This window comes from Myodes glareolus, chromosome 9 (assembly GCF_982192425.1).
Source record: "Myodes glareolus chromosome 9, mMyoGla1.1, whole genome shotgun sequence".
Lineage (NCBI taxonomy): Eukaryota > Metazoa > Chordata > Mammalia > Rodentia > Cricetidae > Myodes > Myodes glareolus.
In genome coordinates, this window is record NC_142034.1 from 60,352,614 (window position 1) to 60,416,422 (window position 63,809).

Here is a 63,809-nt window from a genome sequence, read left to right on the forward strand (position 1 = left end):
GAACAAACGTCTTAGTGATAGCGGTGGCGGGGTGGCGGGTGGTAGGGTGGGAGAGGGACGACACACAACCCTGGGAATTCTAACTTCTGTAATAAACGATAAGAAAGAAAAGTGTCCTCCAACCAAATAATTTCCTTCCCGGCAGTTTTGTGGGAAATTGGCTTGGACTCGAGCTAGATACACAGAGATGTCTAAAGAGCAAAGCAGAGGCACGTAGGGTCTGGTGGCGACCGCTCTGTCATCTGTACCCACTTTGGTCATCGCGATGGCTAGGATGCACTTTCAAATCCGAGGTGCGTAACTCAAACTCACTTTCTCAGTTTAATTCCAGCGGCCGGAAGTCGTACTGTGTGAAGGGGAGCAGCAAGAGCTCCGGACGCTTGGAGACATTTATTCCGGAAGGGAAAGTAGGTTCTCTGGTTACCTGCACATTGGTCCCAGATAGCTGAGTGTGGGATGCGGGGGAAGGATAAGGTCTTTTCCGCTTCGCCTGCCCGTGCCCACCGGGAAGAGCAGCTTGCCGGTGGCCTCAGAGTGAATCACCTCCTGGGCCTCTGTTGCCCGCACGGGGGTCGAAAGGAATGAGTATTCTGCCCCGGAATCGCACGCAGCCTGGCATCGGAGTCCTGTCGGCCTTGCAGAGGATGGGTTCCAGGCAATGAGAGGCCTCAAGCCACCCGGGTAAACTCCAACATCCCGACCTTCCTAACTCTGAACGCCCGCACAGGAATTTAGCCCTGCGAATCACCAGCGCCCGCGCTTTCTGCACAAGCGCCGACAGTTTCTGCGAAGACCCTCTTGCCGGCCTCTCCCCTAGACAAATGTGCGAAACTAGGAAGGACTTCGGAATGGAATTTCTATTAAATAGGTGCGACCCACTACTCGTGGATGTGCCTTATTTCGACATTCTTCTTAAAAAAAAAATGCTGGAGAAAAACGCCTAAGAATCAATGTCATAGGTCAGAAAGCCATTGTTTCCCCTAAGCAGGGGCAGGCAGATGCTGGCTTTATTGTTTATTCAAGAAAAAGGAAAGTTAGCGTATTGTCAAATTAATGTTGCCAAAGAACAGATACCCATATAAAACCTCCTACATGCGACTTTAAGTTTCAGCTAGGGTCTTAAATTAATCAAACTATCTCCCTTCCCACTACCCACCTCCCCAGCCCTTTCAAGACAGTTGGGAAAGCGCGAGGTAGAGTTTATGTCGGTCCCAGGCAAGCGCAAGGAGCTCGCCCTCAACAAATATTAAGACAGAACGGGGGAAAGACTGTCAGTGACTTCCGCCCAGATTTCCCCTGTTTAAACTTCCTAAATCAGAGTCTGTTTCCGCTCCCCTCCCCGAGCCTAGAGTGTGGAATTGGGTACGCGGTGGGGCTGGGTACAGGTTGGGGTTCCCTCTTCATCCCCGTCTCCACCCTGCAGCTCTTACACTCAGGAACCGGATGGGATGGCAGAACTCTTGGATGGGGACTGCACAAGGCGACTACAGCCAAGACTGGCTCCAGGACCGAGTGCGGAAAAGCGCGCGTGTACACGAGAGCTCCACTCAACTGGGTGGGACCTCTTCTAGCGCCCGGTCACTCCAGCATCCTCACCATCTGCTCCTGTCACCAGCTAGTGGCCCCGCCTCCCGGAGCCTGCCCCTTGAGTTCTGAAGCCAATAATAACCCCAGACTGCTCTACCCCCCTTTCCGAGCCCTTTCCACACCCCCACGTTCCGAGTGACGATTGGCTGTTTCGACTTGGGTGAAGCTCTGACATTTGCATGCAGCTCGCGGTTCCTGGTAGGTAGCGCGGCCCGTCACTCGGAAGGCCGGGACCGCCCACTCCACCTCAGTGCCGGGCTCTCTTCCTGCGCAGTTCTCCTCCGCAGCCTCTGCGGGCAAGCGCCGGGGCTGCTCTCAAATCTCCTGGCTGCGAGGAGGCAGCCCCGGCGAGCTGCCGTGCGCCCCGTCCAGAGTATCCGGGCTGCGGGGTACAGCGTCCTCCGCAGCGCATCTGCCAGCAATTCCCGCCGCCCTGACTGTGCGTTCCAGTCCCGGCTTCTGGTGGGCAACATGTCAAGAGCCGTCGCCGCTGCAGCTGCCGCCGCCACCCGGGAAAGAGCCGCAGCCTCGGCAGCCGCGCGCACACGAGGGCAATAAACCGAATCCTTCGGGCGCAGAACGGCAGGGGACCCTCCTGGTGCTCACTGCTCCGGCAGGACTCGCGCCATGTGCTGAGCCATGCCCCTGGCCGCGCCCGCCGGCCGCGCATGGGGCAGCGCCTGAGCGGCGGCCGGTCCTGCCTCGATGTCCCGGGCCGGTTCCTGCCGCAGCCGCCGCCGCCCCCGCCGCCGGTGAGGAGGAAGCTCGCGCTGCTCTTCGCCATGCTCTGCATCTGGCTCTACATGTTCCTATACTCGTGCGCCGGCTCTTGCACCGCCGCACCCGGCCTGCTGCTCCTGGGCTCGGGATCCCGCGCTGCTCACGCTCAGCCAGCCCTGGTCACAGCTCCGAATGAGACATTCCCTAAGATGCCTTTCCGGGGGTCGCCGGCCAGCTCGCTGGCTGCAGGCAAGGATAACATAGTAGTCGCCGGGAGCCAAGAGGAGCAGAGTCCGGAGGCACCGGACTCCCCCAGCCCCATCTCCAGCTTCTTCAGCGGCTCCGGGAGCAAGCAGCTGCCGCAGGCCATCATCATCGGCGTGAAGAAGGGCGGCACGAGGGCGCTGCTGGAGTTCCTGCGCGTGCACCCCGACGTACGCGCCGTGGGCGCCGAGCCTCACTTCTTCGACCGCAGCTACCATAAGGGCCTCGCCTGGTACCGGTGAGTTTCCTCTCCAGCGGCCCGCTGAGCTGGCCGCGATCCGTGAGCCCCCACCTCCACACCCCCGGAGCCGTTGCGCGTCAGGTGGGGAGGTAGCAGGGGTAAAGCTTCGGGCAACCGAGGGAGGGCAGGGACTAAAAAGCGCCCTCACACTGCGGGTGGACGGTGGCAGAGAATCCGGGTGCGCGCGGCTAGGCTGTGACAGCAACGTACAGAAACTTGTAGCGGGGCGCGGGTGGCTTCGTGGTCCGCTGCGCTCTAGAATCATTCAGACGACCTGGCTGCAAAGACACCCGGCAGCTACTGGGGAAGTGACAGAGGAACCAGCTACTTTCCCGCGGTGGCGATATCCCACTCGAATAACTCGGTGTGGCTAGAATTTTGTAGTTCTCGCAGCCTGGGACGCGGGGAGGAGTGCTGTGGGAGTGTTGTGCGCCTCTGGGTCGCAGCCTCCTCCTCACACCAACCGCTAGAGTCGCTTCTGCTGCCCAGATGGGAAGAGGGGGGGGGACAAGCTAAGGCTGGGCGCCAAGGCTGCTTTGAGTCTGTTAACTTTTTGTTACATTTCTCCTTGTTACCGGAACCCGAAGGGGGTCTGACCCGCTTGGCTGGAGAGCCCCCTGTGTTTGGGAGGGTGGCAGGGTTGCTGCGCCGTTTTGCTGGCTGCTGTGCGCCGGGCGTGGAGCTGTGCTGGTCCCTGTCGGGCAAAGGCGCGCACTGCAGCCCGCAGCCACTTCGAAGGCTTCTGGGCGTTCTCCCGGGGAGCTGCCGGCGAGTTGCCGTGTCCCTGGCCTCTGTGCTGAGAGAGCCCCGGCCAGGACGCTAGTTTTCGCGGACCTAGTAACACGTCCGGGCTCAAAGAATATCCCTGAACCATCGATTGAGAAATGGGGGTTGCTTCGAGGTCGTGACTTCCGGATGTGTGTCCAGTTCCAAAGGGACCCAGACTCCGGGGTCACAGTCACGACCTCTGCCCACTGCATCCCGGGTTGTTGGTGTGGTGTGAGCTGCTGGAGGGGTCACACCCGAGTCTCCGGAAACCCGGTCGGGTCCCCAGCCCCTTAGGTCACCTCCCAGCCCTCTCCTCTTACTCGAGTTTTTTTCCAGACCCAATTACTTTCAAAGAGGGTCACGACTTCCGAAAATAAGGAGAGACACGAACCGAACCTCGCTCTTTGCCTCGGCCATACTTTCCAGGACCCGGACGGCGTGACAAATAAAAGGGCCTGACCCCCGAGGATTAAAGCAGCTCCTCTCCCAGCCTCGCCCACTCCCCTTTGTCCTTTATGCTTTTTTTTTTCTTTAATTGTGAGGAGTTGCCCAAGTCTCGAGATTTAAGCCATCTGTGACAGCCGCCCTTTTCGAGGTTCCCAGGACTCTGCGGGTTAAGAATGGGGACTCGGATGCAACGTCCGGGTTCACGTCCCACCGGTGGGCCTGGGTGCTCTTAACGGAGCCCTGGGAATAACGCGGTTTCTGGATGGGCCCGGAAGGGCCAATACTTTGGTGTAGCCAGGTGCAGTTTACCATGGGGTTAGCCTCGCTAACCATAGGCTGTTTCCATCGATGTGTTGATAATATTGCCTCTATCCCCCATCCTCCCCATACACACCCCGCTCCTGGGATAATGTTCAGAGGACCGGGTGGCAGGCTAATGATCAGAACCATTTGTGGTGGAGCCGAGCCCAAGGCAACCCGGGCGTTTTGGTCAGATCCACATGTGGCCGGGTCGGGAGGAACTGGCAGTCGAGTCACTGCGCACTTGAGAGTGTTAGAGGCACCTGGGGCAGGCGGTGGAAATCCCCACTGGAAGATTCACGCGGAGGCGGAGGTGGCTGCCTTCACCTGCCACCGCCCTTGCTGCGCTGGAGGCCCTGGCTGCGCTCGAAGGGTGAAGAGCACAGCCCAAGAGCGTGGCGGGGACGGGCGACCCGAAACTGCAGCTCCAGCCGCCTCGGAGGCCGGGCTCAGCCAGGCTGCGGTGAACCAGGGTCCTCTACCTTCTGACGCCACCGGGAGGCACAGGCCCCGCGGCGGTGATCTGGTGGATCTAACTGCCACGGTACCGGTGTCCTGACAGCGGCCTTCCCGGACTGTCTCATCAGGGATCGGCGTGCCAGCAGAGTTACTGGATATTTTCTTAAAGAAAAAAAAATGTCAAATACTTTCTGTGTACTTAAAACTTGTAAATCACTTTAGACTGTTCTAATGGTGACTGGGCCATTGTAAGGACTTCACAATTAATTTGAAAGCAACCCTGAAACTTAAATTTCAACCCTGACCCAGAGCGCTGCACCTCTCCCGGCTAGAGTCCACGAGGCTCGCAGGGCCAAATCAGGCCTGCAGGGTCCCTTCTGCTCTGTCCGGAGAGAGGCCTGCCCGCTGGAGAACAGCATAAATAATAATTAACCAGAGAGTTGCAAGGGCAGAAGAATGGTTAAAACCAGCCCTCAAAGCCAGAGTGTGAGCGAGGAGTGGCCTTTTTAAAGGCATTTGTGACAAAATGGGAGGGGGTGTGGAATGGTGAGTTCTGGGGTCAGCAAGCAATGGGTTGTAGAATGAGATCGTGGCTGTGTCTGAGCAAGTTGTTAATGAGTTTAATGGGTTAATACAAAGCCCTGCCAGGGGCCTAACCAGGGCCTGGTGGGTTTTCCTGGATGCCAGGGAATTTGCAGTCCTTATATCTCCCTACCAAGAAACCATCAGCCAATGGGTGACCCAGACTCCTGGAAGGCCAGAGCCTGCAGAGGTGGCAGCTTGGAGCTAACTCTGTGCCACCACCCAGACACAATGATTCTTTACAGCGCCCGAGTTTACAAAAAGCACAAAGCTAAGGCGAGCTCGTCCCAGCCTCTGGCTGCCGGAGCCCCAGTTTGTACAGGAGCTCTGAGCAGACGGTCTGGTTCTCTAATCGGCCTCCGAACTTAGAAGAGTGCCCGATGGTGATGTCTAAGAGGCTCATGGAGCTCTCTGTTGACTTTTACCCCCAGGTGGGAGTGCCATGAAGGGGAGATTTGGGGCTAGGAGAGCAGGAACTTAACTCCCCCACCAGGTAAAGCAAACCTCCAACCAGCTTGGTACCCAGATTTAAACTGGAGAAGTATTAATGATGCAGTTTTTAAAAAAGCACTTCTTCTTGATCCAGTGTAAGTTTTTGTATATTTCCATGAATTTGATGGCCCAAGTTTAAGAATTAACTTAGTCCTTGTTGGCTTGTCATTTGCTCCCCATAGTTTACGGGTGGTGGGAACTCCTGTCATAGAATGACTTTCCTTTCCATTTCGGAAAATTAGGCGGCACTCCAATGGCCATCCCCACCCCCACTCTGTGCCCCTCTCTCTCTCTCTCTCTCTCTCTCTCTCTCTCTCTCTCTCTCTCTCTCTCTCTGTGTGTGTGTGTGTGTGTGTGTGTGTGTGTGGTTTAACAGTGCTGTAGTTAAACTGTACTAAATATCTGAACCAGGCACTGTTTCAATTGATCAAGTTAACAAGTTTAATCCTCATTACCATCCATGAAGTGGGTACTTTGATGGTGAGGAGACACAGGCAGAGAAGTTAATCAACTTGCTCAAAGTCTCCCTGCTAGAAGTGGCAGAGGTCTTACTCCAACAAGAGTAATTTTGTGCCAGGCTCCCTGACTTTAGTGACCAAAACATGCCACCGTTACTCATGTGTAATTATTCAAAGTGATTTCTGCTCTAATAGAGTTTGTGGGTTTCCTGCCCACCTCCAGTCCCCCCACTCCCACACCATGTAGAGTGCCCACTCTGTCATTTATCTTTAAAGCCTTTGTAATGTCAGGGCGGTGGACTTGGAACCATCCTACCCTGGTCTCTAACTAGATGAGAACAGTCTTACCGTTCTGGCACTTTTATTTCTCCACACCGCACAGCTAGAAGCAAAGGAATCATTAAAACGACAAAAATATCCCTCAAGGATAGTGGCTGAGAAAACAGCCAGTGTCTCCCTGAGGACGTGGTTTATTCAATGCCATTTGCCCCTTTCAGGCTGGGAGGCCCAGGTTCAGTGACGTATTCTCAAGCCCCTTGGAATTAATTTCTTCACTGGAGAAGATAGAATGATCCCAAGATAAGAAAGACACAAGAATGGCTTTGCACTTGTTAGTCAGCAGGCAGATGTAGCTAGAATTCTGCAGTTTTCCTAGAGGTTCGAAAATCCAGCTGGAAGAATAGTAATTTCCTTTACATTTTTAGCTGATCTCCGCCTCCATTTGCCTAGTCCGTTTCGAAAAACTTGGTGGGCAGCCCTGTTTCTGACTTCTAAGATCTCTTTGAGGATGATCTGTTTCTAAATAATTGCTCTTCCTCGGTCCTGGAGTTTAAGGCAAGTATGGGACCCACTTCTAGGGTGCTGGGAGGAAGTCAGACATCTCCATCAAGATGCAACAATTTGAAATACAAACCATTATGTAAGAACGCTGTCAAGATTTACCAGCAGGACTGTGTAGCATGTGTTGGGCTCTGTTTTTAATTAGGTTCCTAAATTACACCATAAAATGGTTGATTAATCTTTTACAAGTTGGGGGGAAAATATAACATAAATTAACCTAATCATAAGTGTTTTCCCAGATGCTGAGTTAATAAAATTGTCAATATTTAATAGCGGCCTATTAGTTTTAGATAAATAAAATGCCGAAATGTATGAATTGAATTACACTTATTATCTTCCAAATGACCTTCCAGCAGGTCTGGGAAAATTAGTTTGCAGTCCATATCTTAGGACAAATTCTTAAAAGACAGGCTACTGTGGTAAATAGGAATTAAATGCTGATCGCATTTGATTTTTGCATTTTTAAAAGAATCTACTTATTTAAAAAGTGGTGACTAATGTACACTAATAATTACAAGATGTGTTTTCCCTGTCAGCAGTATTTGTTTGCCATGGCAGAGTGATCTTACACAGCTCCTGATTTGCTGATTTTTTTTATGTTTTGAAAAATCAGTATGTCACCAATTCTCATTCCAAATATGCTTGCTTCGGTTTAATCTTTTCAGTTTAAACCAGACTATGAGACATAAGGTTTTCTCCTACAAAATGACTTTTTGAATCCCTAGACCATTGAACGTTTGCTAGGAATAAACTTTTTTTTTCAAGCAAAACAAAAACAACCATCGGATCCGCAGCCCAGGACCAAGACCCCTGAGGGTGCTGTGTGTTCTGACTCTGAACACAGAAGTTAAACTGACTGATAGAAGCACAAAAGGCTCACACTACAGGCCCTGCATGGAGATAGCTTCTAGGGCTGTGAAGGGCGTTTCCAGAGGGTTCTGCAGCTCCTGTCACTGGGTTATCCCAGAGAACAAGAGGAATTCAGGGCAGGGCAGTGGGAGACACTTGACCCACCCCCACCCCAGGGTGTGGCACAGTGTTGAGGGCAATGAGAGCGTATCCTGCCTTCCTCAAGTGGAAAGAAAGAAGAAATGGGACACCAGTGTCACTGAACACTAATAGATCAGAAGACTTCTTTATAATCTAAATTATTACCTTGTTCGGGCTGTCTAATTCCTTGCTCCCAGACTATCCTACCTCAAATAAAATTGCTGCTTATGCGTGTAGACTGGTTCTTATCCTTGTCCAGAGATGGACAATAATTATTCTTAGTAACTTGATAGAAATTCCATATAGCCAGGAGGCTAAGTGTTACAATGTCCCCGGTGTTCAAGAAGCCCATACAACACAGTTCTGAAGCACAAGAGTGGCCCTCTATTATATTTGCTTAAAATTCCTTCTTGTGTGCACTTCACACACTTTGCTGTCATTTGATAAATATTTTTTTAAAAATAGCTGAAGTTACTGACTCACTCAAAGAACTGACTCCACCGTGACACGTGAGAAGCATGCATAAAAGAAGTTGTACTACTCTGGTTTTGCCCCACAAACTTATGAAGTTCTGTGGCTCAGCAGGGAGAATCCAATTAACAATAATGCATTATGTAACAGAATAGAAGAAACTTGTGTGTCCCCACCACAAAGAAACGATAAAGGCTTAAGGTGATGGATACGCTAATGACCCTTGTGTATACAGGAATTGAGACATCACATTCAGCCTCATGACTTCACACAAATGGTGTCAGTTAAAAACTTTACATGTAAAAGTTGAGTATGTAGCCATGGAAATAGACGCTATTAAAGACCTTTAATAAAGAGGAGTTCACATTTCTCAATATTTAAAAAGACAGGAAGTACGTTGGTTGTGAGAACGAGACAGTTTCTTTGTATGCAGGGTAGATGTGCATATTGAGCACCCTGTTAATATCAGGTCTCTGTCACTTCGGCCCAGCCAGGCTGCTTTGAACCTCATTGGATGAGACCCTGACCATTCCTCATGTGGACACCCGCGACTTAGTGGGACGTCCAGATCCAAAAATTTGCCTCTCACCACCTTCGCGCGCGCGCACGCACGTAAGCTGGGGTTCTGGGCATTGAGATTGGGGGTAGCCAGTGAAGAGTGAAAACTGCACTGGGAAGAGCCGAGAGCAGCCGTTTTCCACGTCCTCTCCTGATGTAAGGGAGGAGCCGCCGCCTCCTCTCCAGGCCTAGTGACATTACTGTGCCATGGGACCCACGCTGGCCGGCCGCTGCCACGCTTGCGCTTCTGGCAGGACCTCACCTGTGGGGCTGAGCCGGGCGGAACTGCCTCAGCCCGCGCACATTGGTCGGAAGGGACTGCCCAGAGACCAATGGCGTCGGGCTTGCACGGAGGCCCGCCCACGGGTTTTCTCAGCGATTCTCTGCCCAGTTCTAGCCTCTTGTTAGCCTTCCTTCGGCATTAGACTCGCCAGCCCCGCAGGGCCAGCCTTCAGGACCCCAGCCTGCAAGCGTTCAGTGGAAACTAACTTCGTTCTGCTGTGAGGAGAGGGGAGCTGTTACTTTCTTATTGCAGCAAGTGGCGCTGAAAAAAACAAAATCTAAGATTTAGCCCATTCTTGCCCAACGAGCAGACTCTGGAAGAGAGGAAGGCTGGGAGACTGACACAATCAGACACCGGTCCCTCCAGACCCCTCCCTGCCTTCTGGAAGCTGGTCCTCGTTCAGTCCATCCCTTACTAGTCCCTGGGGGCCTCCCAGATCATTGTTCAGAGGCTCCAGGCATTTAGCATGTGCCAGCTCCGCCAGTTAACACAGATACACAAAGAAGAAACATCCTGTTTCCACCCATGAGCTCCGCAGAAGCCCCAAGTGGGTGGGTGGGTGTGTACCGGAGGGAGTGGAGCAAAGCTAAATCCAAGGAAGATCCCTGTCAACTCACCCAGGCTGACCTTTATCTTAGGGTCCTACTGGCTACTGAGTAGGTTGGATTAGAGGTGTGTGCCACCAGGCTCAATGAATAATGAATGCACTCTTATAAACTATATCTACTTTTCCCCCTACTGATCTAACAAGGGCGTATTTATTGGGCAGTTGCCTTCAAAAGATAGGCTTCATTTTCTGGAGCCGTTTTAGGCTCACAACAGAGGCAAGTGTGAAGCACAGAGATCTCCTGGGTACCCTCACCTCCGATACATCATTCTTCCGAGACCCATTCTCCACCAAGGGCGCATTTCTTACAGTGGATGAGCCTGTGCTAACAGGTCTTCTCTCGGGCCTTGGTTCAGATAAGGGCTTTGCCACCACCCTGGCTTTCTGTAGCGGTTCAGTAGCCTATGAAGATGCGGACAGTGTTGAGGATAAGAACTGAGTACAGCGATCCGAACTTGGTGCTACTTTGGCAAAGGGCCCAGCTGGTTAGCCCCCCTCAGCTGTACTGGGCAGGGAACACAGCTTGTTCACCCCTCCCCCATCCCCTGTCGTTCCACGTGTAGCCCAGTTCCCTCATTGGCAATCCTAGCATTGGAGAGAGCTGCAAGCCCTGCTCCGTGTCAAGGATGCACTTTTCGTTGTGAAATTTCCGCAGCCTTGTTCCTCGCAGACATTCGGAATGGGGTTTACCGTTTCTTCTCACCCATTTCGCCTCATTTGTATTTGAACTTCTGTAGCCGTCCTGGGACAGGCCTTACTCAGCCGGGTGCCCGAAGTCAATTCCAGTGAGAAATTTCTGTCTTGAAATGTTTAGTTCCCTAATAGATTTTTTTTCCTCCACCTGTTGGTAACTCTTAAGGTCAGTTCTTTGCCACATATACTTTCTCTGATGCCAACATCCCGCTCACACAGCCAGGGCAGGACCCAACAGTGTGGCCGTACCAAAGACACAGTGTGGGAGATAACTATGCCTCCAGCTCTACCACACAGAGTGGCCGCAGTGCACATTGGCCAGTTCTCTGTTTAGTGAACTCTCTAGCTAAAGTTATTGGTGTTACAGGAATGTCTAACTCTCTCTCTCTCTGATCACACATGTGACATAAAATATATGTGTTTAATTTTGTTTGACCTAGCATCTCCTTTTGAGCCAGAATCCTGTATGTATCCTGTTTTCATTCATATCAACCATCATCTTGTGATGTGTTTGTCTGGATGCCAATTTGGAGTATGTTGGTGGAGCAAGCCTCTGAGTTTTCTTGCAGTTCGTTGACCTCCTGATCCTGTTCTCTGTCTCTGCTTTTGTCTCCCTTCCTCCATCTCGACCTCCCTCCACCTTTACCCTAGGAACAAACAGGTAGTAGCCCCTTCCTTCTATTTGAATCAAATCCCATATGCAAGCCTACCTCTTGGGCTCTTGGGATAGCTGTTCAGATACAATGCGGCCCCCTCCAAGAAGTTTGCTACAAAGTGAACAATAACAAGGAGAAACAATGGACTGTACATCAAAGGCGGGGTTAGAAAGTGGCCAACTGAGGAGTGGGAGGCAGGCTTGCTAGGGAGAGTTTCAAGTCACGTCTTGCCATTGGCTTCTTTAGCAGGCCTCCCCTGGCTGTTGTTCCCCAGAGCAGGCTAATTGCAGGTTCTGCTTTCCACGAACAGCCTAGGTCTGCTTTCAAAGGCGAGTCTTGTGGTGTTTACCGAGCAGGGTGTTTGCCTGTGTTGGAAACGATGGAGCTAGTCTCCGCCCCGCTCAGCAGTGTTCCTGTGGTCTCTGTGTGTTTTGCCCTGGCCCCAAGATCATTGTTCTTCCTGGATGCAGTGCTGAGGTCTTCACTAAATAATGTGAACAACACTTCAAAACACCAACAGCCTGGGGCTGGAAACAAAAAACAAAACAAAAAAAGCCACCACTACCCCTCCCCACACACACATGTTCTGTTTTTGTGACTGCAGCCATAGAGAATGCTGGAAGGCACCCTGAGCCCCACAGCACCGGAAAGAGAGGAGCTCTCCGGATTGGGTGTCATTAGGACAGGAGGTTGGTGGGACATTTTAGCTGAAGAACTTGGGGTTGATTACTACTGATGTACACTTAGGTTTCAGGAGTGTCTGTATTTCAGCCTGCTAGGATCACCTTCTTATCTCCTGACTCAGTGTCTTGGGTAGGCCCCTCCCACTTGGTGTCTGTCTAACACCTGCCAGGCCAGGATGCCCTCAGCCTCCACCTCCTGCTCAGAGGCAGACATTTGGCAGAGGCAGTCCACGGAGCAGAGAGAGAGCAGTCAGGCAGCCAGCGAGATCCTGTTTGTTGGTCCTGAACTAGCTTTTTATGCGTATCTCTTTTCTGGTCCTCTAAAGTTCCATGTCTGTTTCGGGGACATTGAATGCCCTCTTTCTCTCTCCTTGGGGCCTTGTGGGATTCGGGCAGTTACAGGGCAGGTTTACTGCCAGTCATGCCTAGGTGGTACTTCTCACCTCTGCCATTCATTCATGATTTTCTCTGCCAAGTTTTGGACATCTAAACTGGATCAAGTAGTAAGTAGGCACTTAGTAAGCAAGCTGTTGGTTTTCTGTCTGGGTCTTCAGGGATCCCACAGTATTGGCTAGGGTCAATTTAATGGGAAGCATAAGGAATAAAGAGAAATACGGTAGGACCAAGCAAAGGGCCCTAAGTTGGGCTTTGAAGGGTGGATTTGAGTTTATTGGCAGATCATTAAGGAAGCTGGTAAGGTGTTCAGGGCAGAAAAAAAGGCCTGAGAGTCTTGGTAGAATATTAAAGGTTGGTTGGAGCACACATGGAGTCAGAGTTTAGGTATGGGGAGGAATCTAGAGGCAGGGGAATCCTTCATTTTACCAGTCATAGAGAGTTTTTATTTCAGGTCACTGGATTCTCCTGTGTCAAAGATTGTCACCAGCCTTGTTTGAGCTATATGTCTGAATTCTTCCTATGGAACTCTGAGGGAAATGAAGTAACTTGATATATCAAGGCAGACTAGACAAAAAAGTTGGTAGGTGTCACCCTGAGGCAGCTAGTACTAAGCCTGCCGGACCAGGCTTGCTCAGGCATCTTGGACAGAGGCTGTGTCCCTGCCAGTGCGATCACCGCAGTGTCCATGCCCAGCTTTTGGGTACCCGAGTGCCCTAGGTTCTCCTTCATCCTGGGCTCTGAAGCTCTGTGGGAAAGGCCGTGGTCTATTATTCCCATCTACTCCAGACACTGGAATGTGTAAGAACACACGGGCTCTAGTCTGCTGTGGGCACGGCTGCCAGCGTCTGCCTATCCTTTACCCACTTCTGTGTTTTTAGAACTCGAGCATGCCTGGGCAGGGCTTCTCTGCCAGCACAGTGAGCCAGGAGGCCAGTGAAGGAATGCCACATGGGCAGGGCCAACCTTCATTTCTAGGGCTCAGACTTCTGAAGCCTGGAGAAGCCACATTGCCCTCTTTCCCACATGGTTTAGGCCTGTCCCTGCCCTGACTACAGAGTAACTCAGTTCGGTCTGGAACCTTCCATGAGGCCATATAAAAGTGATCGCAACTGCTTATTGGCTCTGACTTAGAACTGCACCCTTTTATCTGGTGTTTTGAGGTTACAGGAGACCCCAGGAGAGGTATAGCTCCTGGGTCGGGCTGCCCCACCCCTGCCTCCCTTCCCACCATCTCCTCCAGGGCATGACCACTCGTTCATTTTTAGTTATTTTGGGGATTGCATTTTCTTCCAGTTACAACTGGAAACCCCAAAACAGGCTCCTGAGGATTCTGTGTTCTGAATTAAGAATATTTGCTGAGAGCGGCCAACTGCATATGGACATTCTCTCCTTTGAAAAACTTTGAAGCCCCCTCTTCCTACCCATGTGACCCCCAGTGGGGGAGGTGAGTTTGGGAGAGTAGATAGTGGGTTCTGAGGCTCTAATGTGAAAGGCTGAAGCAGCCAGTGGGGGTCACAAGTCAGGATCAACAGTGGGGCCCAACCTAGCAGGCCAAGGCAGGAGGCTCAGGAGTTGACGGCCAGGCTACGTGAAGACATTGCCAAATATAGATCAATAAAAAGCTGGCCTTTTATTTTGCCATGTGACCTTCATAAAGAATTCAATTCTTTATTTCTGTTTTATTGCTCTTTTATTCGCTGTAGCAAATAATTGAAATCAACATAGTTGTCCATCAACTATGGACATGGCTAAGAAAATTTGGTATCTATTTACCTATCGTCTATCTATCTATCTATATATATATATCTATATATCTATATGCCAAGTCTAAAGAAAAATGAAGTTAGATATTTGCAGGAAAAAGGTGTATAATATTAAGCAAGGTCACATAATCTCAGAAAGAGAAAGCTGCATTTTCTCTCTCATACACAGAACCTAGCTAATTCTCTCTCTCTCTCTCTCTCTCTCTCTCTCTCTCTCTCTCTCTCTCTGTGTGTGTGTGTGTGTGTGTGTGTGTGTGTGTGTGTATGTAAATAAATACCCATATGGATAACAGTATAAATGTAGAGAAGAAAAAAAGGAAGGTTAAATATGAGGGGATGAGGGAAAACTGAATGCACGTGATGGACAGGACCCATGAAAGAGGATAGGAAGCTGATTGCTTTTCTAATTCTAACTCTCACGGTTTTTGGTTTGGGGTGGTGGGTAAGTATATAAAATGTATTCGATCCTGAAAGTGTAAGGTTTAGTGTGAGACTTCACAGCTTCTATTTCGAACGCTAGTTCTAACTGTATACGGATTCATGAAGTCATATAGACTTTGAGTCTGGTTAATTATGATGTGTGATTTGCTTATTTATTTTCAAGTTTTTCTTAATAATGTTTATGAAAAAGAAGAATTTTCCACTTGATGCTTGCGTGTCAGTTGTGACTTGGAGTTGTTGGGAATTTTCCCCAGTTCTAAAATCCATTTCTCATATCTCCGTAGAATAACTTACAGAATTCTCCCTGCCACCTGGGTGGTGGTGGCGCACGCCTTTAATCTCAGCATTTAGGAGGCAGAGGCAGGCCGATCCCTGTGAGTTTGAGGCCAGCCTGATCTACATAATGAGTTCCCAGACAGCTAGGGCTGTTACACAGAGAAACTTTGTCTCAAAAAACAACAAACAAACAAAACAAAGAACAAAAAAAGAATTCTCCCTGCCAGAGGTCTGCCTTGGGGACCCGCAATGGGCTTGGGGAGCAGGAAGAAATGAGGGTTTTTCAGCAGGGATTTTGGTTGTTATCTGGATGTTCCCTGCTTTGGGTTCTGTTCTTTATAGTTGCGGTTGTTGTGTTTGAATGTGAGAAGCCCGCCCAGGCCCACGTGTGTGAACACTTGTCCACAGCTGCTACCGTCTGTGAGACTGGGAACCTTTAGGAGATGGGGCCTGGCTGGAGGAAATATTTTAGCAAGCTCTACTTCCTGTGCTGGCACTACATTTCCTTCCGGCCAACTTCCTGTTCCTGCCACCATGCCCTTCTTGCCATGGTAGACTGTATCCCTCTGGGCCTAGAAGCCACACAAGCCCTTTCTCTCTTCAGTCATTTTCGCTCAGGGTTCTTTCTCACAGCAACAGGGCCAAGAGACTTGCAACCTGATTTTTATTTATTTTTTTATTTTTATTTTTTTTTGTAATTTACTGAGCACTTGCCTTTTGTTTGTTTCAAGGATATTCCAGACGACCTTCTGACTAGCACACTTTTGCCAAGATAGAAGAGTTTCTGCTTGCATCCTCCTATCACAAAAGGAGCCGTCTGCCTCCAGGCCTTTCCTTCTGTAGGACTGTGTCTCCTCACAAGCCCTTCCTCTCTACAGTTGCTTCTCATCATGTATTTGGTCACAATGACGAGTGACTAATGCAAGCTACCCTGGGCTTCCGTCCCCATGTCCCAGTATTCAACCTGGAAGCCAAAATGGCAATTCTGTTGAACGGAGTTCAGCAGGGACTGAGTGGAAAAGAGGGTGCCCAGAATAAGAGGTCATGGCTGGAGAGCCTTCGTGATGAAGGGGAGGACACTCATCCTCAAAGAGGTTCTGTTGCTTGTTGGGATGGAGCTTGTCACTGAAGGAAAGCCCTGTAATTAGAAATTCTACTTCAAAATAAGATCTGCAGCTGTAGCAGCTGCAGACTCTGCGCTGCATTCCTGGATCCTAAAGAGGGGGATGCTGGAGCCAGGGTACCCACCTGATAGTAAGTGGGTGACTCTGCAGGTGACATCTATACTGAAGGTGTGGTCACCACCCTCCCGTTTGCAGGGTCCGAGAATTGGTATACTGCCGATTCCCTCTTCACTGGTGCCACATTTTCAACCGCACCCTCTTGGTCCCTTCCTTCTTTCTCTCCGTTTCTTTCTTTTTTTAATATTTATTTTTATTTCATTTGCATTGGCGTTTTGCTTGGATGTGTGTCTCAATGAGGACATCAGATCAGCTGGAACTGGAGTTACAGAGGTGAGCTGTCATGTGGATGCTGGAAGTTGAAGCTGGGTCCTTTAGAAGAGCAGTCAGTGCTCTTAACCACTAAGCCATTTCTCCAGCCCCACCTTCTTTCTTTCTGATCTCAATATCCCTTCATCCACCCCCCAATGCCAAACTTCTTTCTGAGTACTGAGCTCAGACCCTTACACATGCTAGCCAAGTGTGCTATAGACATGAGGCATCATCCTCAGGCCTCAGTACCAAACATTCTTAAGATACTCCCAGCGCATGAAGCAGTCAGGAGGGTCTCAATCCAAGGCTCCCTAGTGCAAACTCCAGGTCAGAAGACAACAGCACAAAAGCCCTCTTTTCATTCTTTTGCAGGACACAACCTGTTTACTTTCACTTTTATCTGGTCACCAAAGGAGAGGCTGGGTTTCAGGGACAAGACAGATCCAGGGGCCCAGTCAGTGGCTGGGTTTTCCCCAGGATCGCTGTCTCAACAGACGCATCCACTCTCTGCTTTATAGCTAGGCTAATTTAATTTTCAGCTCAGAGGCCACCCCCCATTTGGTGGTAATCTCAGATAGTTAATGAGCTAGAAGGAGAGCCAGCCTATGGGACAGCATCTCACTCCTCGCCTCAGTGGCTTAGCAGGGCTGATTTATTAGCCGTTTGTTCTCGGTGTTCTCGGTGTGAGTGGGCCCGGGCAGTCTGGCACAGCTTCCTGATTCTTCCCTCTTCTAAAGACCAACTGAGCTCTGGCTTCTGGCCTTAGCTTTTGGACCTCTCTCTTCCTCTCACAGCTGGGGTGGAGTAGAAGGGAGGAGGAGAGCCCTGGACATAGAGAGTCTCAGACTGGCTCATCTGCCCAGCCAGCCCGCGGTGCCTGTGAAACTTCTCCAGCTCTTTATTTTAGAAGTCTCTGCCTCCAGCCAAGCCAGCATTGAGCAATTCTGGCCTGAAATTCTGTCTCAACATTTGGGCAAGTGTTTGCCTTCTGTAGGACGATGACACACTTGAGAAAAGGGGGAAAGTCTGCGCTGTGGAGCGGGAACTCGGGAACTGAGGTCGGCAAAGCTGCGGGCTTGTAGCTTTGTGACTACTGGCTTTAGGGAAGCATTTGGCTTCCTCCTCCTATATTAATCTGCCTTTCTTATGCACATAGAAACACAGTCACACTCCGCTTAATGGTGTTCTGAGCAATGGCTCATCATGTCATCTCCTCCTTTGTGTCACTGTCTGAGCACACTTATACCCGGATGGTTCAGCCCAGGACCTGCTGAGGTCACATGGGATTCATGTCACATAGATAACCAACCCCCTGCTGTATGCACATATCATCTCAACTATGTCCTCTCATGGTTCCATTTATATATGTACAAATGTATATGCATGCTGTTTGTTTCATCATCACATGTGGCCCTTGCAAACAACGTTAATTTTAAATCAAGCCTTTTCAGGTTTGATTGGCAGGTAGGGAAGAGAGAGATCTTTAGGAAGGAGGTTGGTGATAATGGATGAGTCAGAGGGTGCTGGTGTTGATATTTGTACATTTTGATCTCGTAGGTTGACTCCCCTGCTAACTCATTAACTTTCTCAGATTACCAGCACGTGGGGAGTGGCCCTTAGAGCCATTGCCTTGGGGTGGAGATGACCCTAGAAACTCAGCATTCTAGAGTCTGAGTTTTGCTCCTTCATTTGCCTGGTATTGGATTTGGGGACCAGGAGCCTGCCCTCCCTGAGCTGCACTGTCTCCATATTTAAAAGGAAAGATCCAGGATCCCCTGGGGTCCATCCTTTGCTCACCTCATCTGCAGGGCTCCATGGTAACATGGCTGATGTAGGGTAAGTCTGCTTCTTCCTCACCAGAGGCAGACTGCTGTGTTCCTGTAGGGGGGACTTCAAGCATCACACCGGGCAGTGTCTTTGGGATTTGGCCGAACGGTGCAAACCTCATTCTTTCAAAGCTTAGTAAAATACTGTGCCCCCAGCCTCACACAGAACACCTGAGAATGAGCTGAGCCTGTGGGCTTCAGTGTGATGGGATCCAAACACTCAGACAAATCCGTCCATGTCCACTCTGGGCTGTTAGCATCTTGAGCAGGAGGCAATTGGCCAACTGGTACGCTGACATCAGGAACTCTTATTCTGTGTCTGTGTACCCCTAAAACTGAGGAACAACTTCTATTTATTTGCTGCAAAGGGGTCCTCTATTTTCTCAGACTCTGTAACTCCCAAAGGCTGAGGAACTCTGGCCCAAGGCATGGAATTCAGTCGCTGTCATTAGTTTCTTTTTGTTTTTGTTTTGTTTTGTCCCCTGCCCCATCCTCCCTACCCTCTTTTTGCCCAGCAAAACTCTTGCTTTGTAGCATAGCTCAGGATTTTCTCCATCTTGAAATCCTCCTGCCTTCGGGTTCCAGGCTTATTCCACCATGCCTGGCTGCATATCCTCTTTGCCTGCTGTAATATTTAATGAACCTCATTTCTGTTCTTCACAGACAGGAGCTCTGGTGGCTGTGCCTTCCCCTTTATGACAGACGGTGTCCTCAAACCATGAGAAAAAACAGATCTTTCCTTCTTCTTTTTTTTTTTTTCTTTTGCAGGGGGAGGGGGTGAGTTTTGAGACAGAGTTTCTCTGTGCAACAGTCCGGGCTGTCCTGGAACTCTCTCTGTAGTCCAGGCTGGCCTCGAACTCATGGAGATCTACCCGCCTCTTCCTCCTGAGTGCTGGGACTAAAGGCATGCACCACCGCCGGCCACCTTCTTTCTTAACCTGTTCTTAAAACAGCAATGAAGGCATGACTAGCCCACAGCCTTGTGGAGATAGGGTCACACTGAATGACACTAGCCAAGGAGCCTGGAGCAGGGCCTCTTCACACAGTGCTTGGTCCGGGATTGTCTGTCACTTGGGCGTTTTGACACCTCAGGATGACAAGTTAACTCTGTGCGTTTAGCAAACCCAGGGGAGCTTTCAGTTTGATTTGTTTCCCAAACGTGCTAATGGGGCTGAGGAAAGCCAGGCTCTGATCCCTCCTTTAGGTGCTGTTTACTTATGGGCTTAGTGTGTGTTCTCAGCCCAGGGACTTGGGAGTGGGTTCCCAGGGGGAGAGCCTGGCGACACTTAGAAGTTTGATCTGGCTTTGTCAGAGCCCAGAGAACACCCCCCCCCCCCACCGAGGCTCAGTGGCGCCTCTCTGAGGGAGGCAATCACTGACTCACGACGGACACCCCCACCCCCCAGTATGCCCAAATGGCTTTGCAGCAGCTTGGTAGCTTAGAATCGGGTAAGGCATTAGTCTGCTGTCCATTTCTGTCTGTGTTCACTCTTGGGCCAAGAGCCCGAATCTTCTCAGTCGATGATCTTTCCTGAACGACTCTATTCTCAAAACTTCTGGGGAAGGGACCCCGCTCCTTCTCAGGTGGATGAATTCAGAGCACACAGCTGCCATACCCTCTGAGAGTTTCCTTAAGACCTCCCGCCTAGCTCTTCTAGGGTAGCTTTCCCCTCTTCCAGAGTTGTTTTAGAATGAGTTGACCATTGCCAACTCAGCACCCCCCAGCCCCGCTCCGGCATACACCTTCAGGCTCAGGCCATTTCATTCATTTTAATATGCTTTCTTGGGAAGGTTCATAAAGGGTTTGTGGTGTGTGTGTGTGTGTGTGTGTGTGTGTGTGTGTGGTGTGTGTGAAGCAAAGCATATAGAATATGACACTAAAAGGTGTCCAATGGTGAGTGATGCAAAGAGGAATCAGGAATTGGACGCATTTGGTGCCTCTGTTGCAGCGACTATGGCTTTTCAGCCTTCGAGCTGCAGTCATGCAAATGCAGAGTCTTGCTGTTCTGGATTTTCTCCAACTCAAAATCCTCCTGCCTCAGGTCTACTGACATGCCGCCATGCCTGGCTATACACCTTTCTTGCTTGCTGTAATATTTAATGACCCACATTCTTCACAGACAGGAGCTCTGGTGGCTATGAATTCCTCTGTATGATGCACGCCTGTCTGGGCAAAAGAAAAGATGACTGTTCTGGTACTGAGACCGAAGACTGGCCGCCGGCATACACACAGCTAAACCTTAAAGTTTGTCCAGCTTTTTTTTGTTACAGGATAACTAAAGAAAGAGAGAGAGATGAAAGAAGAGGAGAGGAAGGAAGGCGAGGGAAGAAGGAAGGGCCATGACTCATGTTCCAAGACAGACAGACCAAGACCACATGAAGGGTTTTATCTCACCCATTGGTAGTGAAGGAAACAGGCAAATCTTACTGCTTTGCTTTATGGGAAAAGTCAAAGGATTTGTAAATTTCCTTGCAGTAAAGGAATATTGACATAAATTTATGAATGGACAATGAACTTCGTCACAGAGAGGTAAGAAGGAAGATCCATGGAGTGTGGGCCCGAGGCTTGGTCTGCATCTCCATGTTTAGGACTTCCACCCCATTGAGAATTCCCAAGTCACCAAAGCTGAAATCTTAACAATGCACAACTTTCGAGTGGAGACATCTCTCAATGTTTTCTTATTATTCCTTTAAATTCCTTCAAATTTCTTTCTGTCCTTCTGTATCTATATATTTATTTTATACTGATAATCAGTTAAAACCTCAGATCTTTTGAAGACCCTCCTGGTGTCTCCTCCACTCTTGAGATGTCATTTCACACCGCTCATCTCCTCCATCGTGTGACTTCTCGTGGGCTCCGAGGCCAAAGGCAGATTCTACCTGCTGCTTGTTTGTTTGTTTACTCTTCGTTCCTCTAACAATCATTCATTCTTGTCAGAGTGCAAGCAAGATGCACAGCCCGGCCTTGGGACTCCCCGAGGACAGTCATAGCAGATGGACAAAAGCTACGGCGGGGCTTGTGTGCTCATTAGGAGGGTAGTGGTTACTAAAGGGACCAAGGGCTGCATACAGATCATTAGGTTGTTCCTGGAGGTGGAAGGTCTCAGGGGAACAAGGAACATCCTAAGGCCTTGAAGAAACAGCTCTGAGCTGGTCTGAACGTTTGGAGAGGGAACTGCTACAGGGTAGTTCTGTCAGAGTCCTCTAGTGCTTCTCACTTGGAGAAAGGCCATGCGGCCAGCGAGCATTTGATAATCATGCTTAAAATGCAAGGGAAGGCTTAGAACGTTTTAAGATTTGTCTTTTAAAAAGACGTCTGCAGAAACAGCAAATAGAAGTGATGATCAGGGTGGGGGAGGGCAACCTCAGTTTGCTTCCCAGCATCGATGGGGAGGAAGCAAGAGACAGTTCCTTCTCTGAACCTGGTTGGTGTGGTAGTGTTCACAGGTAATCTCAGCAGCTGGAAGGCTGAGGTAGGAGGATCATGGCTTCTGGGTCAGTGTGGGCCACAAAACAAGTTCCTGTTCCTGAGAGAGACGGGGTGGGGGGGGGATATGCAGTAAGAAAGAAAGGGAAAGAGAGGTAGAAGTTCCTTTCCTGGGTCAAAAATGAGTTCCCATGGCCTGACAGTAGAAATTCAGGGCGCCTCAAACGCATGTTCTACCATCAACACGGTGACATGTGCTTTTATCGTCATAGAACACAGTCGTGAATCAGTGCCTTTCCCGATACACTCCTGGGGACATCAGCACAGCAGGCGGGGTAGGAGGATTCCGCTATCAGTCTGAGATGCTATCTGATGACATTCTTACTTTGGGGGTTGGTGGCATGTGGTGGCGTGCTAAGTTAATACGTTCTGGAGGTCTTATCTGACAGTCAAAAGAATAGCAGTCCAAATGTAGAGGTGAGCAACAATTGGCCACTGAGAATAAAGATAGCCCAAGATTATTTAGGCTTTTAATCTGCAACATTTCAACTTCTAGTCACAAAATTCAAGTCAGGCAATCTCCAGTCTCCGATGTAAGTGTGGCATTTTCCAGGAATGCAGTTTCACCCTCAGTGGGTTCTCTTCCCCATGTTGAGTCATATGGGCTTGATTCATTGGGAGACACCACATAAGCACTATTCGTGGCTAGGTTTCCTGCCTATGAAGTTACCCAGAAGTTACCTCACTACCTCATCCTCCGTGGAGGTCCTGCTGTTTAAATGACAGTCTGTTAATCCTCTTGCTACTGTCCCAGTCTTGATCATCTTAGCCTGCCATGGCCTGATGGATGCCTGAGTGTGCAAACCAATATTGAGAACAACCGAACAGACTGGGGCATCCCTACAGCCATCTTCTTCGCTGTCACTAACTGTAGCCTTTTATGAGTTTGAACCAGAGGGCTTAGCTTATTACCGGCCGACACTTGCGGGCTGTTTGCTCATGCCTCTCAAGTAGCATAGATTCTCTGATCTCAGACAGAGCACACTTACTCTTTGCTCTTGATTGACATTCAAGCCCAGGACCTTCTTAATGTTGATGGCCTCTTAATGTAATTGTGTCACTTAATGTAATGAGAGTGGTGACACATAAACGTGTCATCTCTGAGAGTTGGAGGCTGAGGCCCCATGATAATTTACCCGTCCAGGTTGCCCCCAATTCTCTTTACATGTCTGCCCTGTGACCTTCTATTCTGAGCTCTAAGCATAGCTCACTGCTTCATTTTGGATGCCCTGACAGCTTGCAAGTGCTCACTGGTATTTTGCTATCTTATTTCAAAGATAGATATCTTTAAAATTCACAGTCTAGGGACTGGGGAGATGGCTCAGCAGTTAAGATCACTGAGTGCTCTCCCAGAGGACCGGCTTCAATTTCCAGCACCCACACGGCAGCTCACAACAGTCTGTAACTCTAGTTCCAGGGGACCCAACACCCATGGCAAAACACCAGTGAGCATAAAATACAAATAAATAAGTTCAAAACAAAACAGTTCATAGTCCAATAAGTACAAAGGAAAATATGGGAGGCAGTCAGATGATGAGATGTCGTAAAATATTTTGCTTTCGGATATGTAGGCTTAGGACTCAGCGGTTCGGAACATTGCTTGTTCTTCCAGAGGACTGAGTTCAATTCTCAGCACCTCCACAATGGCTCATGCCTGTAACTCCAGTTGCAGGAGAATCCAATACGCCTTCTGCCCTCCAGGAGCACCAGACAGGAGAGCAGTGTACAGGCATTTATTCAGGCAAAACACCCAGATTAATGGAATAAGAAAGGTATTACAAACCAGATACATGGCCTTTTAGAAATAAGTTACCCGGCTAGTTTTTCAGTGAGCCTTGTGCAAGGCAGAGAGCTAATCTCTTGTCATCCTTAGCTCTCTCAGTAACTGTGTGGTCATACTGGATTTCCTTGTTGTGGCTACTTTTGTTCTCTTGGAGTGGGTGTGGGGGCAGGGTGAGGATGCTGGCTTTTGAACGCTGAGGAGAAGCTGGAGATTTTATCTCAGGACTCACCAGTTAGGCAACACCACCTTCTAAAGAGTTTCCATAGGATACAATCAGTGATGACGGGACATAGTCAGATCCTGTGCAATATTTAGCAATCGCTTCAGCCAGCAAAGCTCCCCCTTTCTTCTGTCTTCCAATGTGAAATATACCAAGCAAATTGGAGTCTGTAGTGGTCTGTTGAAAATCCACTGGGCTTCTAGAAATCATGGTTGGTTGCAGCATTGGAAAAGTGAGCCTGGATCAGGTGGGGAATCTTTTTCTCCAGCTGAAGGCTGACTCTAGGGAGCTTCCAATCATAGTAAGCTGAAAGTGGTCTCTCAACTAGGGGGAGCCTGGCTGGGGCTTCCAATGGCTGTTCAGCTAAGAGCTTTCCTTGGCCAGCTTCAAGTGCACAGACAAACCAACCAGGATGTAAACCAGAGAGAAGCTATGCAGGATGGGAGACTCAGCTGGTCCTTGGTCCTCAGTCAGCAGTGTTTCCAGGTTTCACACCTCCTGAGTCGCTGTGCTGGAAAGTGCTTCTCTTGTTTTCTAGAATGTCCGTGGGTCCTTTAAAGTCCGTGATAAGAGGGCTGGACTTGACTCATTTTCCTGAACCTGCCTTCTTTGTAGACTTTTGGTTGGCAAACAGAAAAAGGTGGGTGGGAGGGTTGCTTGCTGAACGAAATGGGGGAGGGGAGGATTAGCCATTATCTCCTACTTAACTTCCCTGGAGGGAGAAGGGAGCTCACTGGTGGCTTGGATTATGACTTTTCAGGCCTCTCATGGACCTCTGCCGCCACACTCCTATCTGCTGTATTAAAAGCTGCTTCTCCCCAGGTCCTGCCTCCGTTATCTTTATGGCTGTCATCCTTCCTGGGACTGAGAAAGGGAGGACATGGAGTGAAGGGGGCTCCAGGAAATCAGGACTCTTTCAAATGTTTGTTTTTAAATCAGGCTTTGAACTGAAGAACTGAACCCGTGCAGTGTCTATATCTCTCCAGTTGTCCATCTCTCACCCCAGAGCTAGGAGCCATCAGTGGGAATGAGAGTAGCCTACCCCTCCACCTTGAGAGAATTCTGTTGCTTTCAGAGCTCATCCGCCTACAAACTATGTTGGATAGGAGGAGAAAGATGAAGAAAAGAAGGAAGGGAAGAAGGAAGGAAGGAAGGAGGGCCGGCAAGCAAATGGAGGGGCAGATGTTTCTATTTTGCAGACCTGGACCACGACCTCTTTTCTTGCTACTACAACCAGACGGCTTACAAGTGGGTGCCTAGATCTGAGGTTATTATGACACTGACCTTCCCCAGTCACATCTCCTGCCATCTCTCTGATTCCTCTCCCACCCCAGGAGCATCTTGAAAGTACTCAGCCATCGAATGTTGATGGTTTCTGCTTATAATCTACTAGCTTATGCCAACCCAGTGCTGGCAGTAGGGGAAGACAGATGTGAAGGCCATTGTAAGGGTTACTTACACAACTTGTAAGCTGATCCCCGAATTAAAGAAAAAGTTCTTGTACTATGATTATTGCCATTGTCTACGTGTGGGTGTCTGCATGTTCCTGCTTGTTATGTGGATGTTAAAGGACAACCTTTGGGAGTTGGTTCTCTCCTTCTACGTTCAGTTCCGAGAGCTGAACTTAGGTCATGGAGCTGGGGGGCAGTCACCTCCTGAGCCATGTCACTGGCCCAGATCCATTCATGTGTATACATTGGGAAAAGTCCCAGCCTGGTGCACAGGCAGGCCAGGAACAGAAGTTCAGGGTTTCTTAGGGCCACTGTGTAGAGAAGCTGGCTCTCTGTCCCTCCCTCTGTTTCTGGGGTCAAGTGGGGTGGGACCTTACTCAGCGATTTCCATTGGCTCTTTATTGACCAGGGATGCCCAAAGGGTCTGCAAATACACACACACACACACACACACACACACACACACACACAAGCACATGCGCGCACACACCACAGCAAACTGTCTAAGCTTGGCTCCTAGTAGGAAGGTCAAGTCACAGCACTGGGTCTGCACCCACCCTGGGTGTTTCTGACCCTAGGGACCAATCACTGTGTGGCGAAACTCTGCACGCAGGATCTTGGACCATTCTCTTCTCTCTTCTGGGTCTCTCTTTTTTCTTTTGCTTTCTGTAGTCTGCTGCCCAGAAGAATCTTCTGTCCTTTTTCCTAATGATTTTAAGGTTTCTTTTTCCCGGGAAATGGGACACAGATCCCTCAGCTTTTGCAAGATTTGCCCCTCTTCAGGCCTCTGTGAGACCCAGTAAACAGAGACAGAAGCCTGGGGATCTGAAACACAAAAGCCCATTAGCTTTTCACTCCCCTTCCAAGGCCCAGCCCCTTCCCGGAACAGGAAACCGCCCCCTTTGTGAGCTGGGCCTAAGACCCAGGCAAAGGCCTCAAGGAAAGGGGGCTCCAGCTGCCCGGCAGTGAGATGCTCATTCGCACCCCCCCCCACCCCCCCCACCCCCACCCCCCCCAGCATTGAGAAGCTTTTCTTTCTGAGCGGCATTGAAACTCCAGGACAATGGAGGCCAAATCCTTGGGCAAGGGTTGGGGCCGGGGCTGGGGAGCAATCCTTTGTTATTTCTCTTCTTTCCAATCCATTACCTTACTAAAAAAAAAAAAAAGTGAAGCGCGAAAGGACCTGTGAACTTTTAAAGAATCATGACATCACTTCCGCAAGACCTGAAATCTAGACTATTTACAGTTTCATTTGAAATTATTTTAAACTCTCCCAAAGGAGAGCTTTGATATGCAAACATCTCCCCCAAAGGGAGACAGTTACTTATGGAGATGTGGCCCTTTGAAGGGGCTCAGCTGCGGAGGGCTGCAGACCTCTGCGGAAGTGAGAGGGCCCAGATGAAGGTCCACACGGACAACTGATAGCCTGGGCCTCCTCCACCAAATGGAGCCCCTGGGAAGAAAGAGGAGTGCGCCGTAAAGAGAGGATTCCCCATTCAGCTTCTACTTCTCATTGGCTGTCTATCCGACACTCACTGGCTGATTTTCCTAGAAGAGTTCCTTCCCCAGTCCTGGCAGGGACTGTCTTCCTGTAGGACAAGGGAGGAAGGACAGACCTCTCCTGAGTGTGACTTCGCATACCACCAGGTCCAAACCCAACAGAGAATCTGGGGCAGGCTTCTTCAGGTGCGGGGCAGGCGTTCAGAGAGGTTTTCTCACAGGCCTGCCGCTGCGGGGACAGATGACCTTGGTGCTTTCTGCCTGCCTTAGAATTTCTTTTGGAAAGCGCTGGAGCACGCCCACCTGGAGTGCCTGTTGCCCTCTGCCCAGATTCTTCTGTTCCATTGGGAGTTGCTGGAGCTTTTAGGGGGTTACCCTGGTAGACGGCAGTTGAGTTACAGGGGGTGTGCCCCTGAGCAGGATATTGACCTTCTCCCACCCTCTCCTCACTCTGAACCTCAGGCGCAATCCTCCACAGCCCTGAAGTTCTGCCTTGCTATGGGCCTAAAGGCAACAGGGCCCATGAGCTGAAATCTCTGAAACAATGAACCAAACCTTTCTCCCTGTAAGTGGTTGCTCTCCGGTAATTCTATGCAGCTATGGAGAGCTGGCTAAGACTTCCTGTCCCCGCTGCTTTAGTGTCCTAGCAGGTTTTCCTGCCCTGAAACACCTCCCACCGGTCAGCCCTCCCTCCCTAGACCTCTAAGACTATTTTAGTTCAGCTGGCTAAACCTGTGTTCATGATTTGCCAAATACTCAAAAAAAAAAAAAAAAAAAGGATTCTTGATTTACTTACTCACATTTAAAAGCAGCTTCCTCATTGCTGGGATCTCCTGGGGAACTGGTTTTTTCTTTGGAAAGGGATGTGGGACACAGTCCTCCTAGAAACCTTGGTTCTTCTGTTCCGTGTCTGTGAACTGTCACAGGCCTAGACATGGTCGTTTTGGAAATGCTAAACAGGCGGGTCATCGGTTTCCTGGCCTGGGCCTTGAGTTTTTGGTCAGAACTGTAGAACTGAATAGGCAGAGCCATTTTGGCATCTTCTGCTGGCTGATTGACAAGTGCGGAACCCAAAGCCTGTGAATTTGGGGATATAGCACCAAGAGGCCACACCGAGGAGAGGCAGAGAGCCCTTCAGAATAACCTTACTTCAATACTTCAGAAACTACACCTAGTTTATGAAAATCTGCATGTGTTTAGTGACCATTTTCTCATTTCACTTGTATTTTACTGGTATCAGGGACTTGGTAGTCTTTGGTCCTGTGTTGGGGGACATGCCAAGCCATGGTGAACAAGTGCTGGGAACACAGGAAGCTCCAGGATGGTGGGTCTGTCAACATTCTTAGTATTGGACATGAGTGGATTTTTTTCTATAATTTTAAAATATAAAACGTTTAAAAGAAGACAAAGTCTTCATGGCCATAAAACATGGAGTATTCCCATAACTGAGCCTCTGGGAGAGGAAGAGGGATTCCATAGCCCCTGCCTGCTCAGCTCTCTTCAGTTGACTGAAGAGCAGGCCTGACCCACACCAGCGTCGTCTCTGAAGGCCATTAACTCACATCAACTGTTTTGTGTGACTGTCCAGCATCTGTCAGGCTACAGCAAAGGCGTTACGCCCATTTTAATAATCTTCCTTTTTGCCGTGTCATTTCCCCATTCAAGCAGGAAATTCCACTGCTGGATGGTCAGACAGGGGTGGGGATGTGGGGGGGTATTGCTAGAGGAAAGAGAAAAGGGGACAAAGGAAGAAAATTGGGGCAGCATTTGGTGCTCGGAAACCTCAAAATCGGTGCTTTGTAGAACTTCTGATCCATTCTCATTTCTTACTCCCTCGAACTTTTTTTGTTTGTTCATTTTTTGTCTTTTTTTAATGATTTATTTATTTTTATGTACATTGGTATGAGGGTGTCAAACCCCCTGGAACTGAGTTACAGACAGTTGTGAGCTGCTATGTGGGTGCTGGGAATTGAACCCCAGGTCGTCTGGAAGAACTGTCAGTGCTCTTAACCACTGAGCCATCTCTCCAGCCCCACCGGACTTTGTTTTTAACAACCAGCTTCCATCCAGTCCTACTAGGGCTTAGGTTGGTGCTTGTGAACCCTGAATCTCTTCTGGGGGAACCAACCAGCATTCACAGATTCCTCTTTTGCACCGAGTTCTCCAGTCTGCAGTCAAAAGCATGGAGCAGTTGATACCCTGACCGTAGGCTGGGACACTAGCTATTCACCTTATCCTGAATATGCGTGAATATTAAAGGATGACCAAGTCTGCCCATGCAGGCCTGTAGGTCCAGTGGCTTCAGAAGCTGAAGTAGGAGGATCACAAGTTCAAGACCAGTCCAGTCACCTTAATGACACCCTGCATCAAAATAAATAGAGGGTTTAAATTATAGTTCAGTGATGGAGCATTTTCTTAGCACAGGCCCGACCCTGGGTTCAGTGTCTAACATCACCACCAAAAGGGGCAGTGAAGACAGCTCAGCTCAGTAGCCTTTCCTTTCTTTCTTTCCCACTTTCTGCTTTTTTGGTCAGCAGCTATAACTGGCCTCTCACTGGAAGCAGTCTTCCTGCCTCAGCTTCCAAAACACAGGGGTTCCAAGCATGCACTACCATGCCCTTGCCCAGCTCTAGTGGACAATTTTTACATTCGTTTGAATTCTATGGGACTCGAAGAAATAGGGGTTTGCACTACCAGCTTTGAGAAAAAGCACAAACGGGGTGATGGAGAGTTGATTCTTTCTTCGGTTTGTCACCATGTGCTCTGACTTTTGGCAAGGAAAAGAGATGCCCCTCTTGGATTTTCTGTGTCCTACGAGCAAGGGTATTGCTTCCCTGACTGCAGTTTCAGTGTGCCCCACTGTGGGTTTTTGCTCATGATCAGATCTGTGTGTGGAGAGAGAAAGAGTAATCCATGACAGGAAATACCTTTTGCTTCTGTTTGCAGGAAGTCTGCCCATATTTGTATGTTCCTGTCTGCAACTTGGAGACCACCAGGACACACAGCCTTACTCCTATAAAGTATAATGACAGCTAGAGAATGACAGCTAAAGGTCTTCTCACCTGACTTCTGGGACTTTGACCCAAATAGTCTTAGATTTACCAAACAACTTGTATTTCTGCTCACAGTATTGTATCTGATGCACACTTTTAAAAAGATTCATTTCATTTTGTGTATGTGTGCATAAATATGCATGCGTATGTGTGTGCATGCAGTGTGTGTGTGTGTGTGTGTGTGTGTGTGTGTACTAGTGTCCTCAGGGATCAGAAGAATGAATTGGATCCCCTGGAGCTGGAGTTACAGGCAGTTGTGGGCTGTCTCCTGATGTGGGTGCTGAGACCCGAACTCAGACACTTCCCAAGGCATCACACACTCTTGACTACACAGCTATCTCTCCAGCCCCCTCTTCCCACTTTTTTGTTTGTTTGTTGAGACAGATTCAGATGACACAAACCCAGACTGGCCTGGGATTCACTATGTAGCCAAAGCTGCCAGTTGTCAGTCCAGAGTACCGGGATTTTCAGTGTGTACCACTGTCTTTTCTTGACAGTAGCCAATGGTGCAGTGTGTGTGGGGGAGCATCAAAGTGCATGAGAGTCCAGAGTACCAGGATTTTCAGTGTGTACCACTGTCTTTTCTTGACAGTAGCCAATGGTGCGGTGTGTGTGTGGGAGCATCAAAGTGCATGAGAGTCCAAGGTCACAGATGCCGCATCCTGTCTGCACAGACGAATCGTTGGAGAGAGTTTTGTGCTGGAGCGCTGCCCAGCCCGGGCTTGGTTCATGCAGTCTGTGTGGGTGGAGCACAGGCATTTAGTCTTGTTAAACCCCCCTCAGGGGTTCTGCTGTGCACCTAGAGGAGAACCTGGCCAGCAATGAGACACACATGACTTCCTTGTAAATATTCCCACACGGTCTCAGCCCACGCCCCTCTAAGCCCGCCTAGCCTGCTGTGTACCGCTTTCAGATCCAGCTATGGGTTTCTCCAAGAGTTGCATCTATCTCAAGACTTTAAGATAGGGTGACAAGCTTGCCTCGCTCTGCAGGTTTCACTGGAGGAGTGGATCTTTCTGCTCGGTCACTCTGTTTTCGTGGAAGGCACACAAGCCAAGACAGTGTCTCCCAGGCCGTCCTAAGGGGCTTTTGGACATAATCGCTATGGGTAGTGTCTCTTTCTTAGCTTTGGACTGAGAGATCTGTATCCTCAGCGTCACAAGCATCGATTCCTGACGTGTACTAGGTTTTTGTGCTTTCAGAAAGGTGTACTTTCCCACCCAGGTGGCAAAGAAGAGAGGAGGGGCTGAGCCAGGGGTGCTGGAGGGCAGGGGCTGTTTGGAACCATGGGTGATTTTTCCAGGCACCATAAAAAGCAGGTAACAATGGGGCTATGTGAGCCAAAGAGGCTTATTGTTTCGAAATCTAACTCCTATTTGGACAATTATGATCAGCAGTGGGTCTGATTGGGACTTAAGTATCTGCCATTAAGATTCTAATCTGTGAACCAGAAGTATTGAGTCTGTGAACACAGAGGTATCTAATGAGAGAGATGCCAAGCTCCGTGCACTCTGAGTCTTGTTCAGACACAAGGATGTCTGAAAGGGAGACGTGGGGATGGGTGGGATGGGGTGCACCATCAGTCCCGGCTCTGTGACCCACACATCACCCCCTCTGCTTTAGACTCAGCTTCTTCATAAGTAAATTGGGGATTACAATACCTACCTCAAAGGCCTGTGGTGAGGGATTAAATCAAATACTGCCTGTGAAAGTTCCTTTGTGAGCCTCCAAAGCACAGCATAATTATTAGCTGTGACTATCCATTTGAGAAACTGGCTTTCGTAATGAGCAGCTCAATTACCCCATGGGATGTGCTTCTGTGGGGGCCAACCTGGGGCTGCAGTGACCTCTGGGATGCCTGGGGTGGGCAGGCAGCCTACTCAAGAGAGCAGGTCTTGCCCTTGGCTGCCAGTTTATCCTTTCTCCTCTGACCCACTGTTGAGCTCAGGAAAGTTGTGGAAGGTGTGTGTGTGTGTGCATACACGTGCGTGTGTGTGCATGTGTGTGTGTGCATGCGTGTAGTGCATGGGCAGAACCTGGCTTCGGAACCTGCTGGTGGAGTTGGGGTGTAGGGAAAAGGACAGATCCAAGTAGAAAGAAAGGGCTTCCCTGTAAGCACCTGGAAAGTTCCATGGAAGGAGTTCTTTGTGTTCTTGGGTGGTGCTCTGTTTCCTGCTTACTGTAACAAGGGTTCAGTGCTTGATTAAATTTGAGTCAGGCCTCTGAATCTTCCCTTAGGCCTACCTGTAGCTGTGTGTGTCGGGGATTGATGCCAGGTCTGTCAGAACCCCAGAGTTGGATCTAAATTGGCCTGAAGTCTGCAAAGGGGGCCCTGGGAGCATTCGGTGGCGGAGAACCCAGACATACACTCACTTCTGACTACCTGCTGTCTGCATCAGACTCACTGGGGAGGGCAGCCTCAGATTCCACCACACCAGGGATTGAGTATCACAGTGACGGAAATAGGTCCCCTGGCTTCATTATTTTAACAACTCTCAAAGTCCTGTAGCTTGAAGAGGGTTCTATGGGGCATGTCTGGAGACAGGGGTTTCCTCAGTCTAGCAGACTAGCTGGTGTTCAGGCACAGCGAGCGCCCATAACTTGGGGACCTTGTCACGGAGCCACTGTTCCCTTCTATTGCTCCTACTGTATGGCTTCCTACTTGCAAATGACAATTGGGACATTTTGCTCCGTTCCACTAGGCCCTCGTTAGGGGTGCTGTGGGACCAGGCAGATGGAGAGCAGGTCCTTGTATCTGTTGCTGTCTGTGGGCAGAGCTGGCCCACTCTGTGTACAGATTCTTTGCTCTAGCTTGCCAAGCCCCTGGCAGAGGGTGATGGGTAGCATTTTCCTAGTGCCAGTGAGCTACCATCAGTCTGGGTACCAAGGTCAGCTTTTCAGTTTCCTAAACACCTCTAAGAGCGGGACACCATCCTTGTTGTCACATGGATGGGCAGGTCACCCATTCAGGATCACACACTCTTTAATACACTGTGGTCTTGAGAGCTCACGAGGCAGCCAGACTTCAAAGTCTATGTCAGGTCAGACTGACTCTCCGAAGGCAGGCAGACATCACCCTCAGTCCTCTCATCCCCAGTGGCTCTGGCCACCCTGGGGTGGGGCGGGGGGACAGGGACAATGATGACAGTACCCGGTTGCCTCTCGACATGGCCATCTTGCTTTCATTTTGAGTCTGGGTTTCTTATAAGCCACCCAGTCGCCGACAGCTCAGCACAGAGAAGAAACCTGCCCCATGTCTAAGCTGACCCACTTTTTCGAGACTTGCTAAGTAAGTTGAGAGCTGGGACTCTTTAATCCTTGATTACCTTAGCCTGATGGCACCGCTACTCTACACTAAGTGGGCAAAGTGGGTTAATCTGGCTTTAGCACCCAGCGGGACTGTGCGGAGCTTCCTCTGGGCTGGGCAAAGTGTTCTGGTGTGGTATTCCCAGTGGGCTTGTCCTGGAAGGAGCTGTGCTCTCCGGCAAACCAAACTTTCTGACTTATGTAATAAAGTTTATGCTGTCATTTCTAAAAATGCGCTGGGATTACTGCCGTGGGCAGTATGATGGCCTGAAATTAGACATTTAGAATGTTCTGCCTGGTGAGAAGGACATATTTACCCCCCCCCAAAAAAAAGATGCGAGAATTGTCCCTTTTTTCCTCCCATCTTTGTGCCCAGGTGAAAATCAATCATGATCTCTACCCCTCAGCTAATAGGTGACTTCGATCTGTGACCAGATCTAGCTCCTGGCTGCTTCCTGTTCCTCCTTTGATATATCTGCACTAGCAGGACTCATGTGCATCTGAATAATAAATAGTGGGATTGGAGTGATATTGTCAGGCATGCACCAGACGTGGTGAGCATGTCATGTATGCTCTAAGCATATTGATTAGTGACTATTTTATCCTCATTGAACCCCCAGGAGGTAGCTACTGCTATTTCCATTTTCACAGATGAAGAGCCCCCCCCCCTAATAAGACAACCAAAGTAACACGCAGCAAAGCCAGGAGACCTGACCTCCATACTCACAACCATCAAGCCTTAAGCTAAACTCTCGTGGCTCTGAAACCCTCCTTTAATTCTCTCGGACAACTCAGCAGGTAGATGGAATTCCTCCTGTTTTGCACATTAGGGTACCGAAGCTCAGAGACGTTAAATAACTCATCTTCTGGCCACAGAACTGTAAAGCAGTAGAGAGGGGGTTCCGAGTCCAGCTCACTCACACCAGGAAACAAAGCTCAGACGTTTGCCTTTGATATTTCCAGTTGGGCCTTACCTATCAGCAAGACCACTTACTAGTCACTGTTTATATTTATTTAGCAGATACCTGCTGTGATTCTGTGCACCATGTTAAGTGTTAGGAATTGAACAGTGTGTGTTTGTGTGTGTGTGTGTGTGTAGCCTTTTTAGAATTGCCCCTACATCTGGACATCTCATCACAAGAGGATGTATCACTCAGCTCCTTCCTTTCTCTCTGTCCTTCAGTTTGCCACCGGCAGAGACAGGCATGCCTGTATGCCACAGTCTCATTCGCTTCTGCCACCCTCCCTACCCAGAGTTTCCTGATTCTTTTTCCTGAACGTTTCCCTTTGCTTTGTCTTTGCATGCTGTTTTACTCCCTAGAGCTTCTTCATCGAATTTACTAAAAATGTCCTCAAGTAGACTGACAGAATCCAGACTCCTTAGTCCTAGGTTCAGAGCTTGGCCCCCACCCGCCCAGCTTCACAGCCGTCTCTGCAGGGTCACATAACAATCTATGGAACAACCCAAACTACTACAAGTGGCTGCTAGTTCACCAGCCTTCTGTTTCACGTCTTGTAACTGATTTATGTAGTTAAAATGATAATCATTTACTGATGCCAAAACTCAACCCAGATACCATGACCGGTGTTGCCTGTGCCAGCAGTGTTATCTAGTACTTTTGGTGAAATTGATCCTCTGGTAGATAGATATCTTGTAATTATTTGCCCTAATGGAATCTAAGATATTTTTTTGGAAGCTTCTCAAATTGTGTCTTGAGATTTTCACGTGGTACGTTTCTCTCCATTTGTACGGACTTCATTGAGTTTTTGGATAAGGACTGCAGTGGTTGCTTTTTGACCGTTTTGACAAGTCCGGTTTCTGGTGCCCAAGACCGTCTGGGCTTAGTGGGCATGCGAAGGACTGATGGACAGGGCCACTTCCGAGGGAAGACCTATCAGATGTAGGAGGAGGCGGGGTATTGTGATACTTTGGATACTTTGAGTTAACTTAAGAAGAGGCAACATCCACACCAGCGTGTCAGAGAACTTGGCCTTGTCAAGAGAAAAATTGTTCAGCTTCTACTGGGAGCTATCTGGCCTCGAAGTCTGGGGTTGGGGTCGCATTAATGCACCCTACCTCTAAAATCTTGTTTCATTTTTGTTTTGAAAAACAGCTTCAATGTAAGAGGGAGCCAGGGTTAGGTGAGATATTGAGCCGGGAGGCTGAGGAAGCTCCATTTTTGACCCCAGATTGTTTCTTTGCCTCCCGCAGGGACCTGATGCCCCGAACCCTGGAGGGACAGATCACCATGGAGAAGACGCCCAGCTACTTTGTGACCCGGGAGGCACCAGCACGCATCTCGGCCATGTCCAAGGACACCAAGCTCATCGTGGTGGTGCGCGACCCAGTGACCAGGGCCATCTCGGACTACACGCAGACGCTGTCCAAGCGGCCGGACATCCCCAGCTTCGAAAGCCTGACGTTCCGCAACCGCAGCGCGGGCCTCATTGACACGTCCTGGAGCGCCATCCAGATCGGCCTGTACGCCAAGCACCTGGAGCCCTGGCTGCGCCACTTCCCGCTGGGACAGATGCTCTTCGTGAGCGGGGAGCGGCTGGTCAGCGACCCTGCCGGTGAGCTGCGCCGCGTGCAGGATTTCTTGGGCCTCAAGCGCATCATCACCGACAAGCACTTCTACTTCAACCAGACCAAGGGCTTCCCGTGCCTCAAAAAGGCGGAGGGCAGCGGCAAGCCGCACTGCCTGGGCAAGACCAAGGGTCGTGCGCACCCTGCCATTGCGCGCGAGGTGCTGCGGCAGCTGCGTGACTTTTACAGGCCCTTCAACCGCAAATTCTACCAGATGACCGGCCGCGACTTCGGCTGGGACTGAGTCTCCCCTCGGGGCTTATCTATTGAGAGAGATTATATGTATGTAAAATGTACAGAAATCTATTTTATAATAATTTATTTTTAATTCACAAGCAATTAATTCACTAAGCTGCCTAGCCACACTCTGCAGAGTTCGAGTCACGGTCTGTTAACATTCCAAAGTGTTTATTTCCGATGTTTTGTTCCGTCCCTCACAATCGATGGTGCTTCCTCCTCTCCCCATTGTATTTAAGAAGAAAAGCACAACTTGAGATTTTTTTTCAATACGGGTATTCAGCCTTTAATCACCTTGGGTCCTCCATGGGCTATCTCCCTGGGTCTTGGCTGCTTCAGTTGGTTGTAATGTTTTCTTACCTGGGTACCTCCTGGAAGTACTGAGCGGCCTCAGCGTGCTGTAGTCTGAAGGTGGGAGTCACACAAGCAGGTCATCACCCTCACTGATAGAACACCAACATGAGTTTCCCTCACCTTCCTTTCAGGGGCCCATGTCCTTATGCCCCCGAGTCCCCTTCTGTACTATCCCTTGGTCCATCTTAGCTGACTGGAAGTGTATGCAAACAATTGACCCCTTTCCCAGATCCCAGGAGTGAGACACTCAGAGCGTTGCTTTCCGTAAGAGGTGACATCTCACTTGCAGAAGTGTGCATGCATCCCACGGTGATCCTTTCCTCAGTCTGCAGCTCTGCTGTGGCACACCAAAGAGTCCCCCAGGTTTCCATACAGAGCTGCTGGCACAAACCCAGGCTGCTGGATGCCGAGACCCACAGGGCTCAGATGTATCCATTGCCATCAGCGTTTAGAGAGGTTTGCTATGTGTAGGCCCCACTGGCTCTGAATAGTAGGCTCACAGCCTCAGCAGAGAGGAAAAAACCAAAACCCTCAGATATGATACGCAGCCTGGCAGAAGGAGGGGGTGCACAGCCAAATGTGTAGGCCATCCTAGAGGCGCTCTGTTAGCAATGACCACAGCAGGCTTTGAAGGCTGTCCTAGAGGGCCCAGGCTGGGAAAGCTGGCTCCAGGTTGCTTGTAGGCACTCAAGTCTGACCTTTGTACAGCTTCCCCCGAAGCAGTGGGGTCTTCGCAGAAAAGTTGCCAGCTCTGTTACTAATATGCAGATGATTTTCCTTGTACCTCTTGTTAGGAGGACACTTGGGGAGGTCCTCTGGCTAGTTAGTGGCATTTGTATAACTGTGTGGTGACATTACATCGTGATATACTTCACTTCCTAAACCAGAATGCTTCTACCCCAAAAGGGTTGTTATCTAAGTTAGCCTTCCATCGAAAAGAATTATTTGGGATATTTTATGGGCTAACTTGACTGTATGAACAAAGTTAACATGGAAAGAGAAGACATCCTGTCTTTAGACACTAGTGAGAAGTGTCCATGGTCTATAGGGATATTTTGGTAACCAAATTTGTGATTGTTCTATAAATTATAGCCCAGCTTGAATTAGCTTATTCTGGGCAGCAAAATGATCCCGGGGCAAGCTCAGAGTGGGTGGAAGGCGGTTATCGGCTATGTTTGTTCCTTAGATGTTACATCTCTTTCCTCTTTCTTTTCTGCGGAGCTGAGGGTAGAATCCTGGGGCTATGCACACTGGGCAAACACTGAGCCACATCTCCAGCCCATTTCATGGTCATTCGTTCAGTTTCTTCAATCTATGCACAGTGGTATGTTGCCTGCATTGAGGCTGACACCACAAACCCTAGCACCTCCTGGCAGGCTGCTGGCGTATGGGAACACCTGTGTGAAAGAAAGTGCTTGCCACCCTTTTCTGTGAGGAAGGCTGATTGAAATTAGAACGATGACGCCTTCCCTCACACACGGCAGACTCTTGTTCACAGGCAGAGGCCTTGTCAGAGGCCTTCACCAAGGTTTTCTGGCTGCTTGCAGAGTCTGTTGTAATTCATGAAGTAGAAGTGCAGAGAGTTTGGAGAACGGTACCCAGCCAAGTGGGAAGAAAGCGAGTGAGCTTTCCTGACCTCTTTTCAAGCTGAATATTTTTTTTTGAAGGTGTTTACGCCTTGCTTTAGATTATAACAAAAACAAGACGTGTTGAGCTAGAAGGAGGTCATTTAGTCATGAACACTGAAATGAGTCGAAATTCTCTTCCCAGTCGAAGTCCTTGAATCTAAGCAGATGTCAATAATTAGTGCCGAGGGAGTGGGGTGAGGTTTTCAGTGTTAGATAAATCAAACAGCATGCGTGCCTCTTCATCAGGCCCGATTGCTTACAGTTCCTGACTGATCCGGATGCTGCATCTGCCCAGGAGGCTGCCTCATCCTGTGCTGGTTATTACTGACCCACATGGCCTCTTCTGGGAGGAGTGAGGCGGCTTGGGACGTTAAGCCTTAGGTCTCTTCCTGTTCTGGCCATCGGCAGAGCCACTGAACCCCACTTCTGAGCTGCTAGGAGGCAGGCACCAGCTCACGCCTTGGCACTTTGTCCCGCCACATGTTCGAGGTTTCTTCCAGTTTATAGGAAAGCTCTGACACATTTTTGGTGTGCTTTCTTCGTCAAAAGTTTCGTTTCTTTCCTTGTTTGAAAATAAACAAACAAAAAGTCCACAAAAACTTGGAGATTTTTTTTTTAAAAATTATTCCTCTCCATGGAAAGCCTTCTTTGGGGATGTTTGCATACAGGTGTGTTCACTTACTCTGTAGTACCTACCAAGGTATTTCAGGCAGAATGACTAGGGAACAAACTCTTCGTTGGGTGGTAGAGAGGAGATGTTGTGGAGGGCATAGGACTCTTGGGGAGTCATTTTGAGTGACAGATGCATTTCAGCTCTTGGGGGAAAACCCAGTTGCAGGTCCTGCCCGGCTGTTTTCCTACGGAAGGGGAATGAAAGGCTCTGAGGTCCCGTGGTTGAGTATCTAGGGTGTCGATGCAGACGTCAGTGTCATTTCTTTCTTCAGTTTTCCAGAAAGAATGGTTAATGAATTTTGAAGGTGTGGTTAGTTTTTTTTTTCATTTTTTATAACATTAATTTATGACTGAGTTTCATTCAGCCCAGTAATCAAAAATGCGGTGCAACTTCTAGCAGCCTGTCTCCTATAGCTGGGTGGTAGAGTAGCCAATATGTACAAAAAAAATTAAACCAAGTATTTTGTCCTATGTATAACACAAATTAATTTTACACAGAGAAAGATGTTTCTAGGCAAATGAAATTCTGGTAATTCATACCTTTTCTTTGTATCAACAAATAAAATATATTTTACCAACATGTGGGTTTGTTCCTGTTTTGCTGTGTGTGGCAGTTGAGAGAAAAGAGTGATATTTTTCTCTCTGTCTCTGTTTCTATGTTTCTCTTTGGTTTTTTGAGACGGGATTTTTCTGTGTAGTTCTAGCTGTCCTGGAACTTGCTTTGTAGACCAGACCGACTTCAAACTCACAGAGATCTGCCTGCCTCTGCCTCCTGAATGCTGGGATTAAAGGTGTACACCACCACTGCCTAACTTTATATTTTTAATAACTTGTCACGTGTGGACAGACATGTTTGCACACTCACAAAGTCATCCTGAGACAGGCAGATAGATTTTTCCCATGCGCCTTTGTTGTTTCTGTTTCTGAGGCATTCTCACATTGTAGCCTCAGCTGCCTTCAAATGCATAGCAATCCTGTCTCAGCCTCCTGAGGCTTTGCTGGTTTCAATCTAATCTGTTATTACACTAAAATAATTCTACTCAGGGCCTATGAGTGTGTGTGTGTGTGTGTGTGTGTGTGTGTGTGTGTGTGTGAAGGTCAAATTGCAAGGTCTGGTCCTGTCCTACTGTGTTGTCTTAGGGATTGAATTCGAGTCATCAGAATTGGTAGCAAGCAGCTTTACCCATTGTGCCAGCCCCGATTTTGAAAGGTGAAATAACAAAAGCCAATTGCTTCATAGATATCGTGTGTGGAGTGAACTGGCTGTGGAAGCAAGACAGAGCGTGAGAGTCCAATATTGTCCATCACTCAGGGGTTCTAACAGCTACTGAAACCACTGTGCATTAAGGACTTCCAGAGCCAAGGTGGGCAGGAGTAGGTATCCTCACGTCCTATAAAGGTCTGGTGTGAACTTGTGCCGACGACTAGGTGAATTTAAGTTTGAATAACAGTGTTCCTTTCTCATATCTTCTGTGATCATGTTAAGTTGGATCCTTATCTGTGAGGTAAAGATAGCCTGGACAAGAAATCTAGATCTTCCGTTTTTCCCAAGTCAGCTTATTCTCTTCCTGACATAGCATAGCATCTGTATGATTATAGGTTTTTATGTTCATAATAACACCCCCAACACCAACAAAAACTTAACTGATTCTTATGATGCTTAATTTTTAAAACAAGAACCTATTTTATTTTTTCCCAGATACATAAGTTTCTTTTTTTTTCTCACAAATATTGCTATAGAATGGCATCTGTATATACAGTGCCTTCGGTCCAATAGCATGTAAACACAAGTGTGTATCACCGGGTAACATCTGTATTGCAGAGCCTTCTGTATGATAGTGTGTAAACATAGCATGCATCACAGGGTAACATCTGTATGTGCAGAGCCTTCTGTATGATAGTGTGTAAACATAGCATGCATCCCAGGGTAACATCTGTATGTGCAGAGCCTTCTGTCCAATAATATGTAAACACGAATGTGTATCTCAGGTGCAGATGTCAGCTCAGCAAGGGGTTCACTTTGCATACGCTCGTCAAGTAAGCAAAATGACTGATCACACCAGACTGTTTTGTCAAGGTGATTTTCTATAGGTGGATAATTCTTCTCAACAGAAAAAAAAAATAGGCAGTGCATATCTATGCAAGTGGTACCAGGGACTCCAACTTAGGGGCTCTTCACTTTGACCCAGGGATTGAGAGAGGCAGCTGTCAACATGGCTTTCAGGTAGGGAAGAACGAAGATTCTCAGAACATAGGGAATTGTCCTAGCTTCCTTAAGAATAAAGGTCACAGTGAAATCATTTCACTTCTTTCACAAAAGCTAAATGACCATTTGAAAATTAGGATTGTCCGATTTCTGCTTCTACGAACAAGACATAAAATTAACTGTCTGCAAAGTTATAGCTTCCCCAGATGCAATGCACAATACTCAAGTGTAGTTTCATAAAAAGAAAACCTTAATTAAAAAAATATTTGCTTGCTTGTGTGTGTGTGTGTGTGTGTGTGTGTGTGTGTGTATGTTCACGTGCACACTCAGAGAACAATCCGAAGGAGCTCTCCCCTTATACCATGTGGTTCCTAAACATAGAACTCAGGTCATCTGACTCAGTTTCAAAAGGAATAGTACACTTTAAGAGCAAACCCATGAGTATTAGCCATATGAAAAGAAAGTAGTCACCTAGGCATAGTGGAGTACTACCACAATCCCAGTACTCGGGATGCTGAGGTGGAACTCTGCATTTGAAGTCTGCATGGGCCCCACAAACAATGCCTGCTCCCCAAGGATGTAATAAAGCATATGAGAATAAATAATAGTAACTTCAGCACAGACAGGGTAGCAAAAGCCTTACTGGTCTCAGCTGGGCTCACTACTCCTGGCAGGAGCGCTGCTGGCAAGATGGACACTTGATGGAACTCAGGATCTTGGCGGAAGAACCCCTGTTGCTCGGGTTTACTTCGTGTTGAACCCTGATGTTCATTCAGCAGAAGCATCTTCCCCCAATCACTTGTATACTCAGCTTCCCTACATTGGAAAGCACTGACTCTCACAAAGAGGACCTCTTGAGTAGAGTCACAGAGATGGGGATTAAAAGGCTATTTGGGGAAGATGGGGAAAAAGGAGGCAAGTTGGTCAGTCACCGTTCATGTTGCTCCACCATGGGGTGCCCTGCGCTTTGGTGTTGTGACTCAGTGTCCTATCCCGTGAGTTTATAAAGAGGTGATAAGGTGGGCAGTTCATCTATTCATGGATCTGACAGAACAGATCAGGTTGGAGCAGAAGTTTATGAGCTTGGGCAGTAGATGACCTGACCATAACTTCTAAAGCTCAGGAGGCCCCAGACCATTTTACATTTAGATTCTCTAAGAGCTGAGGCCTTCGAGAGGCAGTCAGGGGATGGATCTCTAGTCTAAAAAATCTGAAATCCAAAATGCTTCAGAAAACAAAGCCTTCTCGGCACCAACATGCTCTCCCAGATAGACAATTCCACGTGTGCCCTCATGACTGGTCAGTGTCAAAACCATGTACTGTACATGTATCGTGTACTGGGTGAGTGTTCCACGTTGGATATGATTATCTTCAGACTGTGCACAGGAGGCATAATGGAAATCAAGAGAATACCTTGTTTAGATCTGTGTTTTCCTCCCTAGATATTCCACTATATAGCCACAAATACTCACAAATGGAAAAAACACCCAAAATCTGGTGTGTGCTTTTAACCCCAAAGATTTCAGATAAGGCTCTCAGCCTGCACTTAAAGAATATCTTCGTAAACCGAATGGTGCTGGCCAAGAGGCACCTGCCATAGTGGTTCTCAAAGTGTGGTTCCCTGATGACATCAGCACATCAGGGAAATGTAGCAGACATGGATGTTTTGGGACCCTCCTCAGACCTCCTGAATCCTAATTTTAAAAAGTCTTCCAAGTGTGTATTACTTTTCTCACCGCTGCGATTAAATACTTGATGAAAACTGACGTAAGGGAGGCAAGTTCATTTTGATTCACAGTTTAGGGGCAGAAGCAGCCCACCATGAAGGGACTATGGAATCAGGAATCGGCACAGAGGCAACTCTTAGGTTGTACATGCTATCAAGAGGAGGCGGGCAGTGGGTTGCATTACAAAACCTCAAAGCCCTCCCCCAGTGGCCCATTTCCTCCAGCAAGGCTCCCCAAAGGTTCCTCAACCTTCTGAATCAGTGCCACCCAGCTGAGGACCAAGAATTCAAACACATGAGCCTGTGGGGGAGTGTCCACATTCAAGCCATAAGGTGATTTTGACTGATATAGAAGTTTAAGAACCCTGGTGCATGAACACAGACATGATATCACGCTGAACATAGAAAGCTGTAATTTTTAAATCAAGAATGTTTTCCTTTGTTACATGTTTTACATCAAAAATTTGGGATGAGCTATAAAGTCACCCCTTTAAGTCTGAACCCCCTCACTGTTGGCTGGTAGCCTAGCGACAGTGCCCAGAGCATGTGACTGCCAGAAGTTGGCTGTACGATATACGCCTGGACTCTAGAAAGATATTTCACTTTTCGTTATTTTGCAGAGCCAGACTTCAGGAGTCTGTCCAGTGTCTTGTGGATGATTGATAACTGGTCATTATTATATCCTATGCCTTGCAACTGAACATTACTGGCAGCATCCCTGGTCCTCCCGTCATCTTCCAGGACAAACACTCACTTGTATCTGCAGGTCCCATCACTGGCATTTAGCTTAACTGTCACTCATTATCTTTATGTGCATAGAGGGCAAAATACACACAGTTGACCTCCACAAGGTCAACTGTAGACAGGTCTACAGCTTTATTCCCAACCGTCACCACCTAGGGACTCGGAATGTTCTCATTGCCATCAAATACTCTCCAATACACACTCTCTCTCTCTCTCTCTCTCTCTCTCTCTCTCTCTCTCTCTCTCTCTCTCTGTGTGTGTGTGTGTGTGTGTGTGTGTGTGAGAGAGAGAGAGAGAGAGAGAGAGAGAGGGACCCCATGGGGAGGATTTTTGAGAAAAGTAACTGCAAGGAATTGAGACTGTTCCCTCCAGCCTGCTTTTATACCTTTAAAATATCCCCTTCTCTACCCCTACCCTGCCAGCTACTCGCCTAGTGTCCCGTTTGCTGTGTAGAAGCTACTTATAATTCATCTGGAAGATCCTGACATTGGAGGGTCTAGGACTTGCCCGATTCTCTTGTGGTACAGTCTATAAAAGAAGAGAGAGGCAGCAGCCGCCTTAAGAACAAGGAACAGCGAGAAGTTTCTAGATACTCTCATAAAAGGAGGTCCCAGGTGAGGGTGATATTGAGAGGAGAATATGCAAGAGATGGTTTCTGTGTGGACTGGAGCAAGAGCGAGTCAGTCAGATTGGTTCGTTCATGGCATAGATTTACCAGATGCCTGCTATGCCAGGGTCGCACCTCCTGCCTCAAGGAATTCACTCCCCATGGTGAAGGGGAAGGACCCATAAGCAGTGTCCCTGGGGTGTTTTGTAACTAGGTGAAATGGGATATTGCCAAGTATTGATCACGCTCTCTGGGGAACAATGTTGAATAAATATATTTCTTTGATTGGATCAGAAGACCACAGAGGCTAAGTTTTATTTCAGGCCATTGGAGGGAGAAACTGGCCACGAGACTTGGTCTGTGAAGTCACAAACTTCAAAAATGGGGGGGGACCAACTCTGCCTTCTTTAGTCCAAGGCTAAAGCCTGGGTGCTCTGGAGGGGACCCTGGTCCAAGTTCCAGGAGCCAAAGGACCAGGAGTCTGAAGTCCAAAGGCAGTAGCAGGGGAATCTCATCTGGAAGGTCAAGTCAGCTCACTTTTCTCTCCCATCAGGACCCCAGATGAACGGATGGTGTAGTGTGCATCCAGAGCAGCTGGGCCGTCCAGTCTGTTGACCCACATGACAACCTTCTCTGGAGACAGCCCCCCAGGTGCACCCGTCAGTCTGCTAATCAGTTGTGTTGGCATCTCTGTGCAGGGATGCAGTGTGGAGAGTTCCCAGAAGAGGAAGGGGAAGGCCAAGTGGATAAGCCTGCAGGTCTGCAGCAGCCCAGCTGCTTTGAGATCCCGAGCTTTCGCTGCTTGTGTGCCTGGCATTGTTTACGGTCCTCGCTAAGTCCTGTCAGGGTGACTTCCGAACAAACTTCCAAATCCACCTACTCCATTCTGTCTCCTTTGGAACTATACTGTTCCATGTGCTGAACTCTAGCAGGAGAGAGACATTCCCCTGGCCTCCCACGCAAGTCCCCTCTGCCCCACAATCGATCCTGTACACAACAGATTAGGGACCTTTGAATCCCCAGCTGGACTCTGTGCTCTCCTGTAGAACCCCCTGAGCTAGCCTCCCATTTCATCTCAGACACACTTATGGTCCCGGCTACTCAGGATGTTGAGGCAGGAGGATCAAATGAGCATGAGAACAAGGCCAACCTGCCCCCCCCATTCTCAAGTCTTTTAATACAAATAATAGCTACACCTCAGTTCCTCTGTGTATTTTGTGTGTCCATATCCAGGCTTATTTTGCCTCCTCTCACCCTTGGTTCCCCTGCTCCAATCACAGCTGGCTTTCATCTCCCGGAAGAGGCCATTTACCAGAGAAAAGTTAATTTCTCCCACCATCCTTTCTTCCACTGGCTAATTTACACTCTGTCAAAACCCAGCGTCCTCCTCTCTACCCCTGACTTCCTCACTCCCCATGATACTTGCTAGCTTTTCTTAAGGATAGAGACAGTGAGGACTTGGGTCTCTCTCTCTCTCTCTCTCTCTCTCTCTCTCTCTCTTTGCCTCTCTCTCTTTCTGAGAAAATTTAAGCCAAAGGTAGTGACACCAGCCTGTAATCTCAGTACTCAGGAGGCTGTGGCACAAGTTTGAGGCCAGCTTGGGCTATGTAGTGATCTCAAAGCTAGCCTGTATAGGAAGACTTGTCTCACAAGTAAGAAGTTGTCAGAGTACTAGATTAGATTAGGAACTCCATGTTTAAGTACGCTACCAGTGTGGTAATAGTGATTTTGCTTCATTGCAGACAGAAGCAGAAGGCTGGTCCTAGATTAGATGAGGAAGGAAAGGTAAGCCCCAAAGAAAATCACATAGAGATCTCCATAAGATTATAAATGGATTGACCCATTAGCTCAGGCTTTTTATTAGCTCCTGTAGCTTATATTAACCCATTATTTTCATCTATGTTAGCTATATGGCTCAGTATCTTTTTTAGTAGGACAGGTCATATTCTGCTTCTTCGGTAATCTGGGCAGGACTGGGGAGGAATGGGCTTTCTCTTTCCCAGCATTCTCCTGTTTTTATTGCCCCATCTTTATTTTCTGTCTGGTTGTTCCACCTTTATTTCCTGCCTGGCCAATTAGCGTTTATTTAAAACATGATTGACAGAATATAGACAATTCTCCCGTACCATCAGAGAATGATTCCATCTTAATCTAGTTACATCTTCAATGGCACAATGTCCAAGTAAGGTAACCAGCATAGGTACTGGGGGTTAGTATATCAATACGTCTTTGGGGAGGGACACCATCTACCCATAGAAGCCTCGGATTCAGTGCGTTCGTTGGGAGGGGGTGCTCCAATTTCCTTCCAGTATGGACCGTAGAACCTAGCTGAGCAGTGATAGTTTTGTGACCCTTTACAGTGGAATACCAGAGACTTTAGCTCTGAGGCGCTATGCAGCAAGAACCCCAGGAGATGGGAGCCTCAAATGCGAAAGATAAGTGCGGCCTTCCTGCAGTTCTAGTCTCGTTATTTTATTTGGCTGTGAAAGAAAAGCAAGAACTTGGAAGGCTGTGGGACTTGGGGGAGGCTCGTGTTGCAATCAGATTAGCACTTTAGAAAGACGATGCTGGCTGCACTAGAGAATAGATTGAAGAATTAGGAGCGGAGGCAAAGGAGTCCCTTGGGGACTCCCAAGGACTCAGAGGAGGGGTGTGGCAGCCGGGATGTGGAAATGAGTGGGAAATGGAGGAGAGCCAATGGTTTTGGGAACCACAGAAAGCAGACTGAAAGATCTAGGGGTAAAAAGTCCCCAGGAGGACAAACGGGTTGGGCTTCTGACTCAGACACTCGGGTGGAGAGCAGAGTGCCGATGGGAAACAGTGGAGGAACGTGCTTTGCAGCAATGCAGACATGAAGAGCAGAAATGGGAGCCGGCTGGGCAGGGCTCTGATTCGCTGATGATCCTTGCTTTGCCCAGCTGGCTTGCTGCTGAGGTGTCCCAACCTGGGCACTGTCAGATGACAGGAGCTCTTAGATGCTTAGGAAGGCACCACCAGAAGTCAGAGGGTATTGATACTAGCCTACCAGGGACTATAGAAACACACACTTTTTCTTTAGAAGAAACTCTGACTGACCATTCCCCAGGAAGCAAAGTTATTCCAGCTGAGGACTTATTGACAAAACCACAACCACATAAAAAAGTAAATAATGGAAAAAAAAAACCCAGACGCAATGTGCCTCCAATCCCTAAAGCCCAAGTTTCTGAGCCCTCCTCCTTGGGTGGACCAGGAGAGGCACCCCTAAAACTAAAAATGCCGTGGCTCTAGGCCCCACAGGGTCACCCAGGTGCCACCTCTGTACCTGGATGGCAGTCAATGGAGCAGAAGAGTTCCAAAGTCCAGGTTAATGGGGAAGTTTGGGGCATGGTTGTTCTCGGTATTGGGTCACGTACTGATTAGGCACAAAGGTCCTCGTCATCTTCACCATCAGGAATTAGTTCATGCACACACTGCTTCCAGGGCATGTGTGAGGACTCGGAGCTGGTGGAATTGTTGCCCTGCTTGCGAAAGCAGGTAAATTTCACGTGTAAGTAGGCTACCGGTGTGGGTGACTACCAGAAATAGTCATTCTGCTTCTTTGTGGGTAGAAGCAGGAGGTAAAGGTTGGGGCTTCTACACTGATGTATAGATGCCTATTTTCTTTATGAAACTGGGATTGGTGACCAGCTGCTTCAGGTCCATCATGCCCACCGGGGCTCCTTGAGGCCATGCCTAGGAAGATGAGGGAACACCAAAGTCACACCTGTTCTCCCACCTGTGGCTTTGGTAGTCTTTGTACTGCTGGTCCCTGATGGCCATGGCAGAGAGGGTGGTCATGTCTGGGAAGATGAGGCATTGGATTCCAGCCACTTGTCACAAGCATGCAGTATAGTGTTGAACATGGAGATGTCTGTTTTCTCCACCTTGCCCTTGATGATGGTCACCACGTGGTCTATGTTTCTGGCTTTGAAGATCTCAGTATAATCTGAGAACACTCATTTCCAAAGACTTTCTAGGCCTGGCCTTGGTGGCGACGATGAAAAGGCTGTGCATACCTGAGCATATGTCCAACATCACTTTGTCCTTGGAAAGGTGCTGCTTGAGACATGGGAGCTGGGGTGCATGAGGGTGAACACCTCATCTTTAGCATCTCCTTGTGGATGCCAAAGTGGGGATAGAGTCAAGACAGTCTTTGGATGTCAGTTCTGCAGTGTTGGGCTTCTTGCTGCTTGTGGTCTAGACAGAGGAGACTTTTATGATACAGCTTGTATCCTTGGTTAAAGCCATGTGCACCCCAGTCGTCTTACCTCTCGAACCTCGAACCCTTCCTTTTCCTATTGAGTTTTAAAAGTTCTCACATGTTCTTTGGAATTAGAGACTACTCTGAGCTTCGCTCTAATTGGATCCTGCACTGGTTATCTTTCTGTTGCTAGCAAAACACTTGAGATAATGAATAGAGAGAGAGAGAGAGAGGAAAGATTGATTCAGGTCCACAGTTTAGCAGAGTCGATAAATGTCAAGCAGCAGCGCATTTATCTCTGACACCATGTGACAGAGAAGATCCTGTTTGCTTCCTAACTGGAATGTGTAAGATAGAGACAGAAGCACACCACAACCTTCATCAAGTTGGAACTCCCATTGACATGACTATTCTGTACCCCAGGCTCCACCTCTTAAAGACATACACCACCATCCAATCAAATCAAGTTGAAAGTCAAGTGGTCTTCTTGGCATGTTCCATATCCATATGAATTCAGATGCCTAACATCTTAGGCAACCCTGATTGCCAATTTTGACCTCTGATGTTCTCTAGCTTTGGTCTTGAAATTTCAAAGAAGTGAAGTAAATCATGAGGTTATATAGCTAGATGGGATAACTCACTACTCTAACCACTACTCACTACTCTGGCTCTGAAGGCTGAGGCAGGAGGATTACTATGAGTCTAGAACTAACCTGAGCAGCATGTCAAGACTCTGTCTGTACTGGATGTGGTAGTGGATACCTTTGATCCCAGAACTCAGGAAACAGAAACAGCTGGATCTCTGTGAGTCTGAGTTTGAGGCCAGCTTGATCTACACAGTAAGTTCTAGCACGGACAGCATTACATAGTGAAACCCTATTTCAAAAAAAAAAAGAGCAAAATAAAATAAAAATAATAAAAGTGGGACTGGAGAGATGGCTCAGCAATAAAAGCCACAATGCACTGCTCCCACAGGGTACCTGAATTAAATTCTCAACCTTCATGTTGAAGGATTCAAGTGGTTCACAGCTGCCCACAGATCCAGCTCCAGGAGATCCAATGCCCTCTTTTGGCTTCTCAGCACTCATGTTTACATGCACACACACACACACACACAATGTTGAATGATAGCCCAAAAAAAAAAACCATTAAACAGCAACAGCTTTGGGAGCGCTGAGCCAGGGACTCTCTGAAGTCTCTTTCTGTGCCCATACAACCTACTACCTCATAAAAACATTAAAAAAATATAATAGTGTTCCAGGCATGTTGGCCCATGCCTTTATTTCCAGTACAGAGAAGCAGAGGCAGGTGGATCTCTGAGTTCAGGGTCAAGGTCACTGGTCTACATTTCCAGTTCCAGGGCTACACAGAGAGACCTCATCTCAAAAACAATAAAAATAACAACAGCAATAACAACAACAACAAATAATAATAATAATAATAAAGCAAGAGCAAAAATAGAGGTTTTTTATTGTACCATTAAAATATCAGACATTAGTGTTATAATCCGGGAGCTCTTGGCCCTTGCTCACCGACCTACTGAACAGTTCTCTTTGAATAGACATAGATATCATCCAAACTCTTCCCACATGCTTGGTTTTCATTTCTGTAACTTCCTGGATTGGGCAGATGAAACTACACAAGTTCAAGGCCATCTTCTCAAAAGAGGAACTCATCTTCTGGGCCATGAGTTACTAACCAGGCAATTCCCACCTCATCTGGTCCCTGAGGATGTTTTGGACCCCGAGAATTGTGGACTTCAAGAAGACACCCATTCTCTAGAGCAGGAGAATTACTGAAGTGAGCCCACAGGCATCCTGGTGGGGAGGGCTACGTCACACACTGCCTCACTCCACACCTGGTTGGAGGTGGAGGACGGTAGCCAGATCCATTTCTCCATCGCTTGTCAAGCTGGGGCATCTTACTCTTCCTGAGAGGTCAAGTCCCACGCAATGTGGATGTGACTGTGGGGTTTTCCCAGAGACCCTCCACAGTAACCGTATTCTTGCAGAGTGATGTTCCATTTTCTGGAATTTCCATAGTGTGAATTCTGAGCTCACAGGGAATGCAGTAGGAAGCATTTGGCTGTAACTTCTAAAGGGCAGTGCCTCCTGGTACAGCAGTCTGGTCCTGTCCTCTAGCAGCTCTTCCCCATATGGATGGTTCCTCCCATCCTGTTCTCCTCTGCTTCTTTTCTCTCTTCTGTGGCCTTGTACACTGGACTGGCTGTTACTTTGGGGTCAGGTTACAGATTCTTAAAGGCATTCAGTTTCTCTGCAGGCCATAGTCGCCTTTTCTTGCCTGTGGTATCCTGTGAACTGGCTGGATTGCATTACTTTGAAGTAGAAGCAAGATTCTGGAAAAGTAAATTTTTGACCTGAAGAGTTTATAAAACTCAATTTTCCGTCATCTTTGATCATCTTTTGTAGTCTCAACGTTGGTGAAATAACATTTCAGAATGTTGCCTGAAACGTGGCCTGATATGAGGGTTGAGCCACATGCCCGACAGCTCTGGTGCTTAGTTTGGGATTACAAAGCCGAAGATCAAAATTAAACCCAAGAAAGTTTCTTTTGAAGTACGACCGTTTCTCTCCAACTAAGGACTACCACACAGCTGTAATTTCCCGACAGCTCTCCTTCATAAGGAAAGTAGGGTACTCTGAGTACTCTCCCCCCCAAAAAACCAAAACAAAACAAAAACCCAAAAACTAAAGATCTTTGTGCCTTAACCCAAATGGAGGCATTTCCAAACTCGTCTATTTCCTTCAAGTTAAAAAAAAATTACTGTTCACTTACATAAAGTTTAGAAATTACAGAAAACCTCAAGACCCAGTAATACCACTTATGGATATCCAAAAGAGACTCAATTGTACCACAGGACATGTGCTCAACTATGTTCATAGCAGCAATGTTTATCATAGCCAGAACCTGGAAACAACCTAAATGCCCCTCGATCAAAGAATGAATAAGGAAAATGTGATACATTTACACAATGAAGTACTACACAGCAGACAAAAAACAACAGCATTTTGAATTTTGCAGGCAAATGGATGGAGCTGGAAAACATCATTTTGAGTGAGACCCAGAAATATAATTAGCACATGCACTCACTCATAAGTGGTTTTAAAACATAGATGTAAAAAAACAGCCCACAAATCACAATCCCAAAGAACCTAGACAACAATGAGGACCCTAAGAGAGACATACATGTATCTAATCTACTTGAGAAGTAGAGAAAGACAAGATCTCCTGAGTAAATGTAGAGCATGGGGACCTTGGGAGAGGTTTAAGGGGAGAGGAGAGGCAGGGAGAAGAGCAGAGAAAAATGTAGAGCTCAATAAAAATCAATAAAGAAAGAAAAAAGAAAAAAAAAGAAATTACAGAAAAATTACTGAGAACATAAACATCCTTAGAAAGGAACTGGGTATAGTTATGGTGAACCCTTTCAGGGCAGTATTCTTATTTTTTTTAATATATAGTAGCACTTGAATTTATGTATGCAAGTTATAAAACTGGAAAAATATGGGTTTGGATTTTGCTTTATCTAACATTATATCATAAATTATTACCCTTTATCAATTAGTGTTCTTAGAAAACAACTCATGGCTTCCAAGTTATCCATTTTATATGTTTCATATATTTGTTTATCCTTTTTTGTGTCATTAGAAATTCTAATTGTTCCTGGTTTTTTACTATTATAAATACTATTTTAGTGACTCGTTTGTGTTACCAGTTCGGATAGTTTTCTCTGGATAGAAGTAATTTCGGAGAATGGGTATCCAACCATTTTCTGCTGTCCCTTCCCGTTAGTCTCTTTCCACACAGTCTTTCAACTTTTTTGTTTTGTTTTGTTTTCGAGACACGGTTTCTCTTTGTAGCCCTGGTCATTCTGGAACTTGCTCTGTAGACCAGACTGGCCTCAAATTCACTGAACTTTAATGGGACAATAATGGTGGAGATTTCCTTACTCCTGCCTCCTAAGTACTGGGATTAAAGGTATCTGCTACCACTACCCAGCTGTGCTTTTACTTTTATACATTTTGAAGAAATTAATGATTTTTGTACCTCAACCAAATGTCTACATGGCACTATTTCTGCTGAAATAATATACCACACTTCTCACTGACTATTACCTGATTTCTATTCTTTTTAATTTTTAATATATTATTTTCTTTCCTTCTTTTTTTCCTTTGTGTTGTTATTTTATTTTGTTTTGAGGTGCTTCTTTAAAAACTTCTAAAGAAGGGCTGGAGAGATGGCTCAGAGGTTAAGAGCATTGCCTGCTCTTCCAAAGGTCCTGAGTTCAATTCCCAGCAACCACATGGTGGCTCACAACCATCTGAAATGAGGTCTGGTGCTCTCTTCTGGCCTGCAGACATACACACAGACAGAATATTGTATACATAATAAATAAATATTTTAAGAAAAAAAATAAAATAAAAAATAAATAAATAAAAACTTCTAAGAGAAACCACACTGTCCTGTGTTACTTATTTCCAATCCACAGAGACAGTCAACACATTCTGAGGCCCACTTCACACATTCTGATGCCAAATCACTTTAAGGTCCCATTTTATTAGTATGTAACTCCATCAAAGAATTTTTTGCATGTTGCCTTTAAAATGTTGGAGTAAGCACATTTATTTAGAAACACATGTTTTTAAAGAGCAACCACATTTCTGGCAGTTGTCTGTAAGGATGGGGAATGGCTGTGTGTGGATGGGAGAGATTGTCTAATGAGAGAAACCAAGGTGCTTTAGAAATCAAGAAAGCCTCCAGACAGGTTGACTCTTTTCATGTCTTTTATTTTCTTTTTTTCAGTGAAGTTTATTTACTGTTTTTATTGAGCTATGTTTTTTTCTCCACTCCCCTCCCCTTCTACCCTCTCCCATGGTCCTCATGCTCCCAATTTACTCAGGAGATCTTGTCTTTTTCTATTTCCCATGTAGATTAGATCCATGTTTGTCTCTCTTGGGGTCCTCTTTGTTGTCTATGTTCTCTGAGATTGTGAATTGTACGCTGTTTTTTTTCTGTTGTTGTTTTGTTTTTGTGTTATGTCTAAAAGTCTCTTTTCTAGATCCATCCATTTGCCTGCAAATTTCAAGATGTCATTTTTTCCTGCTGTGTAGTACTTCATTTTGTAAATGTACCACATTTTCCTTATCCATTCTTCGATTGAGGGGCATTTAGGTTGTTTCCAGGTTCTGGCTATGACGAACAATGTTGTAATGAACATAGTTGAGCACATGTCCTTGTGGTATGATTGAGCATCTTTTGGGTATACCCAAAAGTGGTATTGCTGGGTCTTGAGGAAGGCAGTTTCCTAATTTTCTGAGAAATTTCCATATTGAAACCCAAAGGGACTGTACCAGCTTTCATTCCTATCAGCAATGCTAAAGAGGATCCCATGTCCTCTTTAGCATAAGTTGTCATCAGTGTTTTTGATCTTGGCCATTCGTACAGGTGTAAGATGAAATCTCAGAAGTGTTTTGATTTGCATTTCTTTGATGATTAAGGATGTTGAACATTTCCTTAAGCGTCTTTCAGCCATTTTAGATTCCTCTGTTGAGAGTTCTCTATTTAGGTCTGTAGCCCGTTTTCTTATTGTATTATTTGTTCTTTTGATGACCAATTTCTTGAGTTCATTGTTTATTTTGGATATCAGCCTTCTGTTTGATGTGGGTTGGTGAAGATCTTTTCCCATTGTGTAGGCTGTCATTTGTCTTGTTGACCATGTTCTTTGCTTTACAGAAGCTTCTCAGTTTCAGGAGTTCTCATTTATTAATTGTTTCTCTCCGTGTCAGTCTTTTGTGCCAATGGGTCCAAATGTACTTCCCACTTTCTCTTCTATGAGGTTCAGTATGGTTGGTTTTATGTTGAGGTCTTTGATCCATTTGGACTTGAGTTTCATGCATGATGATAGATATGGATCTATTTTCATTCTTCTACATGTTATTATCCAGTTATATGCTTTCTTTTTGCATTTAATATTTTTTGCTTTTTTGTCAAAAATCAGGTGGTCATAGGTGTGTAGAATGATATCTGGGTCTTTGATTCAGTTCTATTAATCCTCCTGTCTGTTTTTATGCCAATACCAGGCTGCTATGAGTACTATAACTCTGTAGTAGAGTCAAAAATTGTGATGCCTCCAGAAGTTCCTTTATTGTACAGGATTGTTTGGCTAACCTGGGTTTTTTTTCTTTTCCATCTGAAGTTGAATACCATTCTTTTGAGGTCCGTAAAGAATTTTCTGGGGTTTTGATGGGCATCACATTGAATCTCTAGATTGGTTTTTGGTAAGATTGCCAGTTTTAATATGTTAATTCTACCTACCCAAGAGCATGGGAGATCTTTCCGCTTTCTGGTGTCTTCTTCAATTTCTTTCTTCAAAGATTTAAACAAAGTTCTTGTCATACAGGTCTTCTGCTTGTTTGGTTAGAGTTACTCCAAGATATTTTATGTTATTTGTGGCTATTGTGAAGGGTATGTTTCTCTGATTTCTTTCTCAGCCCATTTATCATCTGTGTAAAGGAGGACTTTTGATTTTTTTCGAGTTAATCTTGTATCCTTCTACATTACTGAAAGTGTTTAGGAGTTGTAGAAGTTCCTTGGTAGAATTTTTGGGGTCACTTATGTAAAGTATCGTATCACCAGCAAATAATGAGAGCCCGTCTTCTTCTTTTTTGATTTGTATCCCCTTGATTTCCTTGTGTTGTCTTATTGCTTTAGCTAGAATCTCAAGTACTATATTGAATAGACACGGAGAGAGTGGACAACCTTGTCTTGTTCCTGATTTCAATGGGATCATTTTGAATTTTTCTCCATTTAGTTTGATGTTGTCTGTTGATTTGCTGTATGTTGCCTTTATTATGTTTAGGTATGTACCTTGTATCCCTGCTCTCTTCAAAGCCTTTGTCATGAAGGGATGTTGTGGTTTTTTTTTTTTTTTTTGAAGGCTTTTTCAGCATCTAATGAGATGATTATGTGTTTTTTTTTTCCAGTTTGTTTGTATGGTGGATTACATTGAAAGATTTTTGTATGTTGAACCATCCCTGGATATCTGAGAAAAAGCCAACTTGATATCTGGATGATTTTTCTGATGTGTGCTTGGATTCAATTTGCCAGTATTTTATTGAGCATTTTTGTATCAATGTTCATGAATGAGATTGGTCTGTATTTCTTTCGTAGTAATGTCTTTTTGTGGTTTGAGTATCAGAGAAATGGTAACCTCATAGAAAGAGTTTGGCAATTCTCCTTCTGTTTCTATTGTGTCAACAGTTTGAGGAGTATTGGTACTAGTTTTTCTTTGAATATCTGTGTTGGGAGACTTTTGATAAATGCTTCTATTTCTTTAGCAGTTATAGGTTTATTTAATTTGCTTATCTGGTCTTGATTTAATTTTGGTAAATGATATTTATCCAGAAAACTGTTCATTTCCTTTAGATTTTCCAATTTTGTGGAGTACAGGTTTTTGAAATATGACCTGGTGATTCTTTGAATTTCCTCCATGTCTGTTGTTATGTCCCCCTTTTCATTCTGACTTTGTTTATTTGGATATCTCTGCCTTTTGGTTAGGTGGATAAAGGTTTGTCTATTTTGTTGATTTTTTTTAAAAGAACCAGCTCTTTGTTTCATTGATTCTATGTATTGTTTTCTTTGTTTATTTTGTTGATTTCAGCTCTCGTTTGATTATTTTCTGTCCTCTAGTCCTCCTGCATGAGTTTGTTTCTTTTTGTTCTAGAGTTTTCAGGTGTTCTGTTAACTCACTAGTGTGGGATTTTTCCAGCTTCTTTATGTAGGCATTTAGTGTTATGAACTTTCCTTTTTTCATTTTTTCCTGTTTTCATTGTGTCCCACAAATTTGCATATGTTGTGTGGTCATTTTCATTGAATTTTAGGAAGTCTTTAATTCCTTCCTTTATTTCTTCCTTGATCCATTGATGATTCAGGTGAGCATTGATTTCCGTGTGTTTGTTGAGCTTTGTGAAATTAGTGTTGCTGTTGGATTCTAATTTTATGTCATGGCGATCCAATAAGATACATGGGGTTATTCCAATTCTTTTCTATCTGTTGAGGTTTGCTTTGTTACCTCGTATGTGGTCAATTTTTGAGAAGGTTCCATGAGATGTTGAGAAGAAGGTATATTCTTTTATGTTTGGACAGAATGTCCTATAGATATCTATTAAGTCCATTTGAGTCATAACATCTGTTAGTTCCCTTATTTCTCTGTTAATTTTCTGTCTGACAGATCTGTCCAGTGGTGAAAATGGGGTGATGAAGTCTCCCACTATTAGTGTGTGAAGTTTAATGTACGATTTAAGGTTTAGTAGTGTTTCTTTTACATATGAGTCTGCCCTTGTATTTGGAGCATAGATGTTCAGTATTGACATTTCCTCTTCACGAATTTTTCCAGTGACTAATATGAAATGTCCTTCTTTGTTTCTTTTGATTGATTTTAGTTTGAAGCCTAATTTGTTAGATATTAGGATAGCTATACCAGCTTGTTTCTTAGGTCCAGTTGATTGGAAAAATTTCCCCAACCTTTTACCCTGGGGTGATTGAGATTCTTTCTTCCATCTCTTGTATTCTGCTGTTTATGCTTGCATTTGTGGTTCCTGATTGTTTTCTCATAATTTTTGTTTCTATAATTCCTCCAGTTTGTTTTCTTTATTGTCTCTATTTCAGTTTTCAAGTCTTGAATCATTTCTTTCATCTGTTTGATTGCTTTTTCTTTAAGGGATTTGTTGATTTCTTCCAATTTTTTGTTTGTCTTTTTCTTCATTTCTTAGAGGGAAATTTTCACTTCCTCTTTAAGGACCTCAAGCATTTTCTTAAAGTTATCTTTTTAGGTCATTTTCTTCTGCTTCATATATATTTGGGTGTTCAAGTCTTGTGGTTTTAGGGTCACTAGATTTTATTGGTGTCGTGTTGCACTTTGTGGTGTTGAATGTGTTCTTACCTTGTTTACCCATCTTTTCCTCTGATTGGTGTAATTGGGGCTGTGTCTCTGGTGATCAATCTTCCAGGTGCCTGTGGATCCAAAGCTCAGATGGTTGCTCCTCATGGTACAGTCAGGGCCATGGTTTCAGTCACCCTGGAGGTCAGTTGGTGTTCCTGGAGGTCACTCAGCATCCCAGGGGGTTGCTCTGCATGAAGGTTTGGGTTGCTCCCATGGAAGTTGCTTGCTTGGGGGTGCTCCTGCTGAGTACACTGCTTTGGGCCTGCTCTGGCAGAGGTCTCTGGCTCATGCTTACTCCCTTAGTGGCTCCCTTGTACCTGGTCCTGTGGAGGTCACTGCCTCCGGCCTGCTCCAGTTGAGGTCGCCGGTTCAGGCCTGTTCCCACAGATGTTGGTGGCTTGGGCCTGTTCCTGGAGAGTTCCCTGGCTTAGGCCTGGTCCCACAGAGGTCTCTGGCTTGGGCCTACTCCCTCAGTAGTTGCTCCCTTCTCTTTTCATGTCTTTAACTATTTTTCATTGTTTTTGATTACTTCATATACCTGTACAATTAAATAAAATCATATCCGCACCCATTGTCTTCCTTCAGCTCCTCCATAACTCCTAAACCCCACACTCCATGTCTTCTTTTTAAATGAGTTAGTGATCACTAGCTCTGCCTGTGCATGCATGGGTGTGGGGCATCCTTGAGACTCATCTAAAAAGTTCACTCTTCTTACAATAGTTCACTTTCTTGGGATCTAATTGGAATTTCTTGAGAACTGCATTAGTTTCTTCTGAACATGTCCCTGCCCTCAAAGTCTGAAGTATTCCTGCCAGCTTTCATCCTCTGGGTTTACCAGCTCAGCATTATCATAGCAAGTACCAAACTCCCAACATAGCAACCTTTGGGAGACACATCCTAATCACACCCAAGCCACTGCAGCATCCAATGGGACGCCGTTCAGGCTCCAGAAGAAGAGAATATAGAATCTCAGTGCAGCACAGTCAACCTGAAGACACGATACAAAGTGAAATGAGCAGGTCACCAAAGTAATCATACTGAACCGGGTGTGGTATCACAGGCTTTCAATCCCTACACTCAGGGGACAGAGGCAGACAGAGACAGTGAGTTCCAGACCAGCCAGGGCCACAGAGTAAAACCCCACAGTCTCTTTCTCTTTCAAAACAAACAAACAAACAAACAAACACTCCCAAATCCAAAACAAAAGCAAACAAACATAAAAGCCACTCTATAACTCGACTCCTTCAAAATAACTAGAGCAGTCAGAGAAGGCAAAAGAGAATGGCAGATGATTACCAAGGGCTTTGGCTTGAAGGGACTTTTTATATAACGAACATTGAGTTTCAGTTTTGCAAGCTGGAGACTTCTGGAGATGGATGATGGTAATGCCTTCAGAACAGTGTAATCATACTCAATACCACCAAATTGTGTACTTGGGATGAGTCACAGAATACATTGTGGAATATGTTCTAAGAACAAAACAAACAAATAAAACAAAGGAATGAAAGAAAGAAAAAGAATAGCCACAGAGGAGGTTGCTTAGGTATTGTGCCTCTGCACCAGTCCTAAGCTCAGTGAGTGCAGCAGCTCCTCTCCCCACTGGACAGGAGAGACATGCCTGGCCTGATGAAATCCCTGCTCCTCAATGTTTGAGGCCAGCATGCCAGCACAGAAGAAGGAACTGCTCACTCGTAACCACCAGTATGAGAAGCAGGCAACTCAGTGCAGACTTAGAGCACCAAATAAGGAATGTATAAGCATCTAACAAAGGCCAATGGAAGGATGGACCGGAAGGCTAGCCCACAAAGCCTCAGAGAGGGAAATGTGAATGTGTAGAATGGTATCAACCAGAGAGCTTCAAATGCCAGGTCAAGAACAAGGCTTGAGGGCAGGATCTTGAAAGTGATGCTTATAGGAGACTTGTCTCATTGCTGAGCCTCATGGGGGCCACTGATGCATTAAGGACCCCACTTTCAGTGAAGAAAGACACTAAGCAAGGATGAAGAAGTTGCTAGAAACCCTAGAAGTAGCAATGACCAACCATTGAGAGCTGTAGTCATCCCTGCCCCGAAAGTCTCTTTTCCCTGATGCCCTTTTCTGGTCCCTGCTCAGACTCAGAACCCAGGCTGGAATCCTCTCAGTCATAACCTTCCTGACTGCTCCAAGTCACCCACTTTCTCCCAGTTACAGTAGATCACTTACTCTCAACTGGTTGGCTCCCCCTTCTGGGCTTGTGTTTGTATAGAGCCCATGACAGAGTCCCATGGTTCTGTGCGTTAATCTCAGGTGTTGTGACCGCACGGCAGTGGGGGTTTCTCTAGACACAACATCAAGAGGCTTAACTTTCAAGGTTCTAAAATCATATCTCATCCCTCAACCCCCACTCCACCCTCTGTCCACATCTCGGAATCTCAGTTCTTGCACGTGCAAGATCAAGACACGAGCTCTGGGATCTCCAGGCACCATTCAGATGGCATCTGCTGCGGCCACACACACAAAGCCAGCAGAAGCTCTGGAAATCGTGCGTACTGCTGAGGTTTGGTGTTTCCCACACTATTTTGCTGGTGTAGCCTCATCTCTCTCCAGGAGCACTTTGAGGCTTTGGAATGGTGCTCAGGAGAGATCCTGTGTGGTGCACGTGGGTCATGAGTTTAATGTTCCAAAAGTTTTGGGCACGCAAATTGAAATCTTGCATGTTTTCTAAGAGGTTTTAATAAAAAGGGAAACAATAATGTCTGATATGGAGTCCGTACTGTTTGGCATTCCCAGGCAAAAAGTTATTTTTTAATGATTTATTTACTTTTACTCTATCTACATTGGTATTTTGTCTGCATGTATGTCTGTGCAAGGGAGTCAGATCTTCTGGAGGCAGAGTTACAGGCAGTTGTATGCTGCTATGTGGGTGCTGGGAATTGAACCCTGGTCCTCTGGAAGAACGGCCAGTGCTCTTAACTGCTGAGCTATCTCTCCAGCCCCGCAAAGGGTTATTTTAATCATCTTCATTTTACAGTTAAGTGAAGGGGTGCTTTAGTCCTGGATCAACTCCCCGCACTTGCGGGGGCTCCTTAGCTTCCATGACGTAGGCAGGTGCCTGAGTTTTAACATGGGGCGTCTTCCCACACCACCCTCTCCTGCAGATTCTCCCGGGAGTCACAGAGAATAATGAGGTCCTCCTGCCTCGCAACCTTTTCTTTAGTTTCTAAAAAGCCCGAGAGCGCTTTCTGGTGCGCTTACACAAGGTCAATGCATCCTTTCTTACTCACCAATTCTCTTAAAAGCAGGTTATAAAAACAGTAGACCTGGCCCTCGGGTGCCCCGGCTTCTTGTTTCCCTGGATCTCTGTCTGGCACTGGGGTGTTTCCGTCTCTCCACCCTGGTCTAACACAGCTGAGAAGCCTCTCAGAAGCCAAACACAGTGTGCTGTCTGATCGTGAGCTTTCTAAAACGGAGTCAAACAGACCTCTTTTCTTCTCACACATTCAGCCTCAGGCCTTTTGTGACAATGGACCGATGCATATGCCATATTCTATTTATGTGTTCCGCGGCTGGCAGACACCGGGGTGAGCTGTGCTTCAAGGGATATGGGGTAGAGTATCGGAGCCCTTGTTTTGAATTCTTTGGCCTGCAGACCCTTAAACATTCTTTAGGGATAGATGTACTCCTGCTATTGAACACCATGGGACCACAAAACAGACTGTTCCTGAAATCATAAACTGGAGGCGGGAGGGGTTATTTTGGGGTGGAGATTCTCCCAGACTGGCAGGGGGCTGAAATATTTGAAGTGCCCTCAGCAGGGAGAGCTTTTCAGAATGGCTCTCGAGGGGGAGAACTGTTGCAGTCAGCAAGGCAGTAATGGGGATTCTGGGTTCAATGTCATGGCTGACTTCCCCCACATCCCCTTAAATGGCTGGACCGATGAGGGAGGATGTGGGCAAAGGATTATTGTTACCGTAATTATTTTCAGTTCTTGAGAAATTAATCAGTGCCCCCTGATGACTGTTTACATTAGGCCCTGAAGAACTGACCCCAGCTCTGACAATCTCTCCAGCTGTTCACAGATGTTAAAAGGGACTGACTATCCAGAGCATCTGGGCGACTTGTGAAGGGTGAAGCCCAGGATATATTCCTAGAGACTAATCAAACATGGGCTACTTGGTTCTACCTCCATTTTAGTCTTTAATAGTGACCTTCATTTGGTCAGAAATAGGGGTTTGAGGAAGCACTATGGGGGCAGGACCCTCTTTTTAAAAAATAATTTTTTGAGATAATTTCATCCTTTATCCTTTCCTCTCCCCAACAGCCCTTCTTATGCCCCTTCCTGTGATCTTTCAAATTCATGGCCTCTATTTCACTAATTACTGTTACATGTATGTATGCATGCATGCATGTATGTATGTATGTGTATATATATATATTCTTAACACATATTTCTCAACACATAAATGCAACAATCTTACTCTATATAAACCCTTTTGAAGATAGCCTTCTTCCTGGGTGAAATGAATACTTCCATTACTGGAAGAATGCAGCCAGAGGGTGAGGGGCTGGGGTCCGGGAATCCTGCTTTGTTCGGTTGTGTGCGTAACTTGTAAACAGCCTCGCATTGTTTTATGGGAGTGAAGGGATGCTAGTCCACCCTTGAGTTTCCCTTTACTGGTCTCTCTTGAGGGTTTATTTATAGGAATAACGTCCTGTCATATACCAGAAAAGCCTTCGCTACACATCATTCCCCAGTCAGACTGAGCGGACTCAGTCATCCTCTCTTTCAGAAAATTCCTCTCTCAGCCCTGAAGTCAGCCAAATGCCCCGGGTTTGCTCACGCCAAGGCAGGGCTGGAGACAAGGAATGAGGGTGCAGGTGCACCATTTGGTATGTTGCTCATCAAGCAAGGGTAAGATCGGTCGACACCTAAGACTACAAGGACGGGGAGCCTGTGAGGACGACATTGATGAGGAGACCGCTGAGAAAACACACAGAGCATTTGATCCTGGTCTACACAGATAGGGAAGCAGGCTGGGTAGGATACCAACTCCTGGCCCTCAGCAGTTGAGACTGGAGGCTTTGATTTGCCTGGGTCCTTATGGCACTATCCTAGACAGCAACGACTACTTGACATAGAATGCTGTCAAGTTGCAGGTCAGCTCAAAAGTGTCCCAGGTGTCATGGGACATTGTCAGCATCTGATACCCTGTATTGTGCTAGTGCCAGGGACATGGCGGTACACTAAATCAATGTTATTAAATCGAAGCTATTCCTGCATTGGTAGGCATTAAACAAAGACCATTATGTCAAAGAGATAGTTGCACTTCCAAGCTCATTGTTGTATGTGCATTGTGCATGCCAGGATATGGAATGAGCCAAGCCATTTATTATTAGAGGACTGGCAAGGAAAATACGGTAGGTATACATGAGGGAGTCACAAAGAAGACGGAATTCTGTCATTTGCAATGTGGGTGGAGCTGGAGTGGATAGTGCCAGCTGCAATTAGCCTGTCTCAAACCTGGACATGGCTTTCACTTGTTTGCCAAAGCAAACACGTAGAACACGCAACAGTAGAGAGAAGACTAGTGATCACCAGTGGGTAGGAGAGGTAAGGAAGAGGGCTAGAGATACTGATTGGATAATGGGAACCAAGATAAAATTAGCTGGAGAAATGAGCTCTCCTTCTACAGGACAACGAGTTCACTGGGGTCTATAATGGTTCGTGGTACGCTTTAGAAGAGCTAGAAAATTCTGAAAGGTCCCAAGATAGAAACAACAAATGCTCACTAGTATAGGTCATAGACAGGCGTAAGCACAATGTACAGACTAAAGGTAGAAGCAGCATCACCCACCCTGTCCTTGTCTATTAGAGGAGACAGGCTGTGAGCAAAGACACACACATACCCCACATCATAGGGGCATGCCTATCAATCCCAGCTCTCAGGAGGACTGAGGCACAGCCTAGCTACTGAGTGAGATCCTGCTTTAAAAGAGAAAAAGAAACGCACAGACCATAATTGTGATGGATGCTGTGTAGGAGATGCCCAAGGTAGACAGGGCAAGGAGCAAGGAACTTGACTTTCTCGTGGGGATTGAAAATCTTTTGAATTCCAAACACAGAGGGCCCTGATTAGCGTGACTTATGGAGTGGATGCTGAAAGGGAGTTTTTTTAAATTGGGCATCCTGACAAGTTCCTAAAGGTTTTGGTGTTCATCCTAATCATTCTAAGAGTCACGGAAGTATGAACCAAGACAGCAGGCGACAAGCTAATTCTGGAACTTTCTGGAAGGCCTGGCAGCTTGAAACTCTGCCGACATTGTTCTGCTTGGAGAGCCTGAACTGCTCTGAGGAAATCGTTTACACAGGGATGCATTTTAATCATCTTGTCATTTTGAAACACAAAACACAAGCTTTATAGTTGGATATGACTTTTTAATGATAAACAATGAAAATAGGTTTACTGGATGATATAAGAGGTAAACACAAGACATTTGTTAATTTGTTTGCGTGCATACATGTGGTGCACATTTATATAATAAAACCATTCCAGAGAAAACGGAACTGCTGGAGCGGAGCCTCCTCTCGTCTTTTGAGTCCCAGGTTTGGCCAGCCCTTGACAGTCCTCAGTGTACTGTCTGCTTTCTGTTCCCAACAGGTCTGTGATCCTCTCTTCAGGAAGCTGCAAAAATGCAAGGCTGTGGTTGTCAGTGACATGCTACCAGAGCAGACGCCCCCAGCCTGCCAAGGAGCGGGCTCCAGGTTCGACAAAATCTCCTGTGCTTTGGTACTAATT

At 46.9% G+C, this 63,809-nt stretch overlaps 1 protein-coding gene across 1 annotated transcript; it reads left to right on the plus strand.

Annotated features, from left to right (window-relative positions):
* Nucleotides 1–1,797: 1,797 nt before the first annotated feature.
* Hs3st3b1 (heparan sulfate-glucosamine 3-sulfotransferase 3B1) lies at nucleotides 1,798–39,152 on the plus strand. Its single transcript, XM_048448252.3, has 2 exons — nucleotides 1,798–2,809; nucleotides 35,307–39,152. The coding sequence occupies exons 1-2, from the start codon at nucleotides 2,256–2,258 to the stop codon at nucleotides 35,923–35,925; spliced, it is 1,173 nt and encodes a 390-aa protein (XP_048304209.2). The 5' UTR covers nucleotides 1,798–2,255; the 3' UTR covers nucleotides 35,926–39,152.
* Nucleotides 39,153–63,809: the final 24,657 nt, after the last annotated feature.

Coding starts and splice junctions, on each gene's coding strand:
- Hs3st3b1 (XM_048448252.3), top strand. CDS start 2,256: ATGGGGCAGCGCCTGAGCGGCGGCCGGTCCTGCCTCGATGTCCCGGGC. Junction 2,810..35,306: donor AAGGGCCTCGCCTGGTACCG/GTGAGTTTCCTC, acceptor TGCCTCCCGCAG/GGACCTGATGCCCCGAACCC.